At 39.6% G+C, this 72,089-nt stretch overlaps 3 protein-coding genes across 3 annotated transcripts in view; 2 read left to right on the forward strand and 1 right to left on the reverse strand.

The window, feature by feature from the left end:
* znf692 (zinc finger protein 692) overlaps window positions 1-412 on the reverse strand; it is a 15,756-nt gene extending 15,344 nt beyond the window's left edge. The window contains exon 1 of the mRNA XM_036579768.1: window positions 164-412. The gene's annotated coding sequence lies outside the window, so the exon portion shown is untranslated. The remainder of the gene's footprint in view (window positions 1-163) is intronic.
* Window positions 413-6,028: 5,616 nt separating this feature from the next.
* Window positions 6,029-21,549, forward strand: lpxn (leupaxin). The gene is made up of 9 exons (XM_036579542.1): window positions 6,029-6,138; window positions 9,780-9,898; window positions 10,777-10,829; window positions 12,703-12,802; window positions 13,965-14,234; window positions 16,195-16,368; window positions 17,316-17,397; window positions 19,008-19,156; window positions 20,073-21,549. Exons 1-9 carry the CDS (start codon window positions 6,126-6,128, stop codon window positions 20,337-20,339), a joined length of 1,227 nt encoding a protein of 408 aa, XP_036435435.1. The 5' UTR covers window positions 6,029-6,125; the 3' UTR covers window positions 20,340-21,549.
* A 39,609-nt stretch (window positions 21,550-61,158) lies between these two features.
* The window catches only part of trabd2b (TraB domain containing 2B), a 135,773-nt gene continuing 124,842 nt past the window's right edge, over window positions 61,159-72,089 (forward strand). The window contains exons 1-2 of the mRNA XM_036579541.1: window positions 61,159-61,571; window positions 66,233-66,802. Of these exons, the coding sequence (XP_036435434.1) occupies window positions 61,281-61,571; window positions 66,233-66,802 (861 nt within the window). The 5' untranslated portion in view covers window positions 61,159-61,280. The remainder of the gene's footprint in view (window positions 61,572-66,232; window positions 66,803-72,089) is intronic.

A 72,089-nucleotide genomic window follows, 5' to 3' on the forward strand; every position in this document is an offset into this window, starting at 1 on the left:
GCGGAGCTATAATGTTCATATTTGGTCTCTGTTGGTTCACAGCAATAACCCAAAACGACAAATGAGTCATGAAGCATCTGAATCGGCACAAGGTCATACAAATCAACTATCAGCGGAAATGACTGTAAAACCTCGTGTCAGATTAACCAACGAAAGTCTGTACCAGGTCACCAGGTCACTAGCTCATCCAGTGTGCCGAGTGCTGACTGCGGGCCCCACCGCCGCCGTCCTGCTGTTGCCCTTTTAAGGGGTCGTCGCTGCTCCGGTTGAATCACTTTCACTCGACTGCAAACAAAAATGAATGAAAAGCTTCGAATTCGATTCCGCTGGTTTAACACGAAGCAACAACAGAGATAAAAATAGTATTTAATTCATATCTTCGTCTGAAGCTCCTCAAATTGACCACTGCAAAGCGCAGTAGAGTAGGAAGTGTGCACTGCATACCCAGCAATCCTCATGGTGACAGCAAGGCTTCATGGGAAATGTAGTTCTGTAGCGTTTTGACGCTATAACTTTTTTTCTAATAGGTTTGTTATTATTGTTGTTGTTGTTATTGTTGTTGTTGGTGGTGGTGTTATGATGTTGTTGTAGTCTATTATACTTTTTAAATTTTTTCATGCCATACAGATGTGAAAACAATGGAAGGCTGATTAGCTGAGCCTTATCATCTAGTGTTGATGAACGTTTGCAGCCTTCATTAAGTTTCATTCATTAAAACTTTATTGTCTCCTGTAGAAAACCTGGATTAGAGCCTGCATAACATATTTATATATGCACAAAATATGACAAATAACATGACCACAACAACAACAACAACAACAACAACAATAATAATAATAATAATAATAATAATAATAATATATTATTATTATTATTATTATTATTATTATTATTATATACGCAAGGGTTGTGGGGGGATTTGTGTTGCTGGAGCCTATCCCAGCTGTCATTGGGCAGAAGGCAGGATACACCCTGGACAGGTCACCAGTCCATCGCAGGGCAGACAGACAGACATACACATTCACACACACAATCTTTGGACTGTGGGAGGAAACTGGAGAACCTGGAGGAAACCCACACAGACATGGGGAGAACATGCAAACTCCACACAGAAAGGACCCTGGTCAGCTGGCCTGGAATCAAACCCAGGCCCTTCTTGCTGTGAGGTGACAGCGCGACCCACTAATAATAAATAATAATAATAATAATAATAATAATAAAAGGAGTTTGCATGTTCTCCTCGTGTCTGTGTGGGTTTTCTCCGGGTACTCCGGTTTCCTCCCATAGTCCAAAAACATGCAGTCAGGCTGATTGGATGTGCTGAATTGCCCCTAGGTGTGAGTGAGTGTGTGAGTGTGTATGTCTGTCTGTCTGCCCTGCGATGGACTGGCGACCTGTCCAGGGTGTATCCTGCCTTCCGCCCAATGACAGCTGGGATAGGCTCCAGCAGCCCACCGAGACCCAGAAGGATAAGCGGTTTAGATGATGTATGTATGTATTTATAATAATAAAAACAACAACATGCAAATTTAATAGTTTTATTGCATAATGGGTGCCCTAAATCAATGGTGGACAAGAGCCAACTTCAAATAAACAGGGTGCTCCATGTTGCTCAATACAGAAGGTGCCCTGTGAAGGACTTGCTAGTCATAAATACTCAGCTGTCTAAACCACACCTATCACTTTCACAATACCACTCAGATGGCTATTGTCCTCACAGTCTGGTTATGATACCGCACAACCGCTGAAGAAAAAACAGGAACTGATACAATATAAGACCTAGAAACTTGGAGATGTCGTTCTCTGGGCAATATTAAAAACTTCTTCAGCTCACCAAGGAGCTCCTAAAGAGTCCCTTCTTACAAACCACATCCACAATAATGTAGAATTTCCAATTTTATCAATAACTGTGCCAGTGCATTTATGTTGTTCAACAAATACAGTTAATAAAAGTCTTGTAGGTGAAGTGATTTTCAAAAATCAATTTCCATATCCTTAGTCTTGCGGAGTGCAACCGATTTTTCCCAAATTCTGCATAATTAAGTGGTTAAGATGTAAACAATGTTATTCAGAGTAGCGTGGCGTCAAATGCTCTATTTTAGAGAAAACGATCAATCAGTATTATTAACAGTGGTAGTGATAGGAACCAGACGTCTGAAGAGTTTAATCCCCTTAAAAGCTCCCTCACAGGGACGTTATTACATGAGGTGGTTATGAATACACTACAAGATGTCTGAGACATTGTTTCAGACTAGTTTTGAGATTAGATTTTGGACCAAAACGTATTTTTAAAACCCATTCTTGGCAGAGAGATACAAGCAGCAAAATAGTCCCAAATGAAATCTCTTTTTTTAGAATTACCACTATTTTACCATCATCAACATTAAAAATAAAACTCATGTGTAGGTTCACTGGTGGGTTTGGATAATGAATCAAATGGCCGTATTTGCATTGTGGAATTGCGACTCCTGGTTCCTATCAGCACCACTGTGAAGAACTCCATAATGAACCATTTCTCATCAGACCACTCTTAATAACTTTGTTTAAGCAGGAAGAATGTCTGATCACATTATCTGATTTCCACCACAGTCACATGCTCGAATTCATCGTATTGTGACAAGCCGACAATGTGACACAGCAAACTGCATTATAAGCAAACGGAAAACATAGTTTTGCAATGCACTCTGTGTCACTTCTGCCCTGCAGTTGTTCCACTAATGGTCAGTTTAATTCAATTCAGTTTATTGTTCAGGGCATTTTCTAATACTGAAAAACCAAACAGCTGTCCAGATGTGCAGGTGCAGCCCCCCGAAGGAGTGTTGCCAGGGAAAACAGTGTCAGGGTAAACTCTATATGAACATGAGAAAGAATCACTGAGAAGAAGAAAGACTCTGTGAAATAAAGGGGAAGGGGAATTCCACCAATTTTTCAAAATTTCTGCATAATTAAAAAGTCAAGATGTAAACAAAGTCATTCAGGGAGGTTTGATGTGAATGCTCTGTTTTATGTCTGATTCAATGTCTGAAATATGTTGGTCTAAGTAATATATTTTTAAATATATTTACGGCAGAGAGGTACATAGGTGATGGGAACCAGACGTCCAAAGGGTTTAATGCCTCTAAAAGCTTCCTCACAGAGAGTTATTACATGAAGTGATTATGAATACGCTGCCTTATGCCTGAGATGTTATTTTACAATAGTTTATATATATGTATATATATATATATATATATATATATATATATATTTAATATATTCATGGCAAAGAGGTGATACAAGGCAAAATCCCCGAAGAAAACATTGTTTTTCAGATTTATCACCAGTTTACCATCATCCGCATTACACATACAAACTCAGAAGACACAAGTAGGTTCACTGGTGGTTTTAGTAAATAATATGGCTGTATTTGTGTTGTAGATGCCTGGATCCCTGGTTCCTATCACCAGGGGCAGATTTAGTGATGCTGGGACTGGGAATGGAGCCCCCTGGATATGCTTATTTAAATTAGTTGAGACTCCTGAGGCTCCTGAGTTATACAGCCATGTACATTGCAAATAAATAAATTAAATAATCTTAAACAAAGTCAATATAATATCTCTCAATATAATATTTTGCATTTTAAGAATAGAACAAAATTTATTTCTAGACATTTGTTCACTTAAGTACTTGTATCAAGCAAAATCATCTCACAGTACTGGGAGATAATTTGGTTTATTTTAAGAAATATGCTTTATATTCTTCACAGAAACATGCCATTCTTATTGCTGTGCCATCTGAGTGGTCAAAGGTCACAGACATCGTTTGTTGTTTTTTGGCCTTTTCCTTCTCACACAGAGATTTCTCCTGATTCACTGAGTCTGTTGACGACATTATGCGTTGTGAAATACTTAAAATTCCTTGCAATCCCTGCAAATTTTTATACTGTTGGAGGTTTTGCTGAAGCATTGTTGGCAAAGTGGGGAGCCTCGACCCAGCCTTGCTTGTAAAGGACTCAGCCTTTCCTGGATGCACCTTTTATATGCAAGCATAATCGCATCACCTGTTTAAGATGTTTTAGAACATTTCACTTCTAGTCCTAAACTGTCCCTGTCCCAACCTTTTTGGCATGTGTTGCAAATTTCGGAATGAACATATATTTACAAAAAAAAAAAAAGTTAAAAACACTACATTTCTTGTCTTTGTGCTGGTTTTGTTCAAAAACAGTGGATTTATAAATCATGGCTTTTTTCGAAACACGTTCTAAAAACATCTTAAACCGGTGATGCAGTTATGCATGCATATAAAAGGTGGATCTAGGTTTTTATTTGCATTTTCACCTACTGTCGCAACTTTTTTAGAAGTGGTTTTTGATTACCCCAACACTGGAGCTATGCGTACTAACATTACCACTAGTAAAATGTACAGTGTGCTGACCTGACCAGCGCTCTGTTCTGACTGAAAAAACAAAAAAAACTTTCTTTAATTTTCCATTTTAGCACCTAGAAAATCATACTGAAGAACCTTCTCTCCAAAATGTAGATTATCGCTTAATTGCAACTTTCATACCAGGCAGTCTTTAAGCAGTTGAGTCATGACAACATGGAATAGTCCATTATAATCCTGACCGAGGGGTGGAGCTGCACTGATGTTATCACTACAGTCACAAAGAACAGCTGCTTTTAAAGTGTTTATATATTTTGATACAGATGACTTAACATCAGCACATACAGTATATATAATTTGTATTTTCATGAGGCCCTTGGCAGCTGCCCACCTTTGTCTAGCGCAGAGGTCAGCAACATGCGGCTCTTTTACTGCCCTGTTGCGGCTCCACAGCAGAATTAGATTTGTAGGTAAAAATAAAATAATCCTCCTTTACAGTAAAATAAAGCTCTGCTGATCGTTCAACACAGTTTAACAATAAATGGTCTTAAACTCTGGAGTTAATGTAGAACTGCTAATTCACCCTTTAACCCTGAAGGGGTCAGCGCATACTGCTGGTCACCATAGCAATGCAGACAACAATATCGCCTAGGTAGTAGCTAACGGAACGGCAAAGAAAAAGATTTAATATGAACATCGATAATTTGGAGATGAATGGACTTCTTTGTGTTTATAATCACTCCAGCTGGTTTCCTGATACGTTTAATCTGCAACGAGAAACTGACAAATACTAAAAAGTCACGAGGCTATTCTACTTCTGAGGAAACGTTTCCTGATGGAGATGTGAGAAAAGCAGCTATAGCTGAGCTAAAGCTTAAAGCAGAGCAAAGTAAGTCTGCGTTTTTGTTTATGTTGTATTTTTTTATCCTATGTTAGTACATCAGCACATACTGAGACATATTTACAGCCAAGATGGTAAAATGGACATAAAATGTTGTGGCTTCCAAGGCAGTTTGATTTTTATTGAAATTATTAAATGGCTGTTATTAACATTTGTGTTACTGAACCCTGAAACAGCGCAAAGACTGCCTCTCACCACCACTGTAAAGAAATCTAGTCAGCAAGTTTCTCTACAACGAACCATTTCACACCAAACCACTCTGAATGACTTTGTTTACATCTCAACCACAGAATTATCTAGAAATATTTAGAAATTGGTGGACTTCTCCTTTAATTTAACAAAGCGTGAATTGCACAGAGCTAAACTGATGTAAAATATTGCTTTTGCTAATCTGAAACATAACTTTGGCTTTGCATCGTTTCATTTCAGGGGAATAAAATAATTGCTTGTCGCCATAAAAAGTCACTGTTAGGTTGAACGGATGAACCTATTTTCATACGATGCTGATGAAACCCCTACAGATACACAGGGGATTTGGCCAGCTTTAGCCTAAAATCGCCCAAATATTCAGGCCTAGTTCTGTTAAACAAACAAAATGCACTCATAAACATTCAGGTCTACAGAATTAACATACTGAAAAACTGAGAAGTAAATTAAATTATTAAAAGTTATCTCACTTTACAGCTCATCTCTTTACAATAATAACACTTTACATCTCCAAGATTCGGCAAGTCTGAAACAGGGAAGTGATGTAGCTGCAGTGGTGCAAAATGTGTAAGAACACAGGAAAAGGAAACTACAGTTTCTGTGGTGAGTGTAGATACCAAATCAAGCCGTACTACACCATCCTGCACGCTTCACCATGGACGAGCTCGGTAAGTGATTATGTGTTTTGCTTTATGATGTAAAATGTTGTGAAGCTGATAATAGGCTTTGGCGGCAGGAGCTTTTTTAGCTCACACTGATTTTGTGTGTGAAAGTTGTGACGAGTGGGTCAGTCGATGTCACACCTCTCAACCCTGAGCAGTGAAATTTGAAAGCGCTGATCTGATCTGTTGGCAGCACTTATACTCAAATATGACTACAATTATCAAGGAATCATGAACGGTGTCAAATTAGCTTATTAATTAGTTCAGAAACACCTTAGAAATCATTAATAAACTGTTTCAATACAATAATAAAAGAGCAAAACTGAGCTGTAATACCTGATAAAAATGAATATATACATCAAATATAACAGATACAACATATCTAATATATTAGGATATACAGGATATAACATGAATGTTTGATGAGGCTGACAGGTTTAATGCTGACTGATGAAAAAGAGAAATAAGGATCAGTAACCAGACAGATCTGCGCTTCAACAGCGTAGATGAATGTAGGATCAAATTTACCATTAACTAACTCATTTTAAATCATTCATAATCCATTTTACGGGTAGTCTTGTTCTAAAGTGATACTAAACTGTTTATATTAGCATCTGGATGTCCATTTTTTTGTGTTGAAGGTGCTGTTTAGTGGGCCAAAAAGATAAAACATTACAAAAAAGATGCTACGCTTCAAATTAGGCTTTTAAATGTGTATTTTATAACATTACGCCATGTTTTGTTACCAAAATACTTATTTTAAAATAATAATTTAATAGGTTGTACACGTAATCTGTGAAAAAAATGGCAAACAGTCCAGCAGCAGGCATGCCAGACAAAATGAATTTGAGTTTTCTTAATGATGGTAAAAATCTGTAAAATTACAGGCATTTCATTTCACAGCCTTTTACTGTAATTCAACAGTTTCACAAGATCAACTAGTTATTCTTATTATCAGACAGTATGTTACCATAATGATAACAGTACCAACCATTAAAATGAACACAAATGTCTGTAAAATAAAGCCTGATTTTGTGAACAACAGTGTTAGAATACAGTATATGTACCGTTTATTTGCATTTAAAAAAGAATTTTGACTTTTGAATTTTGCGGTCAATTTTTTTACAATGTGGTATATAAATAGGTTTATTCTCTCAGTGGGTGAGAGGGTTGGGTAACTTGGGTGGGCCAGCTTTAGCCTTTAGGTCACACTTTGGGCAGCCCCAGTGTAGAGCATGAAAAGAGCTGTTACTAACAATGGAAAAGTTGAGCATTGAAACACAGTTTCTATGAAAATGAAAGAAAATAAAAGCATTAAACATTTCTATGATGGTTCTGTTCAACAACCATCCCATCCTCTCCATTTTTTAGACTTTTTCCATTTGATATATTTGATTGTTTTCATTTCAACAACATTTCTAAACACATAGACAGTGCTGTCTTGAGAATAGCAATAACATCTGTACCGAAGGTTCCTCTATCACTGTGAATGTTCTTAGACATCATGTAGGTGGTGTGATTCAACATCAGTTTTAGGCTGGAAGTCCACTATGTGTGCCCAGGGAGAGGGGATATCGGAGTCCGCGAGCTCAATTTAGTGTCAGATCAGTAGAAGCACGGAGTGCTGGGTTCAGAGAATGGCGTCTCATTTCCTGCTGTGTTTTAATCATGAGAAAGTGAGTAATCAAAGTCCAAATTCCTAGCAACCCCCTCTTTTTGTCAGCAGTGTGTTTCTCTGTTTCACATCCGTCGCGATGGTAGCAAAGCAAAAACCAGAATCACTTCCTCATGAAGTTCTGAATATACAAACCCACAGCAGAGCCACATGCCCTCAGTTACTGTAACTGCACTTCAGCAGACAAGTATGACACAATATCATGATATCAACATTGAACTACACTGAAAAATATGAACTAGATGAATATGTTGCTAGACAAACATGACAATCTATGCAAAGCTGTGAGGAATACTTTGAAAAAATAGTGGCTCATTGATGTCTGTCTTGTTAACGCAATCAATTCTTCATATCCTAATAACAAAGTCTTGCAAGTTTGACTGTAAAAAAATGACTGGCACTGTGGTTTTCTATTACTGTTCACAAATAAAAAATAACTCACCTGTGATTGAAATGTACCTAATAGCATGTAATACCTCCACGAGCACGGATAACAGCTGCGATTAGATTTGACCTGGACTGGACAAGTTTCTGGATGTAGGCGACAGCAATGTTCAGCCACTCTTTCATAAAAGAATTGAACAGTTCGGTCAGATTTCATGGATCCTTCCCTGGCGTCTTACTCGCTGTTCCAGATAGTCCCACAGAATTTCAAGAGGATTCAAATCTGGGGATTTGTCCAGATGTGTGAATGCTCCTGAATGTTCATCATGCCAATCAGTCACATTTGCAGCCCTGTGAACATGTGAATTGTCATCTTGGACTACAGGGATGGGAATGTTATGTTCCTCAGTAAGATGATGAGCAAAAGGCAAAACCTGGTTGTCCAGCAGCTCAATGTCGGCACTGTGGCTCAAATCTACTGTCACCTCAACCAAAGAACCCATTTCTGTGTAATTTAAACACCCCCAGAACATCACAGAGCCCCTCCAGCTTGATCCACACCTTTAACGCAGTCCTCATTGAAGGCTTGCTGAGGTCTACGATGAACACAACGCTGAGCATCATTCAAATACAGGCAGAAACCAGATTCATCTGACCAGATAACACGTTTCCAGTCATGAACAGTCCAGCTGTTGTGTCTCTTCGCCCACTGTAACTGGGCAACTTTGTGAGCAGAAGTGAGCAGAGGCCTCTTGTGTGTCACTCTGCTCCACATGGTCATGGTACGCAGTTCCCTGCGGAACGTTCTTTCAGAAATTGGTTGTGGAGAACCTGCGTTGACTTCTAGAAGGAGTTCTTGCCTGGAAGCGAAGCGATTTTTATTCACAAGCTGTGAATCACGCCGGCGGTCGCTGTCCATTAGTTTCCTCTTTCGGCCACAATTATGACGAGAATTTCCTGTAGACTGGGATTTTTGCCACTGCTGGTCGACCCGTATGACCATACGTTTCGACACACCTGCAAATTCAGCTACTTCCTTCACGCTATGGCCTTTGAGACGCCCAAATGCAATCACTCCTTTTTGCCAATTATTAACATCTGCTTTGTGACCCATTTTCCCCACATCGAACGAGACATTCACTGCACTGTACCACCTTTTCTCAATCTATGAATCCCGTCGCACACCCGCAGGTATTTATAGCCTGATGATCCTTGTGCACTGAAATCTGCAGGAGCCTGAAGTTACACGCAAGGTGACTAATCTTTTGTCTGAGGAGCTTATGTATAACATCTTAGCACGTGCATGAGTCCACTAAAACACAGATACAAACCTTATCACCCATGAACACGTCCACATCTGAGGAACCTGTTCAGTTTGATCATCCCTGAAAACACCTCAACCACTTCACATTAACCTACATTGAAAGTGAATAAAGATTGTTTCTCTCCAGTAAAGTTAATATTTTGAAGATACTTGTTTTTCTTTAAACAGCGACGATATCTAAGCTTTACATCTTTACGCGTAGGCTGTGAGGTTATTTCCCTCCTCTTTGGCTGCATGTTATTTATAAATAACTGTCTGTTGCAGATATGCTCTTGGAGGAGTTGGCTCTGACTTCCACAAAAAGCTCTCCTGCACCAACCCCTCCTCAGACGCTCACCCTCAGCACCTCGGACAAAAAGGCCACAATAAATGTGCCAGCACAGGTAATACAGAAAATATATGTAATTGCACTGGATGAGTTACATTATACTGTGGTATCCTCCACGGGCCGCACTGCTGTGGGGAGCTGAGGGGTGTACCCATGCTAGGTGGCTGTCGGGGTGCACCACATTTCTGGTTTAGAGACGGACTGCTATTGTTGATGTTGCTGCTAATGCTGATGTTATCAGTGTAGCTGTGTTGCTTGGTGTAAACTGTGTCCGAGGAGGGTGGGCTTTGCAGTTAACTAGTAGTTGGAAATGTCTACCCTCCTCGAATGTTGTGTCCTCCAGCATTACACCCTCCCTGTGTGTTGTGTTGGGGTTAGTGATAGGCTGGGCAATTCTTGCTGCCTGTTGAAAGGCCTGTTTGAAAAAAAAAAAAAAAAATGTAGTAATGTTTTCTGTGAGCTGACGCTACAATATAATCACTAAGGACACTCTGATCATGAATTTGTATGGCTGACTTTTTAAAACCTAGAACTGTGAGCCACATAAACACATGAAACACACTAGTGCTAAACCGGCATTTTAAGCTCAAACATAAAAATCACTTGCCTATTTGAATAACATGAATCAAGTAAGGGCCACACTGCAAGTAAGAGGTCAACTGGCTGTTTATCACAGTGAGTTATTCATAATTATGCTAAAACATTTTGATACAGCAGCAGCGTCCACATACAGCGCAAGTGCACGTAGCTAACTCACGTTATTTACACCATAAAACTGCAAAATAGACTGGCAAAACTCATGCATTGCTGAGAAGTGAGTCTAAAAGAAGTAAGCAAGCAAGTGGAAGTATAAGGTAGACGTTTCTAATAAAGTGCACAGTAAGTCCACGTTTAATCATAACACTGTGACTCTCTCATTCTCTGTGGTCACAGAGTCAGTCCTCTGGTGTCGGCTCAGGACAGGGCGGAGCCAAAAATGTGTACAGGTAAGACTGCACCTCTCATCTTCATCCCACCAGGCTAATGTCTGATATAGTTCTGCTTCAATGTGTGTAACTGTGTGGTTGTTTTGTGTAGTAGCTGGGTTTTATTTATTTATTTATTATTGTGTCTTGTGCAATTTAACAAGCCTTGTTTCTTTTTTGTGATATCTGTGTACATTTACTGCTATATAAACTAGTGATACAGGTGCTGTATAAACTAGAAAGGGAACGTCTGTGAACGAACTTTCAGTTGGCTTGACAAAAACCAGCTAATAGCAATTCAAAATTAAAGCATTTGGAGTTTATATAGGAATTTCAGGTGGTTGCTAATGTGTTGCTAGGCCGTTGGTATCCCAGGTGGTTGCTATAATGTGTGTATATGTTTGTGGCAGTTTTTTTAATTTTAATTTTTAATTTTTTTTAATAACATTCTGCCATTAATCTGAGGTGAAAAAAATTGTTTTGGAACGAATGCTGTACAAAAACCATACATGTGGTCCAAAAAGCACAAGCATACTATTCCCATATAGGCTCTACAATCCTGAATAGTTTTGTGGTTCTAGCTTAAACACTTTGAGCTGTAAAAAAACAGTTGAATAATAAAATTAGGAACAGTAAGTGAGCTTTGTCAAATCAACCTAATTAAACGTGATGATGATGATGATAATGTTTATACCTGCAGTTTCCATAGACAGATCTAGTCTACGCATCAGTCTCTATTTACATAAAATCAACATCCATAATTACACTGAATGTCTCACTGTAGAACCTTTGGCATCAATGGTTTTCAGTAATATAAACCAATTTGTAATAATTCTAATGCAGTCATTTGTACGAAGCTGTAAGAAATGTTAGGTGCCTCCAGAGCGATGAAAAAATGATTTGTTAGATGATTCTAAAACGACTAAGAAACCTGTTTAATATCATTATAATTGAATGCTGCTGCTGTCGTATCTCCATTTTTGTTGTTTTTCAGTTTTTGACATATTTTGAAAAAGCCTGTTGCTCTTTACATTGTGTGTAAATTTCATGATGAATGGACCAAAAGAAACGGCCCAAAAAAAGTCTGGTTCCATTGACGTACATTAAAAGTAAGGTATGTTTTTTGGTTCTCCTGTAAAGTTACCATTTTGGAGATACAAGTTTTTTTTTCAACAGCAGCGATATATATTTAATAGATAAATAAAGTATTATCGATCATTTAATGACTTCTCGTTGTTTCCAAATATAGAATAAAAATTTATATTTTGTCTTTAATATTTAAATGAACATTCTATACACACAGCTTTAAAAACTACACTGATCAGCTATAACATTAAAACCACCTCCTTGTTTCTACGCTCGTTGTCCATTTTATCAGCACCACTGACCATATAGGAGCACTTTGTAGTTCTACAGTTACAGACTGTGGTCCATCTGTTTCTCTGCATACTTTGTTACGCTGTTCTTCAATGGTCAGGACCCCCACAGGACCCTCACAGAGCAGGTATTATTTGGGTGGTGGGTCCTTCTCAGCGCTGCATTAACACTAATGTGGTGGGGGGTGAGTTTTTAAACACTGTGTCCACTCACTGTCCACTCTATTAGACACTCCTACCTTGTCAGTCCACCTTGTAGATGTAAAGTCAGAGACGATAGCTCATCTGCTGCTGCACAGTTTGTGTTGGTCATCCTCTAGTCCTTCATCAGTGGTCACAGGACACTGCCCACAGGATGCTGTTGGCTGGATGTTTTTGGCTCTCAGTCCAGTAGCAACAGATGTTTAAAAGCTCCAGCAGCACTGCTGTGTATTATCCACTCAGACACACACTATCACACCACTATCCACAAGGAGTTTTACTGTTCTAGTTGATCAGTATACATTCCTTGTTTTCAGTGAGTTGCCTGCTCCAGTGGAGGCTGAAGTGATGAGTCCAGGAACGGCCAGTCGAGAGCTGGACTCCATCATGAACGAGCTGCTGGGGCTGGGGCTAGAGGTGAGTAACACAATCCTTAAGTGAACTGGATCTGCAGCCTGCTCTTTATCACTGCACTTACACTAGGGGAGCACAAGAGAGCAGCATAGGCTCACTAGTGTTCTGGACTGTGATACGGAACAATTAGAACTATAATAACAAAACATGGGAGCTGCTTTGTCTCTCAAGCACTGTGTGTAATCACTCATGTCTGTATGAGCATTTTAAACAGTCTTTATCCACTGATTGCACTAAATGAGGGGTTTTCCGTCTAGGGACCCGTTCCAGTGTTAATCAATAGGACTTAACAGAATTATTTTAGGCCTACAATCCAACTGCCCAAAAACTGTAGCAATGTTTGGATTTTAAACATAACTGTTTCCCACTGGCACAAATGATCTCCACCATTTAAAAATGAATAAAATTGCAGGCCTCGTGAATAAACAGTCATAAAGAAAGGATTTACCACCCCCTGTTAAATGATCCTGTTTTATTGATTTTGCAGCAATAGCCAAAAAACACCCAAAAAACACCCTCTATAAACTTAAATATAAGTATATTTCTCAAAGTTGTAGTGCACAATTTCTATTCATCTGTTTAGCATATTAAAAAAAACACCTAAAACATAAAACGTGCCATAACTTCTGCACAGGGCACGTTTTATTTATTTATTTATTTTTTCTCCAGTATGTTAAACCCAGCAAATAAACAGTAATTGTGCATTAAAATGTGCAGAAGTGTGACGGATGTGTGCTTTTGTCATAAAGTTGCTTTTGACCAGGGCGCCCAAACTTTTTCACAGGACTGTACATCATGGACCCTTGGGAATCATCACAGTGAGAATCATCACAGTGGGCAAATGCACCCATTGTTGTGCACATAACTAGTTGTATTCACAGTTACTTTACCTATTTAATGTTCATATGTTGTATAAAGCTCTTTATTTAGTGTTTTAGATCTATATGTTTATATTATAGTTATTTATTATTAAATTTTCTACATTTTCTTATAGCTTCAGTCACTGTGTGAGTACTGGCCAGAACAAAGTCCTTTATCTATGTGAAAATTAACTTGGCAAATCGTCTCTTTTGATTAACTTTGACTAACTTAAGCATTTGCATGAATGCCATTTTAAAGTACTGTAATATTTACGTTTCGAAACATTTTCCTTCTCTCCTCTCAGGTTCCAGACGAGGTGCCTCTATCTAAACCTCCACCACTGGCTGAAAAGTCAGAAAAGGAAAAGAAAGACGGGGCTGAAGGAGACAAACGAGAGGGCAGTAACGCCACCAACAGTGTCCAGAATGATAAAACAGTGCAGAGGCAGATGTCGAAGAACGTCGATGCCATCGATGACCTGCTGGGTTCACTCAGCTCAGACATGGAGAAGATGGGCGTGCGCACGGCAGCCAAGGGTCACTGCGCCTCCTGTGGCAAATGCATTGCTGGAAAGGTAATGTTTGAGACTGACCTCTGTGGCAGTGGCCACACCCACTCATACAGTCGTACGCAAAAGATGCAGAAAACACGCCAGGTTAGATGACTTGCAGTGTTGATTTGAAAATAAGTGTAAATAAGTTAACATATCCTCTACAGAGAACGTAGATATAACACTCTAATGCATCGTTGGTATTTATTTGAGTTTAACATATTGGAAAAAATAATACATAAAATATAAAATGTGCCATAACTTTTGCACATGCCACATTTATTTATTTATTTATTTATTTATTAATTTATTTTCCAACATAAATTCAGCAAAATTCAGTGTGTTCTCTGTAGAGGACGTATTAACTTCACTTAAAAAATCAACAAAACGCCATTTGACCAGGGGTGCACAGACTTTTGCATACACCTCTATATCTGATACACACACTGCAAGTCCAAAGTTTGGTGACACTTTTTTTCCGAGTGTTGTTTGTTACTGTAGCACATAGCTGATTTGTTAGCATAAAGCAGCTCTGTGCTAATCCTATGAGTCTGTTTATCTTCAACACTTTATCTTCATGTACACGCTGACCAGTGCTGACATCACAACAAAGTTAGAAATGTTTAGCCTTTGGCTTTATCCCTAAGATTCCCAAGACTTTTTTAGTTATTCCCTTAGTTTTGCTGGCTTACAGAGTAAAGTGGATGTATGTTTAAACATATCAAATTATACACTGTTTTGCCAAAAGTATGTGGACACTTGTTGACCCCCCCCATTCCAGTACCATAGCCGTTAATATGAAGTTTGCCCCTTTTTGCGACCATAACAGCCTCCTCTCTTCTGGAAAGGCTCTCCATGAGAGTTTGGAGTGTCTGTGGGAATTTGTGCCCATTCTGTCTAAAAAGCATTTGTAAGGTCAGGCACTGACGTTGGACGATAAGATGTGGCTCACAGTCGACATTCCAATTCATCCCAAAAGTTCAGGGGGTTGAGGTCAGGGCTCAGGGCCACTGGAGTTCCTCCACACCAAACTGGTCACACCATGTCTTTATAGGCCTCGCTTTGTGCACAGGGGCTCAGTCATGCTGGAACAGAAAAGGATCTTCCCCAAACTGCTGCCACAAAGTTGGAAGCACATCATTGTCTAAAATGTCTTTGTATGCTGTAGCATTAATTACCTCTCACTGGAACTAAGGGGCCCAAACCCTGAAAAACAGCCCCAGCCCATTATCCCTCCTCAGCCAAACTGCAGCACTATGCATTCCTGGTGTTCTCCTGGCATCTGTCAAACTAAGATTCATCCATCAGACTGCCAGATAGTGAAGCACGATCCATCACTCCAGAGACACGTTTTCACTGCTCCAGAGTCCAGTGGTGGCTTTACACCACTCCAGCTGACACTTGGCATTGCACATGGTGATCTTAGGCTTGTGGCTGCTCAGCTATTGAAGCTCCTGATGCACAGTTGTGCTGATGCTGCTTCCAGAGGCAGTTTGGAACTCTGTAGTGAGATATACAACAGAGGATAAGTGGACACTTGGTAGCCCCACTCTGAGTTTGCTTGGTCTACCGCTCTGTGGCTGATCTGTTGTTGTTCCTAGATGCTTTCTTCTCACAACAGTAGCACTTACGGTTGACTAGGGCAGATCTAGCAGGACAGAAATTTCACAAACTGACTTGTAGCAAAGGTGGTATCCTATGGGAGTGCTACATTTAAAGTTGCCAAGCTCATTTTCATGGCATTTTAATGTTTGTCCATGGAGACTGCATGGCTATGTGCTTGATTTTATACTCCTGATTACAATGAGTGTGGCTAAAACACCCAGACTCAATAATTAAATGAGAAATTTTGTCAATATAGTGCATCTCAAGTCCCGTCACTTTGTCCACTGCCGTTACAAATACAGGAAATGTACATTTCACTAATTCCAGTGGGAGTCTGGGTTACTGACCACTGCTTTTTCCCTGTTCCTCTGCCCTGTAGATGATCACAGCTCTGGGTCAGGTGTGGCACCCGGAGCACTTTGTGTGTATGGTCTGTAAAGAGGAGCTGGGTACGCGGGGTTTCTTTGAGAGAGACGGGAAGCCGTACTGCGAGACTGATTATCAGAACCTGTTCGCACCGCGCTGCGCGTACTGCAAGGGCCCAATTCTACAGGTAACGCATACTGCACTCTAGCACTGTAAGCATTCCACAGCATTCGGTAACAGAACGTAACACAAAAGAACACAACAGCACAATACGCCACAGTGTAGTACAATACAATACAGAACAACACCACTTAACAGTGAAACACAAAATAATGTAACAACACATCTCTTCACAGAAAGCATAATACAAAATAGTGCATCACAGTATGACACAACACAGGGTAACACAATACAATGTAACACAATGCAACTCAGGGTATCACAGTCCAATACAGCACAAGACAATGTAACACAGAATAATGTAACACAAAATAGAATATCACACTGCAACACACTGCAGACAAAAACAACACAACACAATGTAACACAAATAATGTAAGAACACAACTCATCGCAGAACAGCACAATACCATACAGTGCAATGTACACAATACAATGCAGCACAGCACACTGTAATACAAAATAATGTAACACATCACAACACAGAGTATCACAGTGCAATACAGCACAACACAACATACCACAGAATAATGTAACGCATCACAACATAGAGTATCACACTGCAACATAATACAACACAACACACTACAGAAATATACAACACAAAATAACGTAATGCAGCACAACACAACACACCACAGTGTGTCACAGAACAACACAATAAAACACAACTCAGCGAATCACAGAGCAGTGCAACACCATGTAACACAATACATTACAACACAAACCAACAGAACACAACAGTGTAACACACAGTGTTACACAACACAATACAGTGCAACACAACACCACACAACATAACACAGTGTATTACAAAACAGCACATAATACAACAGGGTGTAAAACATAACAACACGATGTAAAACACAACACAACACAATGTAAAACATACAAGCACTGACCGTGTTACAGTGTGATGTGCTTCACTCTCATGTTTGGATGTTTTCTGTGTAGAATATCTTGACCGCGATGGACACCACATGGCATCCAGAGCACTTCTTCTGTACGCACTGCGGAGAACGCTTCGGAACCGAAGGTAAGGATGAGAACCGAAACACAACACAGCACTAAATAACAGAACACAACTCAGTAGAAAACAACACAGCACAAAACATCACATCACATAGTAACATAATTTAAGCAAACACAGCACAGTGTAACACAAAATAATGTAACCCAACACAACACAACACAATACAGTGAATCGCAGTAGAAAGCAATACAACACCATGCAGTGTGAAACAATACAGTGTTACACAATGGAGTGCAATACAACACAGTGTAATACAAAACAACAACAGGCAGTGTAACATGACAGAATATGTCACAATACAGTGTAACACAACACTATATAACACAAAAATAATGCAACACAGTGTATCGCAGTAAAACACAATACAACATCATGCAGTGCAAACAATACAATACAACATGGTGTAGCAGTACAACACAATACAACACAGCGTAACACAAAATATTGTAACACAACACAGTGTATCATGATACAACACAACACCATGTGGTACAAAACAATACGATGTAACAACGACAAAACAACAACAGGCAGTGTAACATGACAGAATATGTCACAATACAGTGTAACACAACCCTATATTACACAACACAACGTAGTGTAACACAAAATAATGTAACACAACGCAACACATTGTATTGCAGTAAAACATAATACAACACCATGCAGTGCAAAACAATACAATACAACATGGTGTAGCAGTACAACACAACACAGCACAGTGTAACACAAAATAATGTAACACAACACAACACAATACAGTGAATCGCAGTAGAAAGCAATACAACACCATGCAGTGTGAAACAATACAGTGTAACACAAAGGAGTGCAATACAACACAGTGTAATACAAAACAACAACAGGCAGTGTAACATGACAGAATATGTCACAATACAGTGTAACACAACACTATATAACACAAAAATAATGCAACACAGTGTATCGCAGTAAAACACAATACAACATCATGCAGTGCAAAACAATACAATACAACATGGTGTAGCAGTACAACACAATACAACACAGCGTAACACAAAATATTGTAACACAACTCAGTGTATCATAATACAACACAACACCATGTGGTACAAAACAATATGATGTAACACAATGGAGTGCAATACCCAGTGTAACACAATACAACACCAGGCAGTGTAACATGACAGAATATGTCACTAACACTGTGTGAAACTATACAACACAACACACTCCCTACACAGCACCACAACACAAAACAGAACAAAGATGAGCACAAGCCCACCGAGCCCTGCTGGTCACATCCCATATAAATAAAAATAACGCGTGGCCACGACTTAGTTAGGTGTGGGAACGAGATAATTCAGTCGTGGCCATGACTTAGTTAGGCATGGGAACAAGATCATGCCTTACTAAGCTGTGTTCAAGGCTTAATTATCTCATTCCCACGCCTTGCTAAGTCATGGCCACGCGTTATTTTTATTTATACAGGATGTGACCAGCAGGGCTCCATACAAGCCAAATCCCATTGTAACAGACATTAAAACTCTTATATGATGGTTTTAATGTGTATATTTGTGTATTCAGCTGTTAGTGAATGGTGTTCAGTAGTGATGTGTGTGGTTTTGTGTGGTCAGGGTTCTTGGAGCGCGAGGGGAAGCCGTACTGCCCGCTGGACTTCTACCGCCTGTTCGCCCCCAAGTGTTCGGGCTGTGGAGAGCCGGTCAGAGAGAATTACCTTTCAGCCGCGAACGGCACCTGGCACCCCGACTGCTTCGTCTGCGCTGTGAGCTTTTACAGCACTGCACTGCACCACACACACACACACACACACACACACACACACACACACTAATACAGACACACACACACACACACACACACACACACACACACACACACACACTAATACACACACACACACACACACACACACACACACACACACACACACACACTAATACACACACACACACACACACACACACACACACACACACTAATACACACACACACACACTAATACACACACACACACACACACACACACACTAATACACACACACACACACACACACACACACTCACACCAAGAACCTGAACTAGAGAACCTTACAGGTCAAAGTTCTCAGTGAATTAACCTAATTACTCTCTCTCTCAATCCCTCTCTCTCCTGATCTATCTCTCTCTCTCATTCCCTCTATCTCTCTCTCTCATTCCATCTATCTCTCTCTCACATTCTATCTATCTATCTATCTATCTATCTATCTATCTATCTATCTATCTATCTATCTTTTTCTCTCTCTCATTCCCTTTCTCTCCATCTCTCCCTCACTCCATTCTCTCCATCTATCTCCCACTCTCTCATTACCTCCTCCATCTGTCTCTTTTTTCCTCTCACTTTTTCTCTCTCTCTCATTCCCTCTCTCTGTTCTCTTCATCTCTCTCTCTGTCTCTCTTTTTTCCTCTCTCTCTCTGTTCTTTCTGTCTCTCTCTCCCTCCCTCTCTCTTTGTTCTCTCCATCTCCTTCTCTCTTTCTCTCTCTCTGTTCTCTTAATCTCCCTCTCTGTTCTCGCCATCTCTCTCTCCCTCTCTCTCTCTTCCTCTGTCTCTCTCTGTTCTCTCCATCTCAATCTTCCTTTATATCTTTCTCTTTCTCTCTCTCTCTCTCTCTCTCTCCTCTCTCTCTCTCTCTCTCTCAGGACTGTCTGAAGCCCTTCACTGATGGCTGTTTTCTGGAGATGGACGGTCGTCCTCTGTGTTCTCTGCACTATCACTCCAGGCAGGGGACTCTGTGCGGGACGTGCGGAGCGCCGATCTCCGGCCGCTGCATTGCCGCTCTCGACCGAAAGTTCCACCCCGAACACTTTGTGTGTGCGTTCTGTCTGCGGCAGCTCAGTCAGGGGGTGTTTAAGGAGCAGGCTGGGAAACCTTACTGTGGCCCCTGCCACAGCAAACTCTTCATGTAGACCAGCAGCCCCGTCCCAAAACCCCAAATACTGCACCTCCTTTACACTCCCCACTCCAGCACACCTGGTTAAAGGGCAATTACACTGACTTTTAAACATTTCAGCATAATTAAATCGTTACAATGTAAACAAAGTCATTCAGAGTGGTTTGATGTGAAAATGCTTCGTTCTAGAGAACATTGGTGGTGATAGGAACCAGACATCCAAAGAGTTTGATGCCTCACAGAAAGTTATTACATGAAATGGTTATGAATATGTTGCATTATGTCTGAGATGTTATTTTACAATTGTTTTTAGATATTATGTTGGGTTTTTTAATACTTTCATGGCGGAGAGGTGATTTAAGGCAAAATCCCCAAAGATTCTGCTGAAAGTGCTTGTTGCAGGGTAACGCTGCTTCCGCTAAAAGCTATTACAATAATGATGATGATGAGTAGAGGGTTTACAGCTCACTCAAGTGTTCGAGTTTGAAGCAAAAACAGCCTCATCTCAGTTTCAGTGGTTTGTCTGCTGATGATGAGCAGAGGAAAAATGAGTGCAGTTAATAAAAATTATTGTAAAGCATTTATAGTGAATTACAGCCTATTCATAGTGCTTAACAGCACATTTAGCATACTTCTAGTGCATTATACAGCATACATAGTGTACTATATCACATTTGTAGTGCTTTGCACAGCATTTATAGTGCACTACAGCCCATTTGTAGCGCTTCATAGCATTCTAGTATGTGGCAGAGCATTCCAAGTGTGTTCTAAGGCCTTTATAGTGTAGTACAGTTCATAGCAGACTATGGCGCATTGGTAGTGTTTTATAGAGCATTTGTAGTGTATAGCACATTTATAATGTGTTATAAAGCGTTTACAGTGTACTACAGCTTATTTGTAGTGTGTTGTAGAGAATGTGTAGTGTCCTATAGTGCATTTAGTGTGATATATAGAACTTTTATAGTGTCATATAGAGCATTTATACTGTACTATAGTGCATTTATAGTGTCATATTGAACACTGATAGTGTGCTACATTACACTTATTGCACCATACAGCAAGTAAGAGGATGTAACTAATGCTACAGTATACATTAGTACTGAATCTTATGAGGAATGCTCCAAGATGATGAAACATTCTTTCATATGCATAGCATGGCAGCATAATCGTGGTACACAGCAAAATGAATATGAACCATGTAACCCACAATTAACTGAATAAACATCTTTGAACACCAGTGTGAATGTGAGATCATCCTTGATTTTTAGGGCCATTTTGTGCCTTCTGGGATGGATTAAATGTCACTACAGTACATTTTCACTGAGTAAATGCAACTCCTTGTTTCTACGCTCGTTGTCTATTTTATCAGCTCCACTTACTATATAGGTGCACTTTGTAGCTCTACAGTTACAGACTGTAGTCCATCTGTTTCTCTGCATACTTTGTCAGCCCCCTTTTACCCTGTTCTTCAGTGGTCAGGACCCCCATGGACCCTTACATTGCAGGTACTATTTGGGTGGCGGATCACAGCAGTGCTGCTGGAGTTTATATATATATATATATATATATATATATATATATATATATAATATATATATATGAATAAATTAAAAATAAATTAAAAATAACTTGCCTGCAGCAAGAGGCCACATCCACCGCACTCTTACAAGCCCCCCACTAAGCACGGACTTAAGTGAGAATGAGCCCACTGGCAATACTATTAGTATTAGGGACTGTGCAAATTACATAGGTGTCAGTCTCTCTCTCTCTCTCTCTCTCTCTCTCTCTCTTTCTCTTTCTCTTTCTCTCTCAAGCTCTCACTGTCTCTCTCTCTCTCTCTCTCTCTCTCTCTCTCTCTCTGTCTCTGTTGTCTCCGTCAGGCTGAATCCACCCTCCTGCTCATGTAGCTGCTAAGCCGGCTCTAATACAGGCCTTCCTGAAAGAGCTTTCTGTGTAACACTGCTCTGTGTGTGATCCTGGATTTAACTCTCTCTACAAAAGTCTCCACTAATCCCACTGCAGGGCCTGCTGGCAGAAACCACTTGTTCTGAATGAATTAGCAGGTACTACATCACGACATCACTACTGAACATCTTTATGAGTGAAAACATGTTGATCGTAGGCACTAAAAATGTCATCTTTTCTACACATTTTCATTACTTGGGATTTTACAGATTAGAATTATTTTTAGTTTTGTTTTCGATTGCGAGTTTGATCGCCGATGATGCCACAGCCCGTAGCTGGGGGTCTAAGACAGCAAGATTGTCCTCACTCTCTCTGGGTGGGTAGGATGGTTCAAGGTGGGCCTGTAATAGCTTATGTAACAGAGGTAACAGTTAGTGTTCTCCTCCAAGCGTGTTGAGCTGCCCAATCATGTTGCATTAGCAGCAGTTTGAAAAGAGCTTCACATGTTGTGCTGGCCTTCGCCCTCTTAGCTTGGCAACATCATGTGATAGTGGGGCTCCTAACTATCAGGTGGACTTGGACATTTACAACTAGCATTTTTTGATCAAGTCAAGTCAAGTCAAAGTTTGTTTATGTAGAGCTTTTTACAACAGGTGTTGTCACTAAGCAGCTTTACAGAAAAATCCAGGTCCAAACCCCCATGAATGTCGCCAATGGTGACTGATCACCTATGAAACATCCAGTTCAGTCCTGATTCTAGGGTTAGGATTAGGGCCAGGGTTAGGATTAGGTTTTGGATTGAGGTTAAGGTTAGGTTTAGGATTAGTGCCAGGGTGAGGATTAGGCGTTGGGTAAGGTTGGTAAGGTGAAGTTTTTGTGTAATGGCAGTAACTACTAAATGTCAGTAATGTATCAACAGAACATCTACAAGATATTTACATCAATGTATTCAAATGCTTCACTACTGATACTTCACTGATATGTTGTTGATGTGGTACTGATAGTTTGTTAAGAGTTTATTAATCAGCTACAAAGGACCACGCCAAATACACAAACACACATACACACACATCATCTAAACCGCTTATCCTTCTGGGTCATGGGGGGAGTTGGAGCCTGTCCCAGAAGTCATCGAGTGGAAGGCGGGATACACCCTGGACAGGTCGCCACACACTCAATCACACCTAGGGGCAATTTAGCATGTCCAATTGGCCTGACAGCACGTCTTTGGACTGTGGGAGGAAACTGGAGCACCCAGAGGAAACCCACACAGACATGGGGAGAACAGGTCAAACTCCACACAGAAAGGACTCTGGTTACCCGGCCGGGGAACTGAACCCAGGCCCCTCTTGCTGTGAGGCGACAGTGCTGCCCATTGTTAAATGATTTTGTCTGCCTAAGTGAGTTTAGAGCTTTGATAACAGTGCATTTCCTTTACTAAGCTGGATTTTGTGTTTTATATTACATGTCTGTTGTTTTTTGTCTGTTTTGAAAATGCTCTATTTATAACTCCTGTTCCTGGAAATGATGCTATCTTGGCTGGGTCTCCCTTGAAAAAGAGATTTAAATCTCCAAAGGAATTCCTGGTTAAATAAAGGTTAAATAAATAAGAAAGAGCAACATTGAAAACAGGCAGGATTGCATTTTATGGCCACGGTGAAATAAAATTCCAGCACGCTTTTATTTTTCAGCTTCAACTTCTATGCTTTTAGCTCAATTTAGCTTAGCCTGTTTGTAGAGGAGCATTTTTTGCAGTGAATAAAACGTCCAAAAGCAGAACATCCATCAAACCCTGTGGGAGTGAGTTAAAGAAAGAGAGCGGTGGGGGCTGGTCCTGTATAAGAGGGGGAAACACGGGGGTCTCGGCCCTATAAAAGCAGCGGGAGTTAGAGGGCTGTCTGAGTTTCAGGGTGCCGCAGGTTGGGGTAAGGTTTATGACCGGCGGGCTGAGGCAGGGGAGGCTGGTGGACTGCACTGGAGCGTGAAGGCTAACAGGGTTAGAAGAGCAAGACGTCCACTCAGGCGAGCCGAAACCTGACCCTCTGGCCCCAAGTGGCCCGCGGCCCCTCCGTCACCCCACTCAGCCTCTGGGGCCACGGCACGGGTCATGGTGCGCTGAATAATGCCCAATCTGGCAACCTTGCTTAATAAACAATAAAAGCAATAACTGTTCCATAAGTCACAGCAGCGTTGGACATAGTAGTAGATTAACCCCGTCACTGGAGAAGAGCAGTGAGTGGACGCAGGGGCCTCGTAAAGGAACAGAGAGATGCAGGGAGAAAGAACATGGGTTGCCAGAATGATGTACTAGGGCTGATACTGTATAAACACGGATTCATATGTAACTGAACCCGCTTATGGAGAAAGTGACATGCCGTCGTCTGCTGTAATCAACTTATTAGTCACATCTATCATCACAGCCAATAAAATGCATCTCCTTTTCTTAACATGATTTGAAAATGCTGTGTGTCCAGAACAATATTTTCAGATTTCATGATAAATGAACCAATAGAAATGTTACAAACTTACAGCCATCTGAGACCTGGGGCCGTATTACAGAAAATTCTGGTAACACTTTCTATGAATGTCACCTTTGTAAGCATCTATAAACACATTTTATAACATGTTATAATGTATTCATAAGACATTATAAACATGGTTATAAATATTTATAAAAAAATTACACTAGCCATGTTTATTATACATTATGAATTGTTAATATAATGCATTATAAGTAGTGTTAATAACATGTTATACTGTCAGTGCCAAAGAAGTCAGTCCCAGCTTGGAGAGCGTAAAGTAAAGACAAATACCAAGCTAACGGTGGTGAACATTGACTTTCCCACATTGGGTAAAACACTGATGGCAGCTCTAGTTTAAACTCTGACATTTGAAGCCTGTAATGTGCTTTACTGTGAATGTTTTAGTGTTTCAGTAAATACTTCAGTAAATACTTCAACTTGAAGCCTCACTCTGAACACTGGAGGAGGCTTTAGTACAGTACGCTTCACTTTACTTAGAGCGGACAAATACAACTTATGAGCTCTTATAATTTGTTATGATCAGTACTTATAATGCATTATGTTAACAATTCATAATGCATAATAAGCATGGCTATAACGTATAATGCATTTTTCTAAATATTTATAGCTGTGTTTATAATGTCTTATGCATGCATTATAACATGTTATGAATGCATTTATAGATGCTTACAAAGGTGACATTCATAGAAAGTGTTACCAAATTTCCTATCTTTTTGTCTTAACTTAATCTGACAGGTCAAGATAAGATTGTTTACAAAGTCATATTACAGAAGCAAAACTATCTTAATGTAAGAATCTTATCTTACAGCATCTTTTCTTATCTCAAGTTAAGAAATCTTAACTTTCTCGAATGAAGTCGACAATCAACCGTTGGGTCTGTTACCTAGCAACCGACTATACGCGCACAGATGAAACGTAAACACGTAATCAAGTTAGCCAGACAGCTAACGTTAGCTGCCGTTACTGAGGTAGCTAAAGAAAGTCAAAAAATTAAAGTGAGATAAACTAAGTTAAAAATGTTGTTACAGCCCTTCGTGCTGTTTATCAGCGTCGCTGCTCCAGTTTCAGTCTCCATTTCCACAAACACTTTAGCCGAGTGCGCTAACTTTATTCCTCCTAATAAACAGACACACGTCTTGCGCTTAACTGACTCGTGACTCAATTTAGACTCATGCTTAACTGACCCGTGACTTCACTCAGACTTGCACTTAGCTGACTTGTGATGTGACTTGGACTTGCGTTTAACCGACTCACAACTTTTCTTAGACTCGGTTGACTCATAACACGACTCAGACATACGCTTATCTGACTTGCCACAAGCCTCAGACTGAAGCTCAACTGACTCACAACCCGACTCAGACTCTCACTTAACTGACTCACAACTTGACTTGGACTCACACTCAACTGATTCATGACCTGGTTCAGAATTGTGCTTACCTGACTCTTGACCCGACTCGGACCTGCATTTAACTGACTTGTGATGTGACTCAGAATTGCACTGAACTCACTCACAACTTTACTTAGACTCAATTGACTCACAGCTCGACTTGGACTCATGCTCAACTGACTTAGCACTCGACTCAGACTCGCACTTAATTGACTTGCAACTTGACTTGGACTAACACTTAACTGACTCTTGACTCGACTCAAACTTGCACTTAACTGAGTTGTGATGTGACTTGGAATTGTGCTTAACTGACTTGCTACTTGACTTAGAATAATCCTTAACTGACTTACCACTCTGCCTCGTGACATGACTTGGACTCACGCCTAACTAATGTGCAGCTTGATTCGGACTCAACTGACAAACGGCTTGACATAGATTCACCCTTTACTGACTCGTGACGCAACTCAAACTTAAGACTTGTGAAGTTTTACTCAATTCACAATGTTTTATTTCTTAAGTTGTATTTATTTTAACGTTAAATGCTTTTTTGAACAAATAAATTCTTACTACAGCCTTTCACAGATGACCTAAAACTTTTGTACCGTACGTTGAATGTTGATGCCTTTATGAAGCGCTTGATGCACAGTAAACAGAGGCAGTGCAACAGTTCCTTGCAAAAAAGTTTCACAGCCAAAACCTTTTAAAGCCAAAACGGCCGGTTCACTGATCGGAAAAGCAAATGAAAACTAAAACTCAAATCAAACATTGCTGGTGATTGATTGGAGACACTGATAACAGAGACACGTCCAAAACAAACATGAGCTGGGTGAGTATGTGAGAGCAGTGAAGCCAGGTTCTCCTGGTGAGCGCCAGGGTAAGCAGTTCCCTTTTATATAAAAAAGCATTTCTATAGATTCAGTGCGGCTGTGCTTCAGCTGAGCCCGGAGCTTTTGCAGATGACTGTGTGTGTAATGTGTTTTTGTAGCTGACCTCATGGAGGAAACACTCTGCAAAAAATATTAACCCCTCACAAAACTGATGACCTGTGAACACTTACAGTCGGAGCTTTTCCCGCTCCAAAGCAAGAGTGGAAGATCCTGAGTTACACTTATCTAATCATAAATCTTTCTAAAACTCTCTATAAGAGACTAACTCGGCTGCAAAGTCCTCAAAGGCTATTTTTTATTTGCTGTGTGCAAAGCTGCTGGTGTTTTTCAGGCTGCAGCCCGTGATGGATACAAGCTACAGTGGATTAGTACATTCGTAGTATAGTGCATTTATAGTGTAGCAGAGTGCATTTATATTACAGTACAGTGCATTTTTAGTGTAGTATATTGTATTTACAGCGCATTACAGTGTGTTTATAGTATGGTGGATTTATAGTGTAGTAAACTGCATTTATAGTGTAATATAGTGGATTTATAGTGCAGTATTATGCATTTATAGTGAAGTATATTGGATGTATAGTGCAGTACTGTGCATTTATAATGTAGTATAGTGGATTTATAGTGTAGTAAAGTGGATTTATAGTGCAGTATTGTGCATTTATAGGGTAGCGTAGTGCAGTTGTAGTGTAGTATAGTGCATGTAGAGGGTAGTAAAGTGGATTTATAGGGTAGTATAGTGCATGTATAGTGTAATATAGTACATTTACAGGGTAGTATAGTAGATTTATAGTACAGAATTGTGCATTTATGGTGTAGTATAGTGCATTTACAGGGTAGTATAGTGTATTTACAGTGCAGTGTTGTGCATTTATAGGGTAGTATAGTGGATTTATAGTACAGTATTGTGCATTTATAGGGTAGTATAGTGGATTTATAGTACATTATTGTGCATTTATAGGGTAGTATAGTGAATTTATAGTGCAGTATTGTGCATTTATGGTGCCGTATAGTGCATTTATAGGGTAGTATAGTGGATTTATAGTACAGTATTGGGCAGTTATGGTGTAGTATAGTGCATTTATAGGGTTTTATAGTGTAGTATTGTGGATTTATGGTGTTGTATAGTGTATTTATAGGGTAGTATAGTGAATTTATAGTGCAGTATTGTGCATTTATGGTGTCGTATAGTGCATTTATAGGGTAGTGTAATGGATTTATAGTGCAGTATAGTGGATTTATAGGATAGTATAGTGCATTTATAGGGTAGTATAGTGGATTTATAGTACAGTATTGGGCATTTATGGTGTGGTATAGTGCACTTATAGGGTTTTATAGTGTAGTATTGTGGATTTATGGTGTTGTATAGTGTATTTATAGGGTAGTATAGTGGATTTATAGTGCAGTAAAGTGCAATTACAGTGTAGTATTGTGCATTTATAGTGAAGTATGACATTGTAATTGTACAAATATTACTTTTTCATATTGTATGAAATTGTAGTACATAGCACTCATAGTGTTGTAGAGTATTATAGTGCAGTATATGACCTTTTTTGGTGTGGATCTGTGCATTTGCAGTTTAGTAAGTGCATTTGTAACATAGTTCAGCATACGTATAACCTAGTATAGTGTACTGATAGTGTAGTACACAGTATTTAGAGTCTTTTCAGATTAGTACAGAACATTTATCACAGTATAGACCATTGACAATGTAGTATGGAACACTTAAAGTATAGCACAGAGCATTTATAGTATAATATCACACTGTTAGAATAGTATAGAGCATTTGCAGTGTAGTATAAAGCATTTATAGATTTCTCTGCAGTGTAGATCCTTTATAATGTAGTAGAACATGTATAGTGTAGTATAGTGTAATAGTGTAGAAACAGATAAGTGTAAAATATATATACATTTATAGTGTAATACAGATCATTTATAGTGCAGTGGAACATATATAGTGCATGTGTGAATAGTGTACTATACACATTTATAGCGCAGTATAGAGAATTTATAATGTATTATAGAGCATTTGTAATGCAGTATAACACATATAGAGTAGTATGATGCATAAACAGTGTATTATACACATTTATAGTGTAGTATAGAGCATTTAAAATGTAGTTGAATGTATGTGTATAGTGCAATATAGTGCATAAACAGTGTACTATACTCATTTATAATGTAGTAAAGAACATTTATAATACAGTATTGAACACTTATTAGGCAGTAGAACAAGTATAGTGTAGTATAGTGCATAAACAGTGTATTATACACATTTATAGTGTAGTATAGAGCATTTAAAATGTAGTTGAATGAATGTACAGCATAAAATGGAACATTTGTAGTTTAGCCCATTTATAGGGTCATATAGAGCATTTACAGTATAGTGTATAGAAAGTATAGGGACTTGACAGCATTCAGTGCCTTTTCCCTTTAGTAATGATGTATAAAAGGAAGCACTCAACATTAAAAATGGAAGTATTATAATTTATAGGCATGATGCACGTAGCATAGAGGTAGAATCACATAACAGGGAAACAAACTGTAAATGTGAAGTTATTTTTAAGCACAAGATTTAAATCTTTAATTAAGAATGTAAAAATAATTCATTAGTTACCATAAGAAAGTTAATCATTTGGAATGAAACGGATTCCAGTGCAGTGCAGTGAATTTAGTGCTTAAGCTTTTTCCGTGAACGCTGTGATTGAGACGAGTTGTGTTTTTTGGAAGAAGATGAAAAATAGCAGCGCTGCTTTAATTGCGCCCTGGTGACACGGGGCTCAGATATTAATTAGACGAGTTCATTGGAGTGGGGGGAGCGGGGGGGAGTGGGGGGTTGGCGGGTTTCCCTCGTGCTCCGTGTTTGGTTTGGCGCGCGGCCGGCCCGGGGCTGGTAGCCCACCTGATTAATGACTGCCTGCTCTGTGCTCCGAGCACTTCCTGTAGGGCTTTGGCCCAGGACGCCGGTACCTGTCTACTGGCCTTTACCTCTCTCACTTGATCTGTTCCTTTCTCTCCCTCCTTCTCGCTCTCTCTCACTCCTTTTTCACCTCTATCATTCTCGCTTTCTCTTTCAGCAAAGAGAGAGTCAAAGGTTTTACTGATAAATAAGAGACTCTGATCAGAGCCAGAAAGAAAGAGAGAGAGAGAGAGAGAGAGAGAGAGAGAGAAACAGTGAAAGAGAGGAGCAGGAGAGGGTGTGAGGGTGAAAGAGAGAGAGAGGTGTGGAAGGAGAGTGTGTGGAGAAACAGAGGGCAAAGGAAGAGATAGAGAAGGAGAGATAAAATGGAGAGGGAAAGAAAGAGAGATAGTTGGGGAAAGAGAGAGGGAGATGAGAGAGAAGGTGGAGGAGAGAAGGGGAGGGAAAAAGAGAAAAAGGGAGATAGAAAGAGAAACAGAGAGAAGGAGAGAGAGAAACAAAGAGGAAGAAAAAAGGGAGAGAGTTGGAGGGAAACAAAGAGAGAGAGAGAGCAATAGAAAGAAAAGGAAGAGTGAGAGAAACAAAGAAAAACAGGAGAGAGTTGGAGGGAGGAAGAGGGGGAAACAGAGAGAGAAAAAAGAGAGAGAGAGCAAAAGAAAGAAAAGGAAGAGAGAGAGAAACAAAGAGGAAAAGTGAAAGAGATAGAAAGAAAAGGAGAGAGTTGGAGGGAAACAGAGAGAGAGAGAGAGAGAGAGAGAGAGAGACACTTTATCAGTTGTGATTTGATCACTGATCTGTATCTGACCGCCGTTTAATCCCGAAGCGAGACTCCCATGCTGGAAAAACCCTTAATGGAGTCATAAATATGGAATAAATTCCAGATTAACGTCAAAAGTAAAAACAAAACTCTTGCTAGAAACAAAGCAGTTGCTGTGGAGACGGTACAGCTCGGCTTCTGAGACCAGAGAAGATGTGCGGCCGATCTGGACCTCGAGCGCTCGCAGTAAAACTGTTTTATATCAGGTAAAGCTGTAAAGCTGCTTTGTGACGCCTTAAAGACTGAGGAGGTGCTAAATAAATAAAGCTGAGTCTGGACTGAGGAGATTGTAAATACACAACGTCTCTCCGATGGAGTGGAGGCTGTTACTGCAGCACAACGCGGACAAACTCCCCACCGAAGACCTGAGCAGGTGTCCTCAAACTTTTGGACACCCAATGCACTAAATTTATTTGGACACAAACGGGTTGAAGCTAATAAACTCCCTCCTCCTCCTGCCTGAGAGCGGACAGCAGTGTTCTGACCATGACTCACCGCTCAGAGCCGCTGAGGGTGGTCAGTTTCCCAAGCCATGCACTGGCCAGTAATGGACGTATAAGGACAGTGACGGAGCGGATAGGATACAGACCTGAGGGCTGATGGGAAAAATAACATCACCATCCATCACATACAGGACCTCACATGCTGAAACCTCTCTCTCTCTCTCTCTCTCTCTGTCTCTTTCTCTCTCTCTCTCGCTCTTCATTTCTGTTTCTTTCTTTTTCTCTTTAATTCTTCTTTCTTTTTTCTTTCTTTCTTTCTTTTTTCTTCTTCCATCTCTAACTCTGTTTTCCATTCTCTCTCTCTTCTTTCTTTCTTTCTTTCTTTCTTTCTTTTGTCTGTCTTTTCTCTTCTTCCATCGTTTACTCTGTTTTTCCATTCTCTCTCACTCTCTCTCTGTTCTTTCTTTCTTTCTTTCTTTCTTTCTCTATTTTTCTGTTTTTCTAACTCTCAATGTTTTTCCATTCTCTCTCTCTCTCTCTCTCTCTCTATTTTCTTTCTTTCTTTCTTTCTTTCTTTCTTTCTTTCTTTCTTTCTTTCTCTCTTTTTTTTGTTTTTTTCATTCTATCTGTCTTCTCTCTCTCTTTATCTCTCTCTCACACACACTGTTTATCTGTCTTTCTCTTTTAGTTTTCTGTTTCTCTGTATGTCTTCTCTGTCTCTCTCTTCTCTCTTTCTCTCTCTCTCTCACTGTTTTGTCTTTCATTTTTTCTCTGCTTTTACTCGCATTGTCTTCTCTCTTTCTCTCTTTCTCACTCATTCTCTCTATCTCTCTCTCTCTCTGCCTTTCTTTTCCCTTTTCTTAGTTTCTCTCTTTTTTCTTAGTTTGTTTGTTTCTTTCTTTAAATAATAACAATAATAACAATAAAAGTGTTGAATATATATTAAAAACGAAAATGTGTAATTTGTTGTATAATTATTAATTATACAAACTAGGAATCCATTTTGTTTCCTTTTGTGTAGTGTTGGGGTCATCAGGGTGGGGGTATGTGGGGTGGGGGTCATCAGGGTGGGGGTTTCTCTCCTCTATGCTCACAGAGAAAACAGAGCCCAGCTGTGAGCTCTGTAAATAAGTCTCTGCCTGTGCAGGGTGCTTTACTGTTTTCAGCCGAGTTGTGGATCTAATCCTGCGGAAGTTCAGCAGTGCGGGTTTTGCCGTGTCCAGATGAGGAGAGGAACGGCTGGATGATAAATCTCGGGATGTGTTTTGGGGCAGGCTGTGGCCCGGGGCCCATCTCCTGGCCCCTGCCATGGAAAACACAGTGAAACCCTCTTTCTCCACTGCCCAGACACTTTCGCTGCATTCCCACCATCAGTGCACACTTTCATTAACACCATTAACAGATGGAGCTGTTAGCAGCTGCACTCTGGCCAAACACCACTGCACCGCAGCTCTGTTCTCAGAACACGGCTGATTTTACACACTGACTTTAAAACTCAAACGAGTCAATCAGGTGAACATGAATAAAATGTGCTCAAAGCAAGTCTTACCGAAACTGAAAAACTGCAGTTGTGTTGATAAAACACATTTTATTCATGTGCAACCAGATGACACAGATTTATGAAGTCAAACTTCTTATTTGGAACTGAAATGAACTGAACTGGATATAGTTTATTTTTGCATGAGTGCTACACTGAAAAACTTGAACACTGCTAAATTACATTGACATTAGCATACCATAAACACGTTACGGCAGATATCATGCACTATACAACACTGTACATGTTCTCCTGCATTATAAATGCTCTATACAACATTACAAATATGTATCATACACTGTTTATGCACTATACTACACTATATGTTCTTCTGCATTACAAATGCTCTATACAACATTATAAATGTGTATAATACACTGTTTATGCACTATACTACGCTAAACGTTCTTCTGCATTATAAATGCTCTATGTGACATTATAAGAGCTCTATATGGCTTTATAAATGCTCTATTCATTTACATTCACTGCGTTTGGCAGACGCTCTTATCCACAGCGACGTACAATTTGATCATTTTACACAGGTAGGCGAAGGTAGTGTTAGGAGTCTTGCCCAAGGACTCTTATCGGTATAGTGTAGGGTGCTCACACAGGCTTTGGCTTGCCATCAACCCATAACATATCGCTGCTGTTGGCATAAAGCCTCATATCTCCATTTGTGTCGTTTTTGAGTTTTTGACATAATTTGAAAATATCTGTTGCTCTTTACATTGTGTGTAAATTCCATGATGAATTGACCAAAAGAAATGTAAAGTTACCATTTTGGAGATACAAGGTTTTGTTCCGACAGCAGCGATTTGCATATCCAACATCAACAATATTTACAGGGGCATTTCTCATTTCTATACCAGTAAGTACATTTACATTCAGTTATAGTTTTAATTAACTCTTTTTTTCTCTTTACAGGTTTTACTCTGGCTTTACTCCCCCCCACCCCCACCCCCTCCACAGGACAGCTGTGACATCACCCAGCTCCTATAAGAGGGCAGAGGCCCCTGTGCCACTATTTCCCTGGAATGAAGGTAAGAGTACACATTTATCAATCTCTTACAATGTCCCTCTCTGTTGAGATGTAATATAATTGGACAGTCTTGGTGATGTGTCTTGGCCGCTGCGTGTTATTTTACAGAAGTGTTATTCATATTTCAGAAGACATGTTTGAGGAGTTTAGATATAAGATGATCCACCTGCATTAGGAAGGAAAGGGTCAAAGAACAAATATGAAAAAAAGAAGAATTTCCAAAGCTGGAGTTCAAAAAATGTTTAAAAGATACAGAGAAATAATCATGCAACACCTGATAGACACCAAAACTGCCCCCATCAGATAAACAGCACTTAAAGCTTTCATCTCTGAGAGAGAGGAGAAAATCAAGCTGCTTCAGATCTGAAAACATCCACAGGTGTTTCTGTCCATCCTTCCACTGTGAGAAGACGACTCAGCGCTGTGGGTCTGAAAGGATGTGTAGCTGATCAAGAAGAACCTCACTGAGAAAAGGAGACAGACACATCAAACAAAGAAGCTGAACAATGGACTGACCACCCCAGAGTCCAGACCTCAACACCACTGAATGTGTTTGATTACTTGAGAAAATGATCAACCAGCTTCTAAGACCGAACTTTGGAGGTGTGTCTGCAGATTTCTTAGAGAAACTGAAAGTGGGTCTCCTGAAAAGAATGGAGGCTGTAATAAAGGTAAAGTTTGGACACAATAAATGCAGAAAAAATTGTGTTATATTTAATTGTTTCTGTGTATTTTAATAACTTGGACTTGGCTGTGAGAGTAGAAATGAAATAAATGAATGGTGGTCTCTGACTTTTGCAGTATTGTACGAAATAAATAGATAGATAATAGAATATCATACAGTGTCAACCACATAAACAAATGTCCTTATTAAGGGCTGAAATAGAGACATAAATTTATTGGCTCATTTTGTATTGATCATATTTTATTGCACCATCATTTCAATCATCACCAAAATCTTAACAAATCTCAATCATACTGTATTATTTACACCCCTAGTGCCCTCTGCCACCTTTCAGGAGGGCCTTTATCACCATCATCACTTCATCACATGCTGATAGCAGCCTCCTCTTCAGCAATGAATCACTACCACTTTCAGTTTTTCAGTTTTTCTCCCACTCTCACACGACAGCGTCTCCCATTAATCAAACGCCTCACACGCTCTCACTCTCCCTGCTCTCCTTTCAAACATCCACACATGTTCACTTCTGTCAGGCACCGCTTTCATTTATCCCCCCTCCTCCTTTTTTCCTCTCGTCTTTTCATGGAACACAGAGTAAACCACAGCCAATGTCAACAGGAATGGGGATTAATGCACTTCCTCATCTCCTCTTCCTCCTCCTCCTTTCGGGTTGTAAGTGGTGGTCAGGCTATGAAATTGTTTCCACTTAATAATCATAATAAAGAGAAAAGTCGAGCTGGAGAGCTCAAGGGGGATTGTTTCTCGTATTACCAATGCTGCGCCTCATTTAGCGTTTGAGCCCAGCATCTTGAAAACAAAAGTGTATGTCTACACGCTAAACGATACTGTAATGGAACAAAATTTGAACCACATTTGGTCAGAGCGCCTCACAGGAGCCGGCCAGAGGTGGAGAGATGAAAAGGCTGCCTCAGATACCTGCTGCCTGCACACTCACACAGACATCTCTACAATATGAATCATTACCGGTTTATTAATCAGATGTGTGGAGCTCATGGTGCGTGTAGATTCTTGTTAATTGTTACAGTGGAGGCTCTCATGACAATGAACTGACCACCCCAGAGTCCAGGTCTCAACATCTTTGAATGTTTTTGGAATTACTTGGATTGTGAAAAGCAGAAAATGCAAAATCAACTTCTAAGACTGAACTTTGAGGTGTGGAAAAACTGAAAGTGAATCTTCTGTACGGAGCCCTGCTGGTGACATCCCATATAGATAAAATTAATGTGTGGCCACGGCATACTAATGCGCTGGAACAAGATCCTAATGCGTGGCCACGACTTAGTAAGGCATGGGAACAAGATCCTAATGTGTGGCCATGACTTAGTAAGGCATGGGAACCAGATTCTAATGTGTGACCACACCTTATTAAGGCGTGGGAACGAGATCTTAATGTGTGGCCATGACTTAGTAAGGCATGGGAACAAGATCCTAATGCGTGGCCAAAACTTACGAACAAGATCCTAATGCATAGCCAAGACTTAGTAAGGCGTGGGAACAAGATCCTAATGCGTAGCCAAGACTTAGTAAGGTGTTGGAACAAGATCCTAATGCATGGCCAAAACTTATTAAGGCATGGGAACAAGATCCTAATGCATAGCCAAGACTTAGTATGGCATGGGAACAAGATCCTAATGCGTGGCCAAAACTTATTTAGGCGTGGGAACAAGATCCTAATGCATAGCCAAGACTTAGTATGGTATGGGAACAAGATCCTAATGCGTGGCCAAAACTTAGTAAGGCGTGGGAATGAGTTCCTAATGCATAGCCAAGACTTAGACGAGCATGGGAACACGATCCAAATGTGTGGCCGCAATTTAGTAAGGCATGGGAACAAGATCCTAATGCGTGGCCACTACTTAGTAAGGCATGATCTCATTCCCATCCCTCATTAAGTTGTAGCTATGACTTAATTATCTTGTTCCCACACCTTACTAAGTCGTGGCCACGCATTTTTTTTATTTATACAGAATGTCTCCAGCGGGGCTCTGTAATCCTGAAAGCAATGTAAGCTGCAATAAAGGTAAATGATGTGATGTGAGATACCACACAAACATATATATATATATATATATATATATATATATACACAGATACACAGAGTACAGAGCACTGCTTGTGACATCCTGTATAAATAAAAATAATGTCTTAGTAAGGTGTCGGAACAAGATAATTAAGTTGTGGCCATGACTTAGTAAGGCATGAGAACGAGATCATGCTTTATTAAGCTGTGGCCAAGGCTTAATTATCTCATTCCCATGCTTTAGTAAGCCATGACCATGCATCATTATTATTATTTATACAGTATGTCACCAGCAGGGCTCCGTAATATACATGTATGCTGTATCTCACATCATAATCATAGGTATGAGATGTAATACATGCAATACTCAAATATGTATATACTTAAGCATGCATAAGTATATGCAATTACGTGTGTACTTAATTATGTTTTATAAAAATCAAATGTATTTAGGTGCATTTAGTAATATTGAAAGATCATTTAAAATGCATTTAAGTTCTTTTTAGTTTCAGTATAATTCAATAAGTATCACTGAAGAGTATCAGAGCATCCAGTACAATATTGTCACTGTGCAAACAAACAAACAAACAAAAGAATATGTCCATTTTGTCTAATATTTTTTCTACCTCATTTGAACACAACAGCTTTACATTGTGTAAAAATCTCAAGATGAATGGACCAATAAAAGTGCTTCAAAATTACTTTTAATTTAAAAAACTTTTACATTGCATTAAAAGTGAGGAGGATTTTGAATTCTCCTGTAATGTTAATATTATTATACATTTTTTAATAAGTGGTGATATTTATAGTATAATCCAGGTGCAATTATAGTTATGTCTGCAAATCACAAACTTAAGTCTACTTAAGTACAACTAAAGTTGTTAGAAAAAGCACTCAAATTTTTTTCTAAAGATAATTTCACTTAAGTGATCATAAGTCGTTCCAAAGTACACTGTAAAAAGGGGGTCATCAGATCAACCTAAACAAAATTACTTCATGTGGTAACAAGTAAATTAACTAGTTTTATTCAACCTAAATAAATACTTTGAATGAACGATTCTTTCAATCGATGTCATTTTTGAGTTGAATAAAACTAGTTTGATTGCTTGTTACTACATGAAGTACATTTTTCAAAATAAAAGTACTCTGTCAAACGCTTACGTCACTCTAATTACTGCTTAATAATGTAAGAGTTGTATCAGCTACAGCCTCATTAAGGCCTAATAAATGCATTACAATGGGATTATAATGTCTTCCTAGAAACATGTGTTACCCAGAATTATAATCTATTAATAAGATACGGCTGTAAAAGTATAAAGTAGAGGTGGTTAATTTACAGTAAATGTTTCAGCAGGGCCTTTATGTGTTCCTGACAGTGGTTTATGTTCTCTGTCCTTGCGAAAGCCTTTCTCCGCCCGCACACCAGCCTACTGTTTATCTCTTACCTGTATATCTGCACACTGTACCTGTAGCTGCAGCTACAGCTCCACCTGCATGGAGCTTAACTGGCCATACTCCATTTCACCTCAGCAGACCCGAGATAAGCCGGGGAGATGATACCCGGGCTGGCCGCAGCCTGCCCTCCACGTGGAGCTGACGGAGAAACAACAGACGGAGTCTTTCAAAACATGTCCAGATATGGTGGGATCCTGTGTTTGACCGAACAGAGAAAACACACGAGAGTACTGTTATCCAGCAGAAACGGCGATGATGATGTCAGTGCTGGACGGGCTCTTCTACATCAAATCAAAGACTCCGATCATCTGCTCTTCAATTGTTTGAACTTCGTGATTGTTCGCAGAAACAGTTGCACCTAGTTGAGAACGTGGGACACATTTAAACTCAAACTGAAAGATATCGCTCAGTGAGTCGGATCTGATCTTAATCAATGCTCCCTCGCTCTCATGCTTTCTCTCTCTCCACTTAGATCTGTCTGGCTCAAAGGCTCGGTCATAAATCAAGTTGCCAGCCCTGCTGTGTTTGTTGAGGTTTTAACCCCCTGCTGTGTGGCATGTGTTTTTTAACCCTAACGTTCGCCCACATGGCTAAAACAAACCCCTCTTAGGCATCGGCAGGGGGATCCAACTTACCAGATTACCTCTGTTGCCGGACCACATTGCTCTACCGCCTCCCAAGAGCATGACTGATGTCCATCACGGCCAGGCAGGATGGAAGGAACCATGTCATCTTGCCACAGGAGCTCAGGTTTGGGCCCATAAAGACCTGTCTGGTTTTGGGATAGTAGTCTGTCTTGTCTTGGCTGGACAAGGCTTATCATAGCTTGAAATTGGGTACACATTGGTGGACAGATGCAGGTGGTCCAGTTGATTTAATATGTGGACCGAGATACTGAGTTGCTAGTATTTTAGGTCCACCTACCTCATGACTTCATTTACTGACCATTTTATCACCGTATAGAATAATGTGTGCTTCATTTGTTTAATCATGGTAATGTAGCACAAGTAATTCAAACAATTATTCAATGGGAAATTATAAATACACCTAATTACATATAAACATGTACATTTCATGAAAAGACATCAGTGCAAAAATTAGTCTAGAAGACAGATTTAGGTGAAACTGTATGTGAACCATTCAGCGGCAGGATATGGGTTATTGTTTATATGGAAATTCTGTCCTTTTAATGAGTCTTAGAAGATGATGTGTCATGTAAAAGCTCTTTTATGAGTTATCAATGCCCCTTTAACATCTTTACATCATCATGTGAACATATATACACTTGTATAGATCTATTCACACTTCTTGTGCACCATGTTCATAAATATGAGCGCTCTTATACAAACAGCCCCACTCCTTGTGCCATGTGTCTGAACACTGGAGCATGCACAGCTACGGCATGCTTGATAGGCCAAAACACGACATGGCTCCTGGCAGGACAATAAACAAAAAGTGGAAAATGAGAGGAGAGCAAAGCGTGTTTTCTTTTGTAGGGTCGTATGGTAGATTACGGAATAAAACCCAGGACACATGTTCGGGATCAGCACGAAGAGGCAGAAAATTACCCCTGCTCTTTTCCTGGAAGAGGCTCGCTCATGTGAGTGTGTTCAGACTTTCATAAAGGTCAGGGCTGTTTCAGCATGTTTCTTCTCCATTCATTTGGAAAAGAAGAAGAAAGAGGAACGCAGCAGACGTTTCAGAGTTTCTGCTTGTTTAGCTGGGGTGCTGGCAAGTTGCTAATATTCCAAAAAGATCAGCGAGCAATTGAGGTCTGCTACCAGACCCGAGCCTGAGGAGGCCATGTTTGGGCCAGGTTTGGGCCAGGTTTTCGCTGGGTTTGGACTACATTTGGGCTAGGTTAGGGCTGGGTTAAGGCCAGGTTTGGGTGGGGTTCGGGCAAGGTTTAGGCTAGGTATGGGCTAGGATAGGGCTGGGTTTAGGCTAGGTTTGGGCTAGGTTAGGGTCAGGTTTGGGCCAGAGTTGGATCAGGGTTGGGCCAGATGTGGGCCGGGTTTAGGCCAGTTTTTCGCTGGGTTTGGACTAAGATTGGGCTAGGTTAGGGCTGGGTTTGGACTAGGTTAGGGCTGGGTTTAGGCAAGGTTTGGGTTATGTTCGGGCAGGGTTGAGGCTAGGTGTGGGCCAGGTTTAGGCTAGGTTTGGGCTAGGTTAGGGCTGAGTTTAGGTTAGGTTTGGGCTAGGTTAGGACCAGGTGGGGTTGGGCCAGGCTTGGGCCAGGCTTGGGCCAGGGCTGATTTTTCATCTACAACATCAGGCTTATGTTGGGTTTGGGTTTATTTTTAAATGAGTGATTTATTACATTACAATTTTCTCTCTTGTATTTTCTCTTTCTTGTAAACGTAGCTGCTTTCAGAATATCTCCAGAGTATGAGGAGTAGTTGAATGCTCCCCTGAATGAAACCGTAGATGAGAGGGATGTGTTGGGTTGGTGGAAAAGTCACAGCAGAAGTGTATTAATCATTTCTGCAAGTAGCAGTAGCGAGAGGAATTTTGGTCAAAATCAAAGTCAAAGGGCTACAGGGCTAACATTAACAGGTAATCAGAATAGGATGAATGCTGTTCTTGGATAGATACGATTAGCAATTTCACAAAAAATACACGGATAATAAATATTGTAATATAGTGTCCATTACAGACGTGCAAGTTACCAGTTTATTCTGCTAGCTCAAGTGTTCAGTAACAAAGCAAAGTATTGTGATAATTCATCTCTATTTTGCTGCGTTTACATGTTGGTGGTAGGTAGACGACAGAAAACTGAATATTCCATTGTTTTTTAATGGAGAGGTGATGAAAAATTCTGCCACAACCAGCAGCAATGTGCCGCTGACCACAGCAGTAAGTGGAATGTTCTGTCATAAGTTCAGTTTCCCCAATGTTTGCCTTTAACTACAGAGGTGGAATAAACAAGATGTTGATTTTTTTGGAAACATGGGTGCTGAATGGTCATAGTTGAAATCCAAGTGTACATTCAACAAAAAACACACTATTAGAAACATTAGTGTGTGTTCAGAACACTTTTAGGATAAAATATAGGTTAAAATCATTGCTCCACGCACCATGGCATGTCATGCTATCACCATGGCAACTTAAACATGGTTTCGTGCTGCCATTGGCTGTTTACTGTTGCCAGGTCTGCTATCAGGATGTGAGGAGTGGTGTTTTCTCAATGGCAACATGTAATGCAGCATTAGTGTGAGCGGGGTTTGGATTGGGGACCTGGTCAGGTCAGACTGGGAACCTGTGTAGAACTTTAAGTGAATAACATAATTCAGTTTGTGTGTTTCGCGGTGGTCGCGGTGGGGTGCTGGAGCCTATCCCAGCTGTCATTGGGCGGAAGGCAGGATACCCACCGCGACCCAGAAGGATAAGCGGTTTAGATGATGGATTGATGGATGGAGTTTGTGTGTTTCGTCTTTTAAACCGAATGGCATTACGCAAAACTCCTACGACTCTTTTTTAAAATCCCCACGACTAAGATAGTAAGATTTACTGAAAGTGCGGTGATGTAACATGAATGTAAGTAAAATGGACTGAGTTCAGACAGAAATTACAAGGTCAAGTAGCGAGAAACATGATGAGTGATGATAACCCACTCAAACCACCATGGCTTTTGAGAAACAGCTCTCTCTCTCTCTCTCTCTCTCTCTCTCTCTCTCTCTGCATGTCTCTGGCTGGTATTAATCGGAGAGATCTGAGACAGTGTTATCAGCGGCAGTGTGATTTATACAGGCTGCTCCTTCATTGCTGTCTCTAGCCCAGACAGGAACAGAGGAGAAGAAGAAGGGAGGTGGAGGAGATTTGAAATCCAAAACACTACCACAACAAACATAAACAAAAGCCAAACGTATTTCTTAACCCCTTAAAGAGACAAAGTTTTGTTACACACTTCTATAACTTAAGAATAGCTCTACCAATTTTCCTTCAAGTCTCTGTAATTACTGAATAATAAGCCTTAGTTCAGGGGTCGCAACCCAAATGTTAGGAAGAGCCATTAAAACACCTTGGGAGCCACAGCATTTAATGTCCATTTTACCGTTATGGCTGTAAATATGTCTCAGTGTGTGCTGATGTACTAGTATAGACTAAAAAATATGATATGTCCTTTAGGCTTTAGCTCAGCTATAGCTGCTGTTCTCGCAACTCCAGCAGGAAACCTTTTCACAAATTAGAACAGTTTCTTGTAAAATGTCTCTCAATGTTCAACTTTTTACATGGCTCAAGTCAGCTTCTCGTTTGAATTTTCTCGTTCCACCTTAAATGGTGTCTGAGGCACAAGAATGTAACTGCTCCTCATTTAAGGTGGAGCGGGAAAATTCAAGCAAAAAGCTGGTGAATGAGAAGCGACTTCAGCCTCACAACGTTTTAGTGTTTGATAGTTTCTTGTTGCAGATTAAACATATCAGGAAACCAGCTGGAGTGATTATAAACACAAATAAGTCCATTCATCTCCAAATTATACGTGTTCATCTTAAATCTTTCTCTTTGTCTTTTCGTTAGATACTAGCTAGGCCAGATTTTTGTTGTTGCTATGGTGACCAGCAGTCTGTGCTGATCTTCAGGGTTAAAGGGTGAATTAGCAGTTCTACATTAACTCCAGAGTTTAAGACCATTTACTGTTAAACTGTGTTGAACAATCAGCAGAGCTTTATTTTACTGTAAAGGAGGATTATTTTATTTTTACCCACAAATCTAATTCTGCTGTGGAGCCACAACAGAGCAGTAAAAGAGCCGCATGTTGCCGACCCCTGACTTAGCATGTTGTAAGCCTGGGATTTTAAGTAGTTAACCATTAGTGGTGGCTAGTCATAGTTATCTTGACTGATGATAAAAGCATTTAAAAACCTTCAATCAATACTATGTTTGGTATTGTAAGTAAAAGTGGAGATATTTCATTATTATTTGAATGTGATGTAAAGCAGTGGTGAACCATGTCAATGACAGCTAGGCTTTCGGTTTGGGCCATAAACATCAGAATTCAGAAAAAAACAAGACAAAAGCAGTGCTACTTTTGATTAGGGCCCTTATGGGATTTATCATGTTATGTTACTGCTAAGCTAACAGTGGTGCACATAAACATTTTTGCCAGTTCTAGTTCAAACATGCACATTTGCAGCTTGTAAAAGACATTCCATATGTTTTATCTTAAGCTTATAACAGATACTAACATATGTTTTGCCTGAATGTGGCAAATCTTCCAGTACAGATCTCTGACATAGAGGTGCAGCCTCTAATCTAAACTGCTACAAATGTCTTCCTGAAGACCTAGAGAGATGTTTTTAAAATGGATCCCACCAAAACATGCTTGGTTGATTCCACTGTCACTTCCTAACACTGGTAGGTAAGCTGACATATTAGGCCTTCAGTTCAGCTCCTGAAGCCCTAATCAATGGGAGAGCTCACATGGCTGGATCTATCAAGATACCACATAGCAAAAAATCCTGATTATTTAGTTAGATTTTCATCATAAAGACACAGATTTGTTGACTGGAGTTTCTTCGGCTAGCTAGCATTAGTGTTACATGCTAACTGCAGTGATCATTGGCTAGAATTAGGAGACCTTGCTATGGATCTTAGGAGATGGGCATGTCTGTGGGTTTTGTAGTTAAGCTCAGTTAAATCTGATTACAATAACTATTTAATTAATGAACAAAATTAACATTTCAAGCATTTCTATTTTGCTGTCATTAGTCTTTTATCAGTGCTTATTGACAAAGTGGAATCATAAAAACATAAAACATAAAGTCTTCATTTCATTTTAAATGATAATATTTTTAGTGTTGTTGATTAATAACTTTGACTAATAATAACAGGAATTATTTGACATAAAGTATACAGTTTAACACACTGGGAGGAAAAATAAAATGGCCTGTGCGAAAGTTATGGCACATTTTATTTGTTCTGTTTTTTCAACATGTTCAACTCAGCAGATAAATAGAAAGAAATCGTGCCCTAAAATCTGCATAAGAAAATGTGTTCTCTGTAGAGGATGTGTTACCTTATTTTCCACTTAGAAATGCTGGGAAAAAATAAAACATAACATGTGTCCAAGTTAGGGAATATTTTATATTTTATGTTTTTCTAATATATTAATTTCAGCTAGTTTGCAAAATTAGCAAAAAAAAAGTGCCATATTTGCACTTTTTATTAGTGTTAACTAATTTTCACAACTAAACTTGTCAGATGAAACATTTGCATATGACTGCATGTTCTGTAACACTGAGATGACAAATTGATTCTTCTATAAAAGTAAAATTGTCTGCTATTTCAGTTTGTTATGGGGCATTTTCTCACATTTTCCACCAGCTGTAGATTTTTACTTGTCTCTGTTTCTGTGACGGCAATCATATTTGTCCTTTTGTTTTCCTGTGATCTGTTAGTACTTGAATGTTCTACCACTCTTGATACTTTCGTTTGCCGATTAACCCCTTTAAATATCAGGCTTATTACATATTAAGGCTTATTATTCAGTAATAACAGGGACTTCAGTGCAAACTAGCTGAGCTATTCTTAGGTTATAGAAGTGTATGATAAAACTGTGGGCCTGCCGGTGGATCCTGGCCATGAAAGGAGTTAAATTAATACCAACTGACAATAAGATGCATTCAACTCCATTCAAGCTGTAAAGTGTAGCAAAAGTGAGACTTTAACTTTAACGTTCCTCATGCTGCACAGATGAACGTGAACGCTTTCAAAGGTTCTTAGCAGAGTCCTGAAGCCCAGTCAGGCCAGGAAAACTCTTGCGTAGGAAAGTAAGAAATGCAGTGAGTTAATGCTGGGCAAACACGGTTAATATTTCAGCACTCCGAGAGACACCACGCAGCGCGCAGGCGGCCAAGAAACAGGCCTGCCTTTGTTTTCATAGCTTTCCTGCTCTCTACAGGACACGGAGAGAGAGAGGGAGTGAAGAGAGGGAGGAGAGTGAACGAGAAAAAGAGAGACAAACATAAATAAATTATACAAATATCCTAAAACAGATGTTAACACCTACTGTATTTCGTCGTGAGTAAAAAATAGAGTGTGGTTTCATTCCTGCAGAGTGACCACACCATTAGATGACCACACGATGACATGATTTGCTCTTGGAGACACTTTTTCTGGTGAAAAAATTTTGGAAGCGCCTTTGATAACCAGCTCCCGGCCCACGATAAGCTCCTTTGCCGTCTACAAAGCAGAAAATGCGAGTGGCCTGTTGACTGAAAAGCCGCCGTTTCCACAACATTATGATAATCCACGGCCGCCATTGTTCTGTAGTCTCGCCACAAAGGACTTTTCATCTTACAGAAAATGACTTTCAGCAGAAACGCAGCAGCCTTTTCCTAAATCTTTGCACAACTCATATGCAGGTAGCTTTAGTTATCAGCGGGGGAAAAGGCCATCTTTTCAGCCTGGGCCGCTAAGAGGATCCCCCGAAGGATGAGGCTGAAGATAGAGGAGCCCCCGAGATGCATAATACAATTACACATGTAATCTCAGATCTGAGGGGAAGCGCCGCAGCATTACTGCTGCTCATTGTTCGCCCGGCCTTTGATGCGATTGTTCCATTACTTTGAGGTTATAAACACAAAAACATGTTTTTTCATGTGCCTCGCTGCACACATGGTCAATAAACACGCAAGCTAACATGCAACATTTCTGTTATGAATCATGCAAAGATGAAAAGCACCGTTTGTGAAACACGAGCGGTTTCCTGCGTGTGACACAGCGCTATCACCTCCACATCAAGATGTGCTGGTCAAAAAATAACTGCAGCTGACAAAGATCTATCACACATATCTGACTCTCCCCCTCCACCACACCGCCCACAACCGCCCCCCCATACACACTCTCGCTCTCTTGTTTTTATCTGTGGAAGAGATTAAGAGATATCTGCAGGCTGCAGCTGCACGCACATGCCAGACTAGTTCTACTTCTGCTCTGTGCTGATCTACAGTACTGTGCAAAAGTCAGAGACCACACTTCGTTCGTTTCATTTCCAGTCAAACGGCAAAAAAGCACAAGTTATCTATTTTTCAGTGGCTAAAAACAGAAAACATACAATTTTATTACAGCCTCCAATCTTTTCTGGAGACTCGCTTTCAGTTTCTCTAAGAAATCTGCAGACACGCCTCCAAAGTTCAGTCTTAGAAGCTGGTTGATGATTTTCTCAAGTAATCAAACACATTCAGTGATGTTGAGGTCTGGACTCTGGGGTGGTCAGTCCATTGTTCAGCTTCTTTGTTTGATGTGTCCGTCTCCTTTTCTCAGTGAGGTTCTTCTTGACAGCTACACATCCTTTCAGACCCACAGCGCTGAGTCGTCTTCTCACAGTGGAAGGATGGACAGAAACACCTGTGGATGTTTTCAGATCTGAAGCAGCTTGATTTTCTCCTCTCTCTCAGAGATGAAAGCTTTAAGTGCTGTTTATCTGATGGGGGCAGTTTTGGTGTCTACCAGGTCTTCCAGGTGGTTGTTAGGAGCCCCAGTTTCTCTGTAGCTTTTAATCATTTTTTTGAACTCCAGTTTTGGAAACTCTTTTTTTGTCCCACTTATTTTCCTTTGACTTTCTCCTTCCTTATACAAGTTGATCACCTTTTAGCAGGGGTGCCAAATACATCAATCGTGATCGACCAGTGGACCGCACCATGCACATTGGTAGATCGCGCCTCATTCAAACAGACCACCAAATTTCAGCACTTTCTTACTACTGGTGGTGGGCAAGTCAACGTGATCGACTGACATGAAATGTGACCACTGTCTCTTTAATGTACTGCTTATTACCATAGCTACACCACAGCCGCCTAAAGCACTGCTGTGAGTTTGCCTCTCTAGCAGTCTAGAACATGTTTAGTTATTGGAAGCCAGTTTGTGATGTGTAATTTTTGCATTTTCCTTTTGGAACCCACACCGACTATGAGCGTGAGACATGCACAGGAAACCGAAAACCTACCTCTTCCATGCAGAGCAGGACGAGGGCTAATTGTTTAAAACGTCAAACACCAAATGCATCTGCACGATTTGCTAAGTAACCACTGTACTTCCAAAAAAGGGGAATGTCGGGGGGCCTTTTCGAACAACACACAGATACTATGACAACCAATTCCCATCTACAAGTGAACTCCGGAAAAAAAAGTGGTCCAGACTGCACAACCTGGCTGATACCGTTCAGTGCAAATCACCAGAATAATGTTAGTGTGATTTTCAGCCATTGATGCTGAATGTTAATACAGGCCACTGACGTGCATTAAAACACTTTAAAAAGGATGAGGCCAGTCTTTTTTTTCTTTTCGATCACAATGACCTGTCTACTGGAAAAAGAAGATCTCAAGCCACAAAAGTATGGGCACCCCTGTCTTGTATCTAATGTCTTCCGAAAAGTCTCCTGAAAAATGAATAACTTGTACTCAATGGGAGTTTTGACTGGAAGGGTGGTCTCTGACTTCTTCATGGTGATGTAACCCCACTAGTTTTGATACAATTTTGATCTCACTTATTCAAGACATTTTGATCTCTGATGACCTTTTGACCTCCTTTGTTTGCTTAGTGTTATGGAAATGATACCAGTAGAGATGGAACTGATCCAACACCAGGCCAAATTGGCAGAAGATACAGCTTTGGACATTAGATTTGAACCTGAATCTGATCAGATCTGATGGTAACAGTTTATTTGGATGGTCCACTCTAGATGCTCAGTATATTGCTGCTGTCAGGACATTTTTCAATTTTTGGCCTAGTTTGAAAAAGGCAGTTGCCCTTTATGTGGTACCAAAATTCCATGATGAATGGACTAACAGAAATAATCCAAAATTGCTTGGAAAAAATTTTTCCTCCATGTATTTCCATTAAAAGTTAAGAACGTTTTTCCTTCTCCTGTAAAGTTACGTTTTTGGAGATATGAGGTTTTGCTCTGAGAGCACTGAGGTCTTTAGGTAGCATTCAACTAAATATGTCTTAAATGCAACTGAACTTGAAGCTGAGTGTGGAAGATTCTATCGAATCTATTCTTAACACTAAACCTAAACCCAACTACACCGATCAGACATAACATTATGACCACTTGTTCCTTGTTTCTACGCTCATTGTCCATTTTATCAGCTCCACTTACTATATAGGTGCACTTTGTAGTTCTACAGTTACAGACTGTAGTCCATCTGTTTCTCTGATACTTTGTTAGCCCCCTTTTACCCTGTTCTTCAGTGGTCAGGACCCCCATGGACCCTCACAGAGCAGGTACTATTTGGGTGGTGGATCATTCTCAGCACTGCAGTAACACTGACGTGGTGGTGGTGTGTTAGTGTGTGTTGTGCTGGTCTGAGTGGATCAGACACAGCAGTACTGCTGGAGTTTTTAAACACCTCAATGTCACTGCTGGACTGAGAATAGTCAACCAAACAAAAATACCCAGCCAACAGCGTCCTGTGGGCAGCGTCCTGTGACCACTGATGAAGGCCTAGAGAATGACCAACACAAACTGTGCAGCAGCAGATGAGCTATCGTCTCTGACTCTACATCTACAAGGTGGACCGACAAGGTAGGAGTGTCTAATAGAGTGGACAGTGAGTGGACACAGTGTTTAAAAACTCCAGCAGCACTGCTGTGTCTGATCCACTCGTACCAGCACAACACACACTAACACACCACCACCACGTCAGTGTTACTGCAGTGCTGAGAATGATCCACCACCCAAATAGTACCTGCTCTGTGAGGGTCCATGGGGGTCCTGACCACTGAAGAACAGGGTAAAAGGGGGCTAACAAAGTATGCAGAGAAACAGATGGACTACAGTCTGTAACTGTAGAACTACAAAGTGCACCTATATAGTAAGTGGAGCTGATAAAATGGACAATGATAGGAACCAGGCATCTGAAGAGTTTAATGTCTTTTAAAGCTCCGTCACAGAAAGTTGTTACATGAAATGGTTATGAATTCACTGCCTGATGTCTGAAACATTTTTCATGATGGTTTTGAAGAGGTTTTTGCAAAAACAGAATTTGGTGGAGGGGTACATGCAGAGACTTGTGAGGCAAAATAGTCCCCAAAGAAGGTGTCATTTTTCAGATTTACCACTATTTTACCATCATCATCACATATAAAAACTGGTCACTGGTCATTTTGGATAGTAAATTAATCGGCTATATTTGTGTTGCATGACTCCTGGTTCCTACCACCACCACTGTAAAGAAATCAGACTCTCTACAATGAACCATTTCACATCAAACCACTCTGAATCACGTTGTTTACATCTCATTGGCAGAATTCTGCAGAAATTTTGAAATTTCCTTTTAAGAATAACTCAGATTTCATTATTTTCAGTCTAGCCTCATTGCGATGTTGTTGTTGAGTTATTGCCTGCAATATATCATTACAAGTGATCTCCACATGGCTTTCATTTTTTGCCTGTATTCATACGTGGTAGTCGCTGTGGCCTCCTGTTCACAGGCTCCGCACATGAACTCCTGTTTAACTCTTCACAGTCACAGTTATCTTTGGTGATAACAGCTTGAAGAAAGTACAGGTTCTAAATTTCAATCAATAACACATTTGCGTTTGTAAGTACAAGGGGAGATATTTTACTATGATTTTCATGTTTTTTGCATATAATCTTATTTCACAAATAGAAAAGTCATGTTTTTGTCATTCGTTGATATTGAAACCAATAGGAAACAATCTATTGATACACAATGTAAATGTAATAAAAACCTCCAGTAAAACTGAATTACTATATGGATGGTAATAATTCTAGACTTCTAAGGGTTAAAACAGCGACCCCCAAACGACACCACATCCCCCCTCTCAGTGAGGAACCCTTCACCCCCCGCGATCCCAGGATATCCGGAGAGACGGAAACCACAACAACGTCCTCCTGCTGACTCCAGGCCGGGGCAGGAGAGCGGGCTGCAGGGGAGAGAGGGATGTTTAGGGTGAGATGTGTTCCCTGTTGCTGGCTCATAGCTTCGCTTCCAGCCATCCTCTGATCCACAAGGACGTCTGAATCCGGTTTGGTTTAACATGGAATTTGATTGAGTGACCTTGGTTGGTGGTGCTTAGCCTGAATAACAATGCAAAAGGCTGGACAGACGATGCAAGTCCTGCTTCATCAAACCTCCAAGTTATTTAACCCTTAGAAGTCATTTTGCTATCTTAGTTTAAGGTAACAAATTAGCTTTATTTTTGTATATACATACTTTTTTGTGTATATCTATATTTTATACTATATATATTTAGTATGTATATAGTAAGTATATTTAATATAATATTTTTTCATAAACTAATTAATTAATTTGTTTGAATTGTTGAAATGCTGGAACACTAAGATGTTGATAGAAAATGAATTGTTTAAAGATATAAAAACATATCTTGTGCAAATTATAAGCAAAGTTGCATTTAAATGCATATTTAAGATATTCTGTGCACATACTGTGCAAAACATAGTGAAAAAAAACATTTCATACATATGTATTATTCATATTTATATTTTATAGTATATATATATATATTATATATATATACTATATATATATATATATATATATAATATATTATATATATATATATATATATATATATATATATATATATATATACTGCGATATACATGGACTTTGATACACTTATACTCTGCAAACCATGGTGAATACATATTTCATACATATTTATTATTTATATTTACATTTTATTTTATATTGTATATATTTTTTCATATATGTTTCTATTTTAAATATAGCTTATTACTATAAATATACAGCAGAGCTACATCATAGTAACCTTGCAGTTCAAGTGACTGTGGAGTCACAATATACAGGTGCTATTTTACTATTATTTGCTGTTAATATGATACAGTTTATTACTGTGAAACTAAAGTAGAAGCCAATTTGCTGTAATTTTACAGTGAGATTTTTACAGTGTGCTTTTACTATTGCCAGTGATAAGTGCTCCTAAATCTGGAACTCCTAACAATGTGTACTTTGGTGCTATCACTGCTCTAACAGACCCATTTCAGGCCATGAAGGACTTGATTAATTAGCTGCTGAGGTGAATGTGGTGAGTTAGAGTGGGAAAGTTCTACACTGAGCAGTGCAGGGACCCTCCAGGACCAGCATTAAGAAACAACCAAGCTGACAAAGTCCTGAAACTTTCCCCAAAAATAGAAGAACTGATTCCAGTCAGCAGTGAAACATGCCCGGGCGAACTTGTGGTCTGGAAATCAAGGCTAGGGAGCTGGCTGAGCACAGACGAGCATGGGAGAAGTTTTCCTCTCCGATTAAGTCGCGACTCTTTGTCTCTCTGTCGAGATGAGTCTACATCTGCCGGCTGAAAGCAGCTTGGCCCCATCTTTATTTTTGTTCCCTGTCCGTCATCGTCCCCTGGATGTGTGCTCTCCCTTTGTGTTTGTCTTTGTCTTATGTTACAGAGAATAATTCAAAATGTCTGTTTGTCTTGGGTCATCGTTTTAGTCACTCGACACTACCGCCAGCGACCAGTAGGGGGCTCCAATCACAAAAGGAAAAAAGCACAGCGAAGGTGATGCAAGCTTTTGAGAATAGATTAAAGCCATACAAGTGCAACACACCAGGCCAAGCACAGCCAGGAAGCTTTAGAGAGAAAAGGAAAAGGCCCAGCCAGCATTTTGGCACAAAACAATACTTTACACGTACGCTAGAAGAGAGCTGGCTAATGTTAGAAGGTCCCAGTGTCGGTCCTCAGCCAGGAGAAACAAGAAAACACAGGACCCGAAGACCCGCGAGGTGAAAGACGTTAGCCACTCAGTCATACAGACGTTGCCTGTCAGCGCCTGAGGGCCCCACCAAGCGGGACGGGGTGTTTGTTTGGTTAAAAGTCGATCGGAGGAGCTTGGTATGTAAATGAATATAAATATGAATGATGACAAGGCCGGTATGGAGTGCATGGACCCCTTTACGGTGCCCTGTGTTTTCCCTAGAAGCTGGATGTGAGAAGAAAAAAAAACAATGAATTGATGTGTTTGAGTCTGACCATATGTATTTATACCCCTCACACACACACTCCCAGACACACAATCTCACACTGACGCACGCTCTTGGGCTTACACGTCCCCAGACGTCAATTTGAGCGAAAAGTGTTTTCTGTGGTCTGCTAACAGAACATTAAGTTTTAAGCCCCCCCTCTGCCTCCCATTCCTGTCCGGTCTATATATATATGTATATATGTACTGTAAGACTTGGCACCACTCCAGGAATATCCTCCTGCCGCAAAACGACCAGCCAAGAATGTGCAAATCAGGCACTGCAGCCTCGCAAGGTGCCGTTAGACCAGGTAACTGCACCTGCAGATGGTAAAGAGCAGCATTTCTCTGGAGAGATAGAGCAGAAGTTCACAGGTACCTTGAACAGTAAAGCCCAAAGTGAGGATCGGCAAATAGAAATCTCCTCTCCCATTGGTTAAGCTTGACTTCGGGCTCAAAGGAATGGTGTAAATTTACATCATTTTCCACTTTCTCCAGATCAGCCATGATGTGTTTGGTGAGCAAATAGAACTAGGGCTATGAGGCTATAGTTGATAACACTAGAAGTCAATAGTCACCCAAATCTTCAAAACTCCTCTCAACCCTTTTTAAAGCGCATCCACGTCTTCATTAAAGCATAATTTGTCTGCCTGATGGACATCATGCAGGTATATGGAGCTTACAGATTATGTAGATTATGTTTGAGATCTGTTGTTTCTTTTCATATGTAAAAGTTGCTCTCAAAGTTTCTACCTGAAAATAATTTTTAAAAATAGAAACAGGAAGAGGAGTTGGATTCTGCAGGAAGGTGGACAAGTCTGCACATCCATAATGAAGGCCTGGATGGGGTTTGAGCAGGTTGAGAGAAGTTTTGAGGATGTATTTGTGAATATGATTTGGGTGACTATTGAGTTCTAGTGTTAGCAACATTAGCGTTGCAGTTCTGAATAAATTTGGACACCAAACATACGTTGACTGATCTACATATGGTGTAATTTGAAAAGCGTGAACTAGATTTTTTTGCAAAACTATATTTTTCATCATATATTCATTGCGAAAAACATGGGTCCTCCTTTATATTAAGTGCCTTTAATAACTGTGTAGTTACATGTGAACAACATGTGCTAATGATTTAGTTACTGTTACAGATGGATTACAGAAGTACACCTTATATGATTACATGTGTATCAACGTCAGTTTTGCCTCGTGTAATTACACAAGTGTATCTTAATAGTTGTAACAGCATATTCTCTCATGTAATTACACAAGGGTAATAACACAAATGTAATTACACTCGTGATCAGACAGGTTACGTTGTTGTTGCATATGTTATTCATGTGTAACTATACAGTTATTACAGACACTTAATATAAAGTGGGCCCAAAACATCTCCACACTTGAGGGCTGATGGAGGAAAGTACACACAGTGAAGATGAGAAGAAGCAGATGTGGATTCGATTAACATAAAGGGAGAGTAATAGTCAAATAACACAGCTAATAGAGCAATTAGAGTCAGTGGGGTGTAGAATAAAGAGACTCTACTGTGCCATCTAAAGTACTGTTCAGAGACAGTGATGATGGTCTAAGCAGGAGAGAGAGCATTGAAATGTGAAATAACTGGATAAAGCTGTAAAAGCAAGTATACAGATGTATGCAAATGTTTGAGATGACAAACATGGCAAACTGGTCAAATGACATTTGTTGATTTTCTAGGTGAAAATAACATCCTCTATAGAAAACACACTTTCCATTTTTTCTGCAAAGTTTAGTACATTTTTTATTTACTAGCTGAGTTTAACATAGTGGAATAAATAAAAAGTAAAATATAAAACTTTTGGTCCCACTTTATATTAAGTGTATGTAATAAACGTGTAGTTACACATGAATTATATAATGCAACAACACTGTAACTACTGATTATTTACTCACTGTTACAGATGGATTACAGAAGTACAGTCTATGTAATTATACATGTGTATCAACTTTTTTTACCTCATGTTATTGCACAAGTGTATCTTTCCTGTAGTGTAGAGTTAAAGTTATACTTTAAAATAAGTGGGCAGTTCCTGTGTAGTTATTATGTAGGTACTGTGTAATAATGCAGTGGTAGTTGCTTTGGAGGTAATGCAACACATTTAATTAATGTTATAAAAGTTACATTTTAAGATAAAAGGACGTCTGCTGTACGGTAACATACACATACAGAACGGTTTAAAGTTGAAACTGGTTACAGTGTCACAGCACCAGCAACATAAATGCTAACTAAACGTTAGGAAAGCTGGCAGATTCAGTGTCTGATTACAAATGTAAATTACATTTATGTTATTACCCTTGTGTAATTACATGAGAGAGAATAGGCTGTTACAACTACTAAGATACACTTGTGTAATTACATGAGGCAAAACTGAAGTTGATACATGTGTAATTACGTAAGGTGCACCTCTAATCCATCTGTAATAGTGGCTAAAACATGTAGTTATGTTCACATGTAACTACACAGTTATTAGAGACACGTAATATACAGTGGGACCAAACTTTTGCACAGATCACAATTTATTCTTTTCCCAAAACCTTGCATATTAATTCTTGTAATTATGTATTTTTTTACAGAATTTGAAAATATCAGCTGCTGTGTACAATGTTTTAAAATGTCATGATAAGTAAATCAACAGAAATTGTCCAAAGTTACTTGTAAAAAGTTCTTTCTCCATGAACTTCCGTTTACAGCTAAGAATGTTTTTCTTTTCCTGTAAATTTACAACTTTGGAGGTATATGTTTATTTATTTATGTATTTAATTATTTATTTATTTATTCATTTTTGTACCTAGTAATGTTGCGTAATAGGCGCTAATCACAGGGGTGACTATCATACAATATCACTAATGGAAACTCACAGTACATAGTGTGGATGTTATAGTAGAGTGTAGTTTTGGGTGCAGCTGTGGTTCAAATCTATAGATCATTTCTACAAAAATAAAATGTATTATGCCAAAGCTATTGATGTAATATTGTCTTTCAGTTTACATACATTAGGCAATAATTTTTATGACGTAACATACAGTCATGTGCAACAGTCTGGGCATCCTGGTCACATTTTAAAGCACAATTACTGTTTATTTGCTGAGTTTAACACAATGGGAGGAAAAACAAAACAGCCTGTGCAAAAGTTATTACACCTTTTTTTGTTAAGTTCAACTCAGCAAATAAATAGAAATTATGCACAAGATTCTGCATAAAATAGTTGTATTTAAATTTGTTCTCTGTAGAGGATTTGTTAATACAGGTACTATTTTCAGAAGTGTAAATTTAGGGGCTAGTGTTTGGGACAGACACCTCCCAATAGAAAGTACCCTATAAATGATGATTTTGTATATATTTAGCTTATTACAACCCCAATAAATGCCTTCGATTTAAATAGATCATCGCATAATTCCTGTAAACATCTAAGGTCTAAATACTTCATTGATTTTTAAATAGATTTTTACTGTTGGACCACGGTTTAGCTAATTTGGTAGAATGGTTCATATTACAGTGTTATACAGTGTCAGAAAGCACATAAGCAAGTCTATTAGAGAGCAGGTAACATCTCAATACGGTTAGAGGCGAGTGATGATTCAGGCATGCAGTCAGCACGGTGCTAACTGATACAGAGCACTGAGCTTCCATCACTACATTAGCTTTATATCTCTAGTGCAAAACTATAAACTAGACATGACTTGATTGATCAACCACATGTACTGCAGTCTGATGACTCCACAGAATGAAACAGCTAGAATTCACACTGTTGTGTGAGAAAACTTCACATTTTACGACAAAAAATAAATGATGAAATAAAAAAGTGACATTTTTAAAGTTACATTAACGGATGTTACGTTTCTTTTTTTTCTCCTCCTTTAAAGTTACTGTTCTGTAGATTTGAGCTTTTCTTCTGACAGTAATGATATACTGCTAGGCCTACACAACACGTACTGTACGGCGTGGCCCCTCGGACGCTGTGAAGGGTCTGTGGAGAGTCTGGAGAATGGGACATGACAGAAACACAAAGAGCCTCTTATGGCCGGCCTGTCCGCTGTCACTGACCAGAGGAGCCCCATGTGGCACTTGTTTGAAGGCTGTGATGATGAATTGCCCACTACTCCAGCCTGTCAGTCGCTCGGCCCGCTCGGACAACAGCGCCGGCCGGGGGTCGGGGTGGGGGGGTAGTCAGAGTTTTACATTTATGCCTCTTTTCAGAGCTCAGTGAGGAAAAATAAACTCTTCGGTATATTTTTGCAGGTTTGGTGCCTGATATTATTTCACTCAGGCTTTTGGCTTCGACTTTTACTTCCACTTAAGTCATTATTTCATCGACGTGCCTCGGTACACTCGTAAAAATAAAAGTCCCTGTTTTTTTTTGCTTGGATGTGTGGTACAAAGTTTTAATCCATATAGATCTTTTGTGTCATGTGGAGGTAGCAATAGGCAGTATGACTGTATTTATTTATTTAATTATATTATGTATTGTGAAAATGTCTTAAAGCATTGTCGTTCTATTTTTGCGAAAACTCTCACACATCTTATTCAGGAACCTAGTTCTTTCAAGAATCATCACCTCTGGCACCTTTAAAGGGCCCATATCATGGACAATTGACTTTACCTCACTTTTTTAAAGAGCATGAATTAATGTGTAAAAGTTTCAAAATGTACCTTTCACTCCCCAGTTGAGTCTATATATGGAAACTTTTCATATCTTTTGAATTCAGTACTTTTGTAATGTCACAAGAACTCATTTACAGCCTATTCAGCCTAGCTGTTCATTCGTCTTGAAGCTCTAAGGAGTGTTTTAGCTCCGAGTGCTTTATGAATGAGGCATAACACGGAACAGCCAATCAGAACAGAGGAACAGAGCTCATTTACATATTTCGGTCTTAAAATCACAGTCTGACAAAATCAGGCTGTTTAAGTCTAAGGGATGAGGAACAGCTGGAAAATGGACACACCAAAATGAATTATGACCATTTTTGGTACATAAACCCAGTCAAGTGTTTTACATGGATGTCAAAGGAAAAAAAAGAAAAATACAAACAAATGTAAGATTTGGGCTGTTTGGTTCTTATCTCACATCCTTACAGAGCTGAGTAAGGAAAAATACACTCAGGTATATTTTGTAGGTTTTGTATGTTGCTCAGGTGTTTGGCTTTACTTTTACCGCTATTTGAGTGATTATTTCATTGCTGTACCTACACTGTAAATAGTGGCTCGTCAGATCTACTTAAAAAATTGACTTCATGTAGTAACAAGTAGTTGAACTGGTTTTATTCAACTCAGAAAATTACTTTGGAATAATCATTTATTCAAATTATTTATTTAGGTTGAATGAAAACAGTTAATTTACTTGTTACCACATGAAGTAGATCTGATGACCCCCTTTATACAGTGTAGGTGCTCTTTTAAAATAATAAGTTCCCATATGGTTAATGGAGTGGATGTAAAGTTCTAGGATAAAGAACGGGCCAAAGTTGTCCTGAGTGGACAGAAAGTTATCCTATCCCACTCCTCATCCAATGAGAGATCATGTATTTATATCTTTTAAAGGAAGGAAATGGAGAAATATTTTTTCCAAGTAGTTTTGGACCATTTCTATTGGTCCGTTCATCATAAAATACTGACATGACATAAAGGGCAACTGCCTTTTTTAATTTGTGTCAAAAAATGAAAAACGACATAAAAAGGAGATAAGAGGTTTTGTCCCTGACAGCACTGCTATACTATTTTTTACTTTAACTTCTTATAAATCATTACCTAAATGTGAATTTCCATGTACAGTGCAAAAGTCAGAGACCACCCTTCATTTATTTAATGTTCTCTCAATTAGGCACAAGTACGAGTTAAGCACAAGTTCTTCTTATTTATTCAAAGCAGAAAACATATTTGACTGAAAATTACACAACTAAATGTGATACCATAGTTTTCAGTGTTCAGTGAGTCGCTCTTTACCTTTATTACAGCCTCCATTCTTTTCAGGAGACTCACTTTCAGTTTCTCTAAGAAATCTGCAGACACACCTCCAAAGTTCAGTCTTAGAAGCTGGTTGATCATTTTCTGAAGTAATCAAACACATTCAGTGATGTTGAGGTCTGGACTCTGGGGTGGTCAGTCTATTGTTCAGCTTCTTTGTTTGATGTGTCCGTCTCCTTTTCTCAGTGAGGTTCTTCTTGAGAGCTACACATCCTTTCAGTCCCACAGCGCTGAGTCGTCTTCTCACAGTGGAAGGATAGACAGAAACACCTGTGGATGTTTTCAGATCTGAAGCAGCTTGATTTTCTCCTCTCTCTCAGAGATGAAAGCTTTAAGTGCTGTTTATCTGATGGGGGCAGTTTTGGTATCTACCAGGTCTTCCAGGTGGTTGTTAGGAGTCTCATTTTCTCTGTAGCTTTTAATCAGTTTCTGAACTCCAGTTTTCAAAGCTCTTAGGACTTTCTCCTTCCTTAATTAAGTGGACTGTCTAATATCTAATCTTCTCAGAAACATGTACTGAAACCTGAATAACTTGTGCTTGATGGACATTAAGTAAACGAAGCATGGTCATCTGCACAGTACTGTGTAATCATAAAGTGATCAGAAGTGCTTCTTCTATGGCCTCACTTTAAAGATCCATTTGTGGCAGCTTTATGTTTGAGCATGTGGTTTAAATAAAGTAATAAAACAGTAATTGCTCCTTTATTACAGTGTTGTAACAACACTTTTATTTCAGCAAAGACTTCACATTTTTTATGTCTTTTTGGGCTCAGTGAGGCAAAATAAACTCTGAAGTATATTTTTACAGTCACTGAGAACTGCTAACGTGCTTTGACTGAGCGCTGCTATTTCTGGTTATGGGACAATGCCAGTGTGCTGGACGGTCTGGTATGATGCAGAGGTGTCAGTGAGATGATGACAGTGATGAATTGAGACCCATGACCAGAGCAGCGCGTGTGAGAACAGCTCTGCGTGCGTTAAATGACTTGAATATTTGAAATACCTCGCTTAAAAAATAAATAAGTGGACTGAGAATGGTCCAGTCTATACAGTCCAGTCTCTCAGACTTTCTGTGTAAGGCTGTAGGTGGACAGTGATGGGAAAGTGTTTTTCTCCTTCAGACAGCGCTCAGTCGGCAAGGCAATAAAGGAGAATATTTTGGGTTGACAGATTGATGCATTCCGTTGCCGTCGGTAACGCACATACACACATACAGAGGTGGAAGGAAGAGGTCCCATTTATTCACTTCAGTGTTCTTAAGCATGTGGAACCAGTTACAGCAACTTTTTAATAGATTTTTACTTTTTCAATTGATAAAAATTTTACTGCCCAACACTTTACAGGTCTTATCAAAGAAGGATCTATACAGTCCCAAAAAGTTTGATTTTAACAATAGTGGAAACCTGTTTGGTGCCATATTGAACCATTTTTGAAAAGGTTCTTTAAGGAATTGTGCAATAGGTTTTTTGTCAGGGAAAAGAACCATTAAACCAGGCAAAGAACCATACACTGTCATGTGCAAAAGTTTGGGCACCCCTGCTCTAGTTCTGCATTTTGTTAAAGTGAACATTAGTACACATCCTCTAAAGAGAACACACTTCTACACACTTTAGTACATGATACCTGTCCATTTGCTGAATTTAACATATTAAAATAAATAAATGAAACAGACAAAGTGGCCTGTGCAAAAGTTGTGGCACCTTTTATGTTGTAAGCTCCTTGGACAAAAAATTTGTCACCTTACATGTTTGAGGTGGCAGTAACTTCAGGCTTCTGCACATGGTGTTTCCTGAGGACGATCAGGCTATAAATACCTGCAGTGTGTGTGACAGGATTCATAGATTGAGAAAAGCTGGTACAGTGCAGGGAATGTCTTGTTCGATGTGTGGAAAATGGGTCACAAAGCAGATGTTAATGATTGGCAAAAAGGAGAGATTGCATTTGGGCATGAAAAAGGCCACAGTGTGAAGGAAGTAGCTATATTTGCAGGTGTGTCGAAGCGTATGGTCATACAGGTCGATCAGCAGTGGCAAAAATCCCAGTCTACAGGAAATTCTCGTCAGAATTGTGGCCGAAAGACAAAACTGATGGACAGGGATCAAGCAAGGTGACTAATGTTTTGTATGGGGAGCTTATGGTTTATTTTTTCCCAATATGTTAAACTCAGCAAATATCTCTCTATCTATAGAACTCAATGTTTTATATTTACTCAATATATATCAGTTTTAGTAATACTGACAAATGTACATGAAACATTAAATAGCAATATATATATCAATATTTATATCAGTGAAAACAATTTAAGTAATCAGGGCAGAACAATTATGGCAGAATTATGACCTCCTCCACATTCTTCTTGGAAACTTCACCCATCAATCACTTAGAAAACCAACAAAACATTTATTTATTCAACCTTCGAGTGTTCACACTTTTTATGTGTTTAAGCGGTACTTTGAATGTTCACAGTGCTATCTTTAGAGCCATTGCCTTTACACTGTTAGAAATAAAGGTTCTGTTCGGGTACATTTTTCGTTCATCAAGGTACAAACAGTGTAAACGTTCCCTCAAAGGTACAACAGTGGTTTTAAGGTTCAACTGTGAACCTTAAATAAGTTTTTCCAGGTGAAAAGTTCGTATTTGTACCTTTTCATAACTGAATGTTTTAAAACAGAACAGTAAAATAAAAGCCTGGAGACGAGACGGGGTGTGTGGAGTCAGTACAGCTTAGAACATATCATTTCAGTGGATTATGGTTCAGTTATGTTCCCTGACTAAAGGTACTGAGATGTACCCTTGAGGGTTCCACCCCAGTGACAAGAGGAACTGCCCCAGTGACAGTTTAGTACCTTTATTTCTGAGAGTGCGCTTCATCAACACAACACAGCTGACTCAGTTACACTCATTTGTTTGGAAGCTGCATGAATTAAGAAGTTGCACTGCGGTCAGTTCTGTGGGGAATTTGACCAGCTACTTTTAACTGACCTCTTTTTTACTGCTATTTAATGTGAGGTGTTTCATGTTTCATAGACCTACACTCTGTCTATGTTATGCTGCAGTAACTTTTACTTCAGTGCAGTTTTACACCCCTCTACACACACACACACACACACACACACACACACACACAACACACACACACACACACACACACACACACACACACACACTCGCTCTCCCTCTCTGCTCAGACAGACGGAGGGGGAGAAACGCGCTCCAAGCAGAGGAGTGAGCACAGCTGCTGGAGTAGAGAGTAAAGCGACTCGCACACGCGCGCGCGCACACGCCCACCTTTCAGAAAGTTGTGGCGAGAGAATGGCGCTGGGGCGCGATGCTCCGCGCGCTTCTCCAGCGCGCCACATTTGAGCCCTTCAGCTTCTTCATCACCTTGATCATCATCATCATCCTCATCTTCGCGGGTCAGTCCGCTCTCTGCGCGCGGCCAGCACCGACCTGGGCCAGCACATTCACAGCGCGAGCGAGAGAGGGAGAGCGAGAAGGAGCGCGAGGATCTTTGCTCGCCATGATCGCGCGCTCTGCGCTCCGGTGCCTGCTGCTCTGCGCGCTTTTCCCTCTGCGAGCGGCGCGAGACTCACCGAGACAGTGCGGCAAACCCAGCACGGTAAGCCGAGCGAAAACTCTGCTGCAACTTTACTGCACTAAAACTGCAGCTTTACTTACTGCACTGAAGCTGCAGCTTTACTGCAACTTTACTGCACTAAAACTATAGCTTTACTGCAACTTTACTGCACTAAAACTATAGCTTTACTGCAACTTTACTGCACTAAAACTATAGCTTTACTGCAACTTTACTGCCCTCAAACTGCAGCGTTACTGCAACTTTACTGCACTGAAACAGAAGCTTTACTGCAACTTTACTTCATTGAAACTGCTGCTTTACTGCAACTTTACTGCACTTTACTGAAACTAAGCATGACACGCTGAATTAAAGCTGTACTGAACATGTGCGGCACTGATGTTGTACCTTTACTGCACCTTAACTCAATCTCTGCTGCAGCTCACTGCACCTTCACTGCACTTTTCTTAAACTTCACTGCATCTTTACTGCACTTGTACTAAACTGTACTGCACCTTTACTGAATTTTATTGCACTTTTGCTGCACTTTATTAAACTTTATTGCCTCTACTACACTTTACTGCACACTTACTGGACTTTACTGCACATCTTTACTCTTCCTGCGCTTTTCTGTAACTTTTCTGCACTTGTAATGTATCTTATCTGCACCTGTACTGCACTGAGACCTCTACCAAACCTCTACTGCAGCTTTACTGCATTTATGCCGCACCTTTACTGCACCCCTAATGCCCTACTGCTGAACCTCTACTGCACCTTTACTGCTCTGCACTCCGTCTGACCTCATCCAGCCCTCCGTGGTCGCCGTGGTTAGAGTGGTCAGTGTGTCTGGATCAGTTTGGTGTTGGTGCTCAGTTGGCCTGGTCTCCAGTGATAATCGGAGGAATCAGAGCTCGTGTTCAGATTTATTGTTGTATTTAAAGTGAGAATCAGGCCGGACTGTCAGTGTCTGTTGGTGTAGTTCTGCTGCTGGAGTACTGCCGCGTCTCTGCTCTCATCTCACAACTATAAACGCGCCCTGAAAGAACGAGGAGCAGTAATTAAGCCGCTAATGCAGTGTATAAGAAAAAGTAGATATAATAACAACAATAATAATCATCGTTATTTATTATAATCAAAGATTATTCATCACCATAATTAATACTTATTTTAATACAGTAATATAAATAAGTACTGTTTGTAAATATTTTTTTAATTATCAGAAATCTTGAATAGAACTAAATTACATGTTTAATTAAAAACAAGAATGTATTCATTATATATACATACATCTATATATATATATATATATATATATATATATATATATATATATATATATATATATATATTCTAATATTTAGAACTACCGATTTACTGTTGTAATGATATATAAATTATAGAATAAATAGGTGTAGTAATTTAAAATGACTAAAATTCTATATTAATTATATATTTAATTGTTATTATTGTTATTACAATTATTGTTAATAATGACATGCAGTTACAGCGATAAGGATAAAAGAACCCCCCCCCTCTCTCTCTCTCTCTCTCTCTCTCTCTCTCTGCACACTGATAAAGTTAAAAATCTCTATCTCTCTTATTTCCCGTCTTTCAGCCCTGCTGGATTTTTTAAACACTTTTAAACACTTTTAAATGTCTCATTAAAACGAATCTGATGGTGAAAGTTTGTAACTCAATTCCTAATTTATGAATGGACACATGTTTTTCATTATGATAAAACTGAATGGAACATTTAAGAGTGAGATGCACAAATGTAAAAACTTTCATACCTAAAAAAAAGAAAAGGGTGAATATTTTTCAAACAATGAACGTTTTTGATGTTTAATTAATGTACAGACAGTATTAGCGCCGTGGTTCTGTGATCGCTGGAACAGAGGAGGAAATGTGTCAAATGCAAATCAGCCACAGGTTGGAGAAAATATGTGTTTAGAAACGCATAGAAATATAAAGCCAGAAAGCTGTTAAAGAAATCGGGACTTTAATTTTGTAGTCATTTAAACCGCTCGGCCACTCACTTTATTACGGTGGTGATCTGAAGCTCGTGCTGTCCTGCTGGGTTTATTCATCAGCGCGCGGGCTGCGAGCTTTAGTGTGCAGAAACCTTTAGTGACTGTATGAAACTACGTCACTGTTAAATTCGGCTGATCAGCCGTTACAGTGTAAAGTTAAATGGGGAGAGAGAGAGAGAGAGAGAGAGAGAGAGAGAGGCAGCGCTGTGATCTGGAAACGATGCAGTGAGATTAAATAAACGCACCCCTCCAGTGTGTTTTAATGACGCCGAGGGCTTTTTTACTGACCGTACTTCACCGTCGGCACGCGCGCAGGAAACATCACGTACCGACTTCAACATTTAGCAGTCAAACAGAGCACTGCTGGGTTTGAGTCTGGGTTTGATTCTGAAGCCACACTGCAGTGAAAGTGCTGTTAGCTGCTCAGGTGGCGGGAAAAGTGCATTTTCAAACAACAACAATCGCTGCTCTGATACTACTGAGAGGTGAACTCAGCTGCGGCTGTTCTGTTGTGTACTTTCGCTATTCTCCCCCCGCGGAGCCCCTAAAGGTGACATGGTGATTATTTCTAATAAGACGTGGCCGCCATGAGTTAATATATAGAGGCCACGTGGCCACGATAAACTTAACTCGTGGCCTTAATATGTGGCCTCAGTACATTAACTCTGGCTTCAATATTTTAATTCATGGCCATGAGAAACATAACTCGTGGTCTAAATATATTAACTTGTGGCCTCTATATCAACTCGTGGCCTCAATATAGTCATTTGTGGCCTCAATATATTCATTTGTGGCATCAATATGTTAACTTGTGGCCTCAGTATTACAGTGGCGATCTCATGCTTGTACATTTTGTGGCCTCAATATATTAATTTGTGGCCTCAATATATTAACTTGTCACCTCATAGTAATTTGTGACATAAGTATATTAATTTGTGGCATCAATATATTTACTTGTGGCATCAGTATAGTAATTTGTGGCATCAATATATTAATTTGTGGCCTCAATATATTAACCCCTGGCCTCAGTATATTCATTTGTGGTCTCAGTATAGTAATTTGAGGCCTTAATGTATTCATTTGTGGCCTCAATATATTAACTCATGGCCTCAGCATATTATTTTGTGGCCTCCATATATTAATTCATAGCCAGGCCTTAATAAAATAATTGCCATGTCGCCTTAGGGGCCAACACTGCCCTTTTTGCTAAAGCTCCAAAGTGAGAGGAGTGAACAGCAGTCGAGCTGAACAGGAGCTGAACCAACATAACAGAGTGAAATTAAGCTTTATGAAAAGGAATAATGGCCACATGAGAAGAACCAAAGTGGGACTGGGGAAAAGGCAGATTACAGGGAATTCAATGGATTTTTAAAAAAATGTGTGTATAATTAAATGGTTAAGATGTAAACAGAGTCATTCAGAGTGGTTTGGTGTGAAACGCTCTGTTCTAGAGAAACTTACCGAGTCAGAATTGTTCACAGTGGTGGTGATAGGAACCAGACGTCCACCTCTAAAAGCTCCCTCACAGAAAGTTACTGTAGTTTTAATCCACACTGTAAAAAATGAAAAGTCTGCCCAACTTAACATTAGTAGTTAATGGTGACTTGGGACACCTAATTTGAAAATTCTGTGTCCAATAATATTAAATACACTCTACATAAAAAAAAACAAAAAACAAACAAAAACCCCAAAACAGTTCATTGAACATCAGATAATTAGTGTAAGTAACAGAATGTAATATACTGATTGTTGTTTTGTTAATTTACTATTTGTTGTTCAATTAATTAAAAAATTTAGGTCAGGCACCAATAAATGTTAAATTGCAAAACAGTGATATTATTTTTTTATTTCTATGTTTAACTAACTAAAAACAGCATTTTAAACCACTATTTTTCAATTCTTTATAACAACAACAACAATAGCAAAAAATGCTACATGGGTCATCAAACCTGGATTTTTTATAGTGTATTTTTAAAGTCCATTCATTGTGGAGATGTACACGTAGGGCATTGTAAGGAAAAATGTTCCCCCCAATTTTTTATTCAATTATTACAATTTTTTTTTATTGCAAAATCAGAATACCTTTAAATTAAATACCAAATTCTCTTTAGAACTACAGAGAAATTTCTTAGTACATCCAGCATCTCTCAGCATAAGAACTGAAGTTTGTTAGACTCTATTCCTCTCCTTTTGGATCCTTTTTTGGAAATGATGCATGGCCACGCCTTACTAAAGCATGAGAACAAGATCCTGTTGCGTGGCCACAATTTGGTAAGGCATGAGAATGAGATAATTAAGTCGTGGCTACCACTTAGTAAGGAGTGGGAACAAGATCATGCCATACTAAGTCATGGCCACACATTAGGATCTCGTTCCCATGCCTTACTAAGTTGTGGCCATGCATTAGGATCTCGTTCCCATGCCTTACTAAGTTGTGGCCATGGCTTAATTATCTTGTTTCCATTCCATAGTAAGTCATGGCCATCCATTAGGATCTCATTCCCACAACTTAATTATCTTGTTACCATGCCATACTAAGTAGTGGCCACGCATTTTTTTTTATTTATACAGGATATCACAGGCGGGGCTCTGTAGGGGTGTTCTAACTTTTGCACATGGCTGTATTTCCTGCTCCACTCAGGCCGTTTGGTTCACCTTCTTCTTCTGTCTTCTCAGCAGAAAGAGATGAACTCCTTCCTGTGGACGGTGAAGCGTCCACCCCCTCAGCCCCCCTCTTACCTGTTCGGGACCATCCACGTCCCGTACACTCGAGTGTGGGACTACATCCCTGATAGCTCCAAACAGGCCTTCCAGATCAGCTCCAGCGTCTTCTTCGAGCTGGACCTCACCGACCCTCTGACCATCTCCAAACTCACCAGCTGCCAGCTGCTGCCGAACGGCGAGAGCCTGCAGAGTCTGCTACCGCGAGACCTTTACCGGCGGCTAAAGCGCCACCTGGAGTACGTTAAGCACATGATGCCGTTCTGGATGACGGCGGACCAGCGAGGCCGCGGCCTGTACGCTGATTACCTCTTCAACGCCATCGCTGGGAACTGGGAGCGGAAACGGCCTGTGTGGGTGATGCTGATGGTCAATTCACTAACAGAGTCCGACATCCGGACGCGGGGAACGCCCGTACTGGACCTGTTCCTCGCGCAGGAGGCCGAGCGTCTGGGGAAGCAGACCGGAGCCGTGGAGAATGTGGAGGAGCAGTGCCACCCCCTCAATGGACTCAACTTCTCCCAGGTCAGAGCCTGTATTATTGTATATGTGTGTGTTTGGTTTTTGTTCATTACTTTGAAGGAAAACCACAGAAGAACTAACCTACAGGACCACAGGACTGTAAAGTGTTTTTATGAAAGCTCCATGTTCCTTTTTTAAAAACTAAAAGAGCAGAACCATGTTTTTTTGGTTCCTGAAGGTACAATTACACATAAAGTTTTATTTCATATAGACTCTTGCATATCACTGCTGTCGGAACAAAACCTCAAATCTCCATTTTTGTCATTTTTCAGTTTTTGGCATAATTTGAAAATGCCTGTTGATTTTATGAAGAATGGACTAAAAGAAATGACCCTTAATTACTCAGAAAAACGCCTGGTTCCACTGACTTACATTAACTGTAAAGTGGTTTTTCCTTCTTCTGTAAAGTTGCCATTTAGAGATACAAAGTTTTGTTCCAACAACAGCAATATGTATATTTTACATCAGACAATTTTATTACAAAGAAGTATTTACATGTGTAAAATAAATATGGGACATATTGCATATAGATACTAACATATATAATAAATATGGGGTATATTATCAATATAGTTACTTAAATATACATAATACATATAAGCATTCTTTTATTGTTGTATACAACCATTGATGGTTCTTTAGTAAAGAAAATGGTTCTATATAGAACGGTGAACACGTAAAGAACTCTTTGCATGATTAAATGGTTCTTTGCATCATGAAAGGGTTCTTCGGATTGATTGAAAATGTGTATGAATATGCTACAGGTGGTTCTATATAGAACCTTTTTGAAAAAGCATTCGGTATAGCACCAAAAAGGGTTCTTATATTGTTACAAGCTTGGCATTGTAACAAAAGAACAATCCTTTTGGGTGCTAAAAAGGTTCTATATAGAACCATCCACAGCACATTTTCCAACAGTCTGAAGAACCTTTTCATGATGCAAAGAGCCCTTTAATTATGCAAAGGGTTCTTTGAGTGTTCATGGTTCTATATAGAAGGTAATTTTCTTTACTAAAGAACCCTTGAAGAACCATCTTTTCAAGAGTGTAGGTGCTTGTTTTTTTTACATATATATATATAACACATGAACTATATATTATTATTACATATAGGAATTACATATATAATATATATTTCATTATATGTGGGTACTTATATATAGTGTAACTTATATACAGGACATATTGTTACATACAGGTATTTACACATAAATAGTACATATAGGCACTTGCATATATGCAAATATATATATATATATATCTCACTGTTGTTGAAAGAAAACCTTGTATCTCCAAAATGGTAATTTTATAGGAAAAGGAAAAAACCTTCTTTACTTTTAATGTAAACCTACCTCACTTAATGTAAGTCTATGGAACCAGACTTTTTTCCAAGTAATTGTGGGCCAATTCTTTTGGTCCATTCATGAAATTTACACACAATAGGTGTTTTCACATTATATCAAAAACTAAAAAATGCCACAATTCAAATCTTCACTCTCATAATTTGCATAACATACAAATTAGCATCATAGTCCTTACTGAATTATAAGTCCTAAGATTAATAACTGAATGATGTGACCATAATAGAGTCAGTGACTGATATTTTGAATTGTAGCTCATTGTGCTGTATCTGTAGTTCCTTCCTGCATGTTTCTTGTGAGATTTATAAAAATGATACATAAACTAAGCCAGCGTGATCCTGTTACACCGTTTGGGGAGCGTTTCAGCCTCCCACACCCTCAAGAAATCATGTACAATTACTTTAAAACTGTGCATAAGGCGTATCATATGACATTCTAATGCCAGCTGTGTTGGATGTGCAGTTTTATGTGTACTTTGCTGATTTGTCCAGTGATGGTGTTCCTAGGAGAGGGTGGGGGACAAAAGTAGTTGTGGACTAAGGATATTTTCTAGAAAAATAAGCAGGGGGGTTATTCCATATAGCAGGATAGTACTGATCAAGCTGGATACATTAAGCCCAAACTGAAGGTCATTTAACTGGAACTGCCCTTACCTCCTGTCCTCTCCTGTAGGACAGACTTTAGCTTAAATGATCTAGATAACTGAAACATTCCTGCTTTGTGAAATCCCCCCAGGGCAAAAATGATCCACATGTCAGGCACAGGATGAGAGTGGTGTGTTGCTGAATTGACTGATAGATCTGGGTTGAGGTGAATGATGGTTTAAATGGAAGCATCATGCTAGCGGATGAGCCTCGCTGTGACTAGCCCAGATATCCCCCCATTCCTTATCCCCCTGCTGCCTGCGCACTGTAACCTTACACTGAAAGATGGACCAGATAACCTAATTACTTGACGACATAAACATGGCGAGTATCTGTCTTTAATTTCTCTGCCTGCGGGGCGGTATGGAGGGTCTATATATAAAACGCTGCTCTGGAGAGGTCAGGAGCAAGCTTAGCGAGGAAGCTGTGCCTGTGTCTCAATTCACACGCTATGCACTACATTCTTACACTGCACTGTTCGCCATTGCATTGACTTTTGATGAGAGGTGCTCAAATTGATCACTAACAGTGGATGTTTTGTGCTAAACTGAAGTGGTACCTCATGCAATTGAATCCCAGCAAGGTTAGCAGCTAGCTAACATCACTTAGATACTGAAGATATCCAACTCACATTTGTAATCCTTAACCCTCTATTACACAATGTTGCCTCAGGGCAACAAACTCATTTTCCTCACTTTACAATAGCATTATACATATTTAAAGGCAATAATAGGGTTAACAATAAAGGGAGGAGCATGTGCTTGGTCATAGTGTCTCTAAGACACATTTAAACCTCTTTTTTAACATTCAGTTGAACTCATGCATTTTTTTTTGTTCTGAGAATTTGCAGAAATATGTTTGTTGCCTAGAAGCAACACTGTGGAGGAATGGATTTAGCCAGTCACAAGTCAGGTCTCACCACTTCAGGGAACACGGCTCTGTATCATTTCTTCCCATCATCTCACAATGTTGCCTCAGGGCAACATAGTCCAAAAGGAACCCTGCACACATTTGTTTTTAATGTTTTTGAATTTAATAATCAGGACTGATTAATAATATGCATTAGATATAATTTTATAATTATATAATTTAATAATCAAGCACCATTTCATGCAAGAAAGTGAAGTTTTTAAATTGCTCTCATAATGCGTGCAGTAGAGGGATAATTTTGAAAACTCTCTAATCTCCCTGATGGTTCCTTCTCTTTTGCTAGGTATGGCAGCCTCTGGCTACTGAATGCAAACAGTGTGTACACTTCTTTTTTAGGGGTTTTAGTACATCATCTAGTACTAGTGGTCTTCACAGGCATGCAGCCCAAATGACTCATATCTCATCTTTGAGACCTGACCTGTCCAGGCCTGACTTCGCCCCATATCCACTTTAAGGGTAGCCTGTCCACTTCCTATTTCGCTCATTATGAGAGAATGAGGCATGAATGGAGCTCAACAGCTAAACACGGGAAATTAAACATGTTTCTAGCTATTTCTGCTGGATGTTCCTTTAATTGTGGAAAGGATGTATTCCATTAAAACATCTAAGAAAAACCTGCCAATTGAGAGCTGATTGGTTGTCATTACTGCTACCAAGAGCTGATTGGTTGGAGAGCTGATCATCTCATTGGCTGGGTAAAGTGGTTCACGCTCACTCACTTCATGAATGTACATGAGGCGCTGCTAGAAAGTCCTATAACTGGAGTTCGAAAGTGCTCAAAAGTACAACAGCAGTGAAATGTGCATTGTGCATTTTTCTGTATAAAAGTGATTAAGCATTTACAAGCTATACTTTTACACAGAAGCACCACAGGAACCCACTAATTTTGGACTTGCTCAGGAGCGCCCTCTAGTGTATGACAATCAGACATTATTGACTGGCAGTTCTCCTCACTGTTAGTACTCCTAAATTTGAAACCCAAAGCTGATCAAATCCACTCTAACACACTAGCGTATATAATGTATTATTGCAGATGTGGTTTTAGGCAGCAATCCTGAACACAAGTATAGATCATACTAAAGTCAATTCAAGATTTTTTTGGTATGTTGGTAGCCATGCAAGCTCTCCCATTGGTTAGGACTTTAGGAGCTGAACAGAAGGCCTAAAATGTCAAAATAACCACTAACATAATTAGAAAGTGGCTTCAACCAAGTCATGTTTTGATTTTGAATGGATGGAACCAATTTTGTGAGAAAAAAATGTCACTGTCATCCTTCTGGGAGTTCTAGATATGTCACTGATTGAGAATATGAGCTGTAGCCTGACTAATGTGTTTCAGTCGGATGTTAGAAATGAAAAACAGTGGCAGTTTCTTCAACTCTCTTTGCTACGTCATTGTAAAACAAATATATTTATTAGCGTGTGCTAAAAGTTTCAAATAAACCATTGAACATGTTTTACAAGCTTTGAATGCCTCTGTTTAATCTAGAACGGCCAAAAATTGTTCATGTGAAACGCCGTTAGCTTAGCGCTAACATGCTACTAGGATTCTAGCAGAAATTAACATTCCTGTAGTGGTGTTTTTGGCTGAATTTTGACATTTGTGATCCCAACTGAAGGCTCTAGTAATCATGATCTGCTTTTGCATTTGAATCATTTTTAAACAACTATAAACTATTTTATATGGTGTCATTAAATTGCCCTTCTCAATGTGAACACATTAATCGCACTGAAATTGGCTAATAGAGTAGGAAAGCACTCGATTTGGGACACAGCATGTGATTTGGCCTCAGCAGGGCTCTCTCAGGAGCCCCCCAGGAACGGAGAGGATGATCTATCTCGTGATTTATGCTCATATGTGCTTACTGGTGTAAAACATCTCGACTGGTTGACACACACATACGCAGCAACACTCTCGCTGCAACCGAATCTGCTAGGCCGGACCCCCTATGTGGCAGGCAGTGGGGCTCCTGTGCTAATTTGAGCGGCTGCAGGGGCCACGCAGACTCTCGCCTTTCATCAGAGCCTCCTAACTATGCTGTCAAAGTAGCACATGCCTGCCAGGCCCTGCCTGGCCGCTCCAATGAGGAATCGTGGGAACTGTAGGCCCAGCGTAGGGCGACAGCTCTTCTCTTTCTCTTTAATCACACAAGGTTTAGCATGCCAGCCTGCCTTTCCCAGGCCGCAAGACAGAGAGCAGGGTCGAACTGGAGTGCGGCGTGTGTTAATGTTTCATGACAAACATGTTTTGTTTTGCTTGTTTATCAAAGAATGTCTTCAAACAGATTTGGGGATGGATGAGTTCCCAGCTTTGGAATGTGTCACTGCAAAAACAAGCAAGACAATACTTTATTTA

Source organism: Colossoma macropomum, unplaced genomic scaffold (assembly GCF_904425465.1).
Source record: "Colossoma macropomum unplaced genomic scaffold, Colossoma_macropomum, whole genome shotgun sequence".
NCBI lineage: Eukaryota > Metazoa > Chordata > Actinopteri > Characiformes > Serrasalmidae > Colossoma > Colossoma macropomum.

Coding starts and splice junctions, on each gene's coding strand:
- lpxn (XM_036579542.1), top strand. Junction 9,899..10,776: donor CAATAAATGTGCCAGCACAG/GTAATACAGAAA, acceptor CTGTGGTCACAG/AGTCAGTCCTCTGGTGTCGG. Junction 19,157..20,072: donor CCGACTGCTTCGTCTGCGCT/GTGAGCTTTTAC, acceptor TCTCTCTCTCAG/GACTGTCTGAAGCCCTTCAC.